This window comes from Grampus griseus, assembly GCF_964374135.1.
Source record: "Grampus griseus genome assembly, chromosome: 15".
In the NCBI taxonomy this organism is placed as follows: Eukaryota; Metazoa; Chordata; class Mammalia; order Artiodactyla; family Delphinidae; genus Grampus; species Grampus griseus.
The window spans coordinates 20,316,459-20,377,012 of NC_139009.1; the positions used below are offsets into that span (position 1 = coordinate 20,316,459).

General features: G+C 54.3%; 1 protein-coding gene across 1 annotated transcript; it reads left to right on the top strand.

Moving 5' to 3' along the window:
* Positions 1-3,000: 3,000 nt before the first annotated feature.
* KCNK3 (potassium two pore domain channel subfamily K member 3) lies at positions 3,001-39,292 on the top strand (the record flags this gene model as incomplete). The annotated part of the gene is made up of 2 exons (XM_082672677.1): positions 3,001-3,283; positions 38,373-39,292. The coding sequence occupies 2 exons, from the start codon at positions 3,001-3,003 to the stop codon at positions 39,290-39,292; spliced, it is 1,203 nt and encodes a 400-aa protein (XP_082528803.1).
* Positions 39,293-60,554: the final 21,262 nt, after the last annotated feature.

The window sequence follows — 60,554 nt, forward strand, 5'->3', positions numbered from 1 at the left end:
GCACCATCCCACCCAGGTCGAGGGCTGGCCAATGCAATTCCTGCCTATAGGTCCTGGGGGTTACTCAGAAAACGTGAGTGGCACCCGTGCAATTACACCCACTGGTCCCCCCTCCTTAAAAGAAGGGAAGGAGGAGGGGCAGGAGGAGGAGACCCAGGCTGCCCTCCTGGGCTCCAAGGGCACTGTGCTCCCCTGCTGGTGGGTGTCCTGACCTCAGACATAATGAGAGATAATAGGAAAGACCCCAGCCACGGCACGTGGGTCCTGGGCTTCCCACTCGCTTTGGGACCCTGGGCAGCACCCTTCTTACTCTTTGGGCCTCAGTTTCCTCATCTGTAATGTGAGAAGCTTGGGCTAGATGATCTCTAAAGGTCCTTTCAGTTCTGAAGTGCTGTGAGAACAAGCATTATCATTATTAATAATAAATGCCCTGCCCCTAAAGAGAGCTTTTTCCCTTTTCCAAAGCTCTTTCACTCATAGTATCACCTTTCATCTGCACAGCAGTCTGGTCTGGTAGCCAGAGGTGAACAGACCTTGGACACATACATAGCCTTTCACACTGAAAAGCAGGCTAGTGAGACACTTGCTCCCCTAGACTGGCTTCGGGGGAACTGGCTTCTGGGGTGATTGTGGCCAGGAACACAGAACCTAACTTGAGCCTGCACCCCTGGGAAGCCAGGAAAGGCAGTGCTTTTCTTCCAAAGAGCTGCAGGATGCCAAGAGGGAAAGGCTGCAACAGGCTGAGTTCATGGCCAAAGGGGCAGGACCAAAAGTTTGTGGCGGATCAAAGAGTCTGACACAACACAAAGACCTTTGAGGGGAGGGGGAGGGGACAAAGAGCCACCAATCAAGGCCTTCCCAGCAGGCTCTGGTCAAAGACCTGAGTCTTAGGGGAGAAGAAGTTGTTATAGAACCTCATATTGTCTGATTTACACGTAGGTCATCCCCTTTGATCCCTTACAACAATCTGTTCAAGAGCTAGTGTGATTAGCTATCCCATTTACAGTGAAAATAAATGAAGGCTCGAGGAGTCACCATGGAGAAGAGGACGGGCTTGGAAAGCAGATGAGGTCTCTTCCCAGCAGAATGCCCTCGGGGGATTCTCTGCCTTTAGCCTCGGTTTCTACATCTATAAAATGGACATAACCATCCCTTCCTTTCAGGATCATGGTAAAGACTAGAGATAATGAATGTAACGTGCCTCGCCTGATACAAGGCAGATGTTTGATACATACTTGTTGCACGAATGGCGGAAGAAAGGGATGAGTTGGGGGCACTCCTGGGAGAAGCAGTGTAGTGACCGGCAGGGACAGGTCAGCCCAGGATGTGGACAGATGGTGCTCCCGCTTCTGGCTGGCTGCCTCCTGAGCCCACCCTCAGAGGTCTTGGGGTCTCTCACATGTCTCTCCTCATGGCCCACGCCAGGGTCCTGTGAAAGACTTTTTGACCCTCCTTGGCAGTGGGATTTGCATTCCAGTCATTCTGCTCACTCAGCCCATCCAAGTCTGGAGTTGTTTGGAGCTAAGCAGGGCCTGTGGGATCATCTGCCGTGGCACCTCATCTAGGAGATAAGGAAGCAAGACTCCGAGGGGGCAATGACGCCTCGCTGAAGTCCCACAGCCTGCCGTCCTCGCCACCACTGCACCATGTTGACAAATGAAGAAACTGAGGTGTAGGAGGAGGTCTGCTGGCTCCTCCAATTTGTCAGCGAGGCTCCTGATCTGCGCCCCTCCCCCCCCCACCCTATTTCAGTTAGATCCCAGTTCTATTGGGATGCCCCGTGGTGGTGTCCAGTACTATCCCTGGCAGCCCGGCGCAAGCCCAGCCTGGCCAGCTGGTGCAGGACAGGGGCCATAGGTGTCAGGCCCGTCCTCGAAGGCCCCTGGGGAGCAGAGCAGGAACCCTTAGGACTGGGTGCTAGTGGCCTAGGCTAGCAGCCTGTGCTTCCTCAGCCAGTTCCAGGAGCTGTGCTGACCTAGGAAGGGACACATTTCACGAGAGCAGGGCTTTCCCTTGGGTGTTGGCCCATGTGTGCCCGGTCCACAGCTGTGCCCTCCTATTTCTGAGACAGCCAGCAGACTGGCACAGGGGAGGGACTAGGGCCTGGGAGGAGGGAAAGCTTGGCTGGGTCCGAGTGCTGACACTAACTCACTGTGTGCCCTTGCACGGCACTGGACCTCTCTGCCTCAGGTTCCTCATCTACATAGTAAAGGGCAGGACAGCAAGGCCCGAGGTCCCGTCCAGCTAGAGCCTGTTGTGATTTTGGTGGAGGGATGAAGGTGGGGTGGCCCAGAGGCCTGATTGGCCCAGTTCCTTTCCCCTTCCTTGCTTCTCTTTTTCTGTGTCGTCGGTTTATCTCCAGCTATCCAGGTCTCTCTGTCTCTCGCCTGCGGCTCTTTCTGTTTCCATCTTTCGCTCTGTGCCTCTCTCGCTCTGTATTTTTCTGCCTGCCTCTTCTTTTTTCTGTGTCTATGAGTCTACCTCTGGTTTTATCTCCTTGTCTGTCACACCCCCTTCTGACTCTTCTCTCTCTCTTCCTCTGTAGTTACATGCATTTCTCTGCCTACTTATCTTTCTCTGGGTCTCTCCCTCTCTCTCGCTCTCTGTCCTGCCCGGTCTCTCCGCTGCTCTCCCGTCGCTCCCCCTCCCCTCCCCCTCCGGCATCCCCCCCTCCTCCCTCCCTCGGCGCGTCTCCCCAGTCCTTATTTGGCTGGGCGGGAGGGCTGGCGGGAGGAGGCGGCCTGCGGGCGGGGGGCGGGGGGCGGGAGCGGGGCCGGGCGGAGGAGGGCGGTGGGTGGTGCTGAAGGGACAGCTCCGCGGCGGCGGCGGCGGCGGCGGCGGCGTTGGCGGCTGCGGCCCCGGGGCGCGGAGTGGGTGCCCGGCGCGGGGAGCAGCGAGCGCAGCCATGCCCCAGGCCGCCTCCGGGGCAGCAGCAGCGGCGGCCGGGGCCGGGGCGCGGGCCGGGGGCGCCGGGGGGCCGGCGGCGGCCCGGGCGGGACGATGAAGCGGCAGAATGTGCGCACGCTGGCGCTCATCGTGTGCACATTCACCTACCTGCTGGTGGGCGCCGCGGTCTTCGACGCGCTCGAGTCGGAGCCAGAGATGATCGAGCGGCAGCGGCTGGAGCTGCGGCAGCAGGAGCTGCGGGCGCGCTACAACCTCAGCCAGGGCGGCTACGAGGAGCTCGAGCGCGTCGTGCTGCGCCTCAAGCCGCACAAGGCCGGCGTGCAGTGGCGCTTCGCCGGCTCCTTCTACTTCGCCATCACCGTCATCACCACCATCGGTAACTACTCGCCGGGCGGGGGGCGGGGACCCGGGGGCTGGGCGCCGGGTTCTGGGGTAGTCCGGAGCCGGCTGGGGCTGGGAGGTTCTCCCGGAGAGGGTCTAGGCGCCGAACCCCGCGCTCCCAGAGACCCGAGTTCAGCCTGACGTGTCTGCTCCGTAGGGACAGGGCTCGGGGGAGGCGTCGAATCCTGGCTCCGGACTTGACTCTCCAGCAGGGCCAGCCCTAACTTGTCCCTGCCAGGCTGCGAGAGGGCCCCAGGGGACTCTGAAGTGTGTGAGAGGGGCAGGAGCGACGGGCGGCGGCTGGGGAGGAGGGGTGTGGCCGCGCCAGGCCCTGGAGCAGGGCGCCGAGTGTAAGTGGTGGGGAACGCTCGACTCCTCCGTGTCCTTGCAGATCGGCTCCCGGACCCCAGCGTGTCTACGCCGACTGGGGCTTCAGGGAGACGTGTGGAGGCAGGTACTTGGCACTCTGAGGCACACGGGGCCGCTCTGGGTGCCTGGAACACTCCATAACTGTGGCTATGAGTACTTCTTGGGGTGTGTGTGTGTGTGTGTGCGTGTCTGCGTGCACGTGTGTGCCCAGCGCCAGGAGTTTAGGCTCTGCCAGCCAGTGCCTTTAATTTTCTTAGGGCAGCAGAGCTGGTGCTGGAAGCCAGACCTAGCCCTGTCTGCCTTCTTTACTGCTGTCCCAGGAAAACAGTCACCTCACAGGAATGGCCCCAGTTCTCCTCTTCCAGCCAGGGCAGACCTCAGTGTAGGAGGCCACACACACCCAGACTCTCTCACAGTATAGGCACAGGTGCACACACAGGCACACACGCAAGCTCACACAGGACATACACGGGCACACACACAAGGCGCACAAGTGGGTACCCGAGAAAGAATCTCCAGTGAGGCCCTTGATGTGCTATTCAGGTGTCCAAACAGGGATAAACACCTTACCCACTCCCAAGACTATAATTCCAGCCCAGCTCCATTACTTGTCCCATTGTATGACCTTGGGCAAGTCCCTTCCCCTGCCCGAGTCTCAGGTTCACCTCCAGACAATGAGGGTTTGGCCGAAATGACCTCCAGGACTCCTCCGGGTCCTGATGTGCTCCCAGCCCACCTCCCCCCAGAGCTCACTAGGGCGCCTCCAGGAGCTGTTTCCTCCATCTTTCCCGTTCCTTCTCCTCTCCCTGGTCCTCCTCCTAGCCCTGGCTGAGCTCCCACGGGCTCATTGCCATTTGGCATAGCCCATGACAAGATGGCAGTGTTTTCCTGGGAGTCAACAGGAGCCGAGAGGGGTAAAAGGCAGTACTGGACGCCGTCCCTGCCGTTTGTCCACTGCAGGACTGTCCCGAGATTCCGCTGCTCTCTGGAGACCGCAGGGAGCTATGCTATGTGGTTTCTGGAAGATGATGAAAAGGACCCCAGGAGTGGATGTGGCCCAAGTGGGGGCACCTCTGGGTCCTGCTGACGCTGTGAGTGAGTTTAGTGCAGGATGGTCAGACTCAGGTCTGCCCAAAGAGGAGCCTGCTTTCCTGGGAAGGACCAGATTGGGTTTTGTCCGGCGTCTCCTCCCCTCTCCCACCTCCCTGCCACCTGCCAGGGTTTCAGGAGCACTGCAGGTCCTTAGACCTTCCCTCTCTCTCTCCCCGCACATCTTACCCTTGGTGTGTGCCCCATCTTTCTCAGTACCCTGGTCCCCAGCTCCACAGTAACCACCCAACTGACCTCCTTGCCTCCAGCCTCATTCCCCTTTAGGGCAAGCTCCCGAGGATAAGGCTGCCAGAAAGAATCTCCCCAAAGCACAGCTATGACCATACCAATACCCTTCTCAGAAGCCCTCAATGCCCCCCTGCTGCCCATGTAATCCATAAATCCACACTCCTCATCCCAAATTTTCAGGACCTCATACCTGGCTGCAATCTCTATGTCCGACTTCATTTCTCACTTCTTACTGACATGATCTCTCCACTGCAGCCCAACTGTCCCTCGAGAACACCTGAAGTGTGCCCATCTGGCATGCCTTTTTCTCTGTCTTCTATTTATCTTGTCCAAGCTAACCTTCCAGGTCCAGTTCAAATCCCATCTCCTCCTTGAAGTCTTCCAGACCATCCCAGGCCACTGGCTCCGGATGACTGCAGGACTTACTGTCAAGACCAGCTGAGTGACACAGTGTAGGCTGTTTTGCACAGCTGTTTACATTTCAGGGGGTGTATTTTGTCTCTTTAACCACACGGGGTGTAATTAACCTCCGTGGGGGCAGGGCCCTGTGGTTCCCATCTCTGTGCTCGCAGAGCCGGCACAGTACCCAGCAATACGCAGGAGCACTCAGAGAATGCTACTGATGGGTTTAAGGTGTGCAGAAGTGAGACGGCATCATCCTTCCCCTCCATCCCTGCCGTTTCCCGAAGTGTTTGTAATCCTCACCAAGAGAGAAGCTGAAAGCTGGGGGTAGAGGCAGAAAGAGTGTGGTTCTGATGATTTTTTGTTTGTTTGTTTTTTTGCGGTGTGCGGGCCTCTCACTGTTGTGTCCTCTCCCGTTGCGGAGCACAGGCTCCAGACGCGCAGGCTCAACAGCCATGGCTCACGGGCCCAGCCGCTCCGCGGCATGTGGGATCTTCCCGGACCCGGGCACGAACCCGCATCCCCTGCATCGGCAGGCGGACTCTCAACCACTGCGCCACCAGGGAAACCCTGATTTTTTTTATTTATAAGGAGCTTGGCAAGAGGAAAGAGAGCATCAAAGAACCACCCTAGTTCTGTGGGGGCCCTAGACTGGCACTGCCCACTCTGCCCCACCCAACCATCACTGGCTTTTTGTCACCTCTCACTCTGGCTATGATACCTGGCTGGGAGCTGTCCATATGGGCTCAGATCTAAGAAACAGCTCTCTGGGCTGTGATCAGATGGTTGGAAAGGGCCCTATATTAGACTGATCTTGACCCCAAACCCAAAGGCAGCAGTCTGTGTCCACCTGACCCCTTTGGGGACACAAATGGGTCTCCTGAGAGACTGGGAGTCCCTCTGGGATAGAATAATGACAAAATTTCCCGTTCTTTCAGTGCCTTAGTGATCACAATGCACTTTCATCTTATTTCTTGAGTCTCAGCCTTCATAGCTCAGGGGAGTTGCCAGGGCAGGTACTGTTAGCTCCCTTGCACAGATGAAGGCATGGAGGCTCAGGAAGGGGAAGGGACTCCCTCAAAGTCACGCAGCTGCTGAGCAGCGGAGTTACTTAGAGCGAGAAGCAGGGACTCCTGACTCTAAGCCCAGTGTTCCTTCCCCTGCTGGTTTCTTGGCCGCTTCCTCTGCCTCCATATGCCGTGAAGCCCAAAGCCAGCCAGGATTGGCATGGCCATGACGTGCTCAATCATGCCGGCTTGCAGGGCGCTCATGGGCAGCCCTGATTGGTTGAGGGTCAGCAGGGTCTGAGTTAGTCATTCACCTGGTTAGTCACAGTCACCACTAACTGTGAGGATTCCTCCAGCTCCCTCGTCCCTAGTCTCCCAGACAGGAAACCCTTCCTTTGTCGGGCCCTAAGTTCATCAAATGCGAAGGGAAACTCTTTTTTGGGAAAGTTTAACCTCTCTAGCTGTTGAGTCATTAGGCTCCTCCGGGGCCCCAGCCACGTCTATTCATAGCCTGGAGGCTGTCAGAGCAGGAAAGGGCCCTGAGATCAGCTGGTGCTACCCGCTCCTCTTACCGAGAAGGAAGCAAAGAGGTGACGGGAATCGGGTAGTCAAACCTGACTCGCAGGCCCCCGCTCCTTCCACTTGTGCAGACTGCTTCTTTCTCTGTTATTATTATTAACAGCAGCAACGGCAACAATGCTAGTGGCAGCCACCGTTTATTAACTACTCTTCGGCAGGCTGTATACAAGACGCTTCATTTATATTCCCGTTCAGTTCTCTCCCCAACCCTTCAAGGTGGGCATTATTATTCCCATTTTTCAGTGGTGGAACCTGAGGCTCTGGGTGTAAATTACTCACCATGGCCTGTGACTTGAAAGTATAGGTTCAGTGGAGCCTCTCTGAGTCCCACGCCCTGTATTTTTTACCAATTCTTCCTCTACTTCAAGAACCCAGCCCAGACCCTTGTACTTTGGGTCAAGTAGCCAAGGCTTGTCTCTTCCTCTGGCAAAATCCTCCCCAGAAAGAGAGGCCCTCTGGCTCCAGCACGCTGCAGCCAGCCTCTGCTCCCCTGCACACTGGCCCCTGACCAACCCAGACCACGTGCCACAGCCGTGCCCGGCACCAGGCCCTCCCGGAGACTGCCATGGGCTCACAGGTGCCCGTTCTCCCACCGCAGCTCCCTGGATCCCTTGCGGCTCTAAGGCAACAAGAGGCCAGGTGATTGATTAAGCTGACGGAGCTGGGACAGAAAACCTTCTGTTCTGCTCTCTCCCCAGCTTCCAGCAGAGCACAGGCTCCCATCGCCCACCACATGGCCTGGGAATCCTTAGATTGTGAATTCAAGCAGGTAGTTCATGAGGGAGCCTGTACTTCTTACATCTTTCTAAGAAGGAGGGAAGTATAGGAGTGACCTGCCACCCGCCAAAATCCCAGAGTCCTCAAATCAAAAAGTGAAAGGAGACAGTAGCAGTCATCCAAACATCCAGAGAGGTGAGTGACTTGCCCAAATTCACACAGCAAGTCGCAGGTACAACCCTTTGAGTGCCTAAAGATCTCTCCGTCACCCCAGCCTGTTTTCCTCACGACCCCCACTTTGCTCTTAGCACCAGGGTCTCCGTCCGCTTATCACTCAGCTGTTCCCAGTACTCTCTTGACTTCCCGGGGGATGGAGGGGCAGTCCAGCCTGAAACGGTCCCACTGTCCGCTCTCAGTCAGTATTTCCTTCCTCGCTGCCCACAGACCACCCCTCTGCTTCAACTGTACAGCCTTTCCTGAGGGTGGCATATGAACACGGGTGCTGGATTAGAAGCCCGAGTGCCTGGCTTCATCACTCAATCCCCCTCTCCGCTCGCCACCTCCACCGCCTGCTACTAGTTGTGTCACTTTGGACAAGTTACTTAGTCTCTCTGAACTTGCTTTGTCATTTACTATGTGGGAGAATAATATCTGCCTCCTAGGATTAAACGGGATAACATGGAAGAAGTGCCTGGTACAGAGTATGTGCTTAATAAACAGTATCTACACTTTTAAGTGTTATCATTTCTCATGTATTATCACTTTCCCTACAGAAGGGAACTGCTCTGTTTCCCAAGGATTACTATGACCACAGCACCTCTACTCCTTCCTAACAGGTGGGAACAGTGGGATTGGGGACCAGAGGCTGCCACACCCTTCCCTTTATCCTCCTAATCTCACTCCCCCATCCCAGGCTTCCCAGATCCTCACTCATGCCTAGAGTCTTCCTGACATCCAGGCTCAGGGGCAATGCTCCCTCCTCTGAGCAGGCAGACCCTGCAGCAAACCAATCAGGGAGAGTGAGGTGCACGGTGGTAGAACCCATCCTGGATTGGAGCAAGAGGACAGAAGTTCCAGTTCCACTTAGCTTAGCTGCTGGTCCTCTATGACCACCAGTTTCTTCATCTACAAAGTGGACGTATTTGATCAGAGGTCCTTCTGGCTGCCATGCCTCCTGCCTGCACGTCCAGTTCCCACACGTCATGATTGGGGGCTAGAGACATGGAGGGAATGGGGGCCAGAATAGGACAGAAATAGAAGACACATGCCTGGCCACAGTGGGGACAGGACAAACACAATAAGTATTTTCAAAGAAAACATAAACAAGCACAGATGAATGTAGTGCAAATCACCACTAGAAACAGCTTTCAGCTGGCAGCACAAACGGTAAATCTGTGAGTTGATTTTGTAATAAAAAAATGTAAAAACGATTTCCCTGCCGTCAGCCAGCAGCAAGGGAAGAGACCCAGCTCTGATTGAGATCATGATGAGTTTAGGCAAACCTCAGCAGAGACCCAGGATGGGCACTCCCTCCCTCCCACCCCACCCCTGCCTTGGATGCAGGGAACGGACGTGTCTATAACACGTCAGGCTCTGTCCGAGGCATTTCTCACCTCCTGCATTCCCACAACTACCCTGGGAGGGCAGGCATTATCATCCTGTTATGGTCAAGGAACAGAAAGCTCAGAGAAGTTCAAACACTGGCCCAGGACCCTACAAATATAAAATGACAGTAACAGGGCTTACACCCAGGGCTGTAGGAAGTATCTTTTCATGGAGTCGTGCAGCGCCCTGCTCCCCACGGAGGCTCTGCTGTCCCTCTCGTATGAATGTCACAGACAATGGAGGATGGGGATAGGGTCATGCAGGGCACTCAGTTGTGACCTCAGCTTCAGGATATCACATCCTCAGGACTATGGGTAGAGCATTTAGCCCAAAGAGAAATCAGTTAGCTCCACCTCTCTCATTTTACAGTGTGGAAACTAAAATTCTAATTGGAGAAGAAGGGAACCCTGTTTACTGATGCCTCCTTCCGTGTTGTTCACCACCCCACCCCCAGGCTCATGGAGAAGAAGGCAGACTGCCAGCCGGCCTGTCCTGCTTGCCTGGGGCCCCCTCCTCACCCCTCTGTTAGGCTCTGGTCCTCAGCACGTGACAAATGCCTGCCGTGAAGCAGTCACCGGCCCAGCTGATGCGGCCACCTCCCAGTCTGTCCACACTTCCCCGTTGTCCAGAAACTGCCCATGCTCAGGCAGCTCCCAGGTGGCTCCCGGAGACCTGCCCCTCACCTGGAGCCACCCCGAGCCCCTACTGCTGCAGTCACGCCTTCGCTTTCCCATTTCCAGAGCTGGCTTCAGCTACTGCCTGGAGCCGACAGCTTTGATCCTCCTGGTTCTGTGGCCCCTGGGATCCCCACCACGCTGGGGCCGACTTCCCACGCTCCCCCTTCACCAAAGCCAGCTCCTTACCACCCTGCTTCCCACTCCCGCCTCTTCCAGTGACACACAGGGTCGCCTTTGTGAAGAGAGTGTATGGATGCAGGGAATATAAGGCAGGAGCCTGGGCTGGGAGCTAGAAACTGGGTTCTTTCTCTCCCCTTAGACAAATCATTCTCTCTCCCTCTCTCTCTCTCTCTCTCTCTCTCTCTCTGCTTTCCCCCTACTCATGAGAGGCACAAGCACTACCCTGCTGGGCTGCAGTCTCCCCATTTGTACAAAGGAGGTGTTCCCCAGGGGGAACTAGAGAAGGCTAGCTCAGCAATACGGAATTCTCTACATTAGTTCTTCTCCCTTCGTCACCTCTGACGATTTGGTTGGTCTTGTTTAAATGCAGATTCTGAACCAGTAGGTCTGGGATGGGGCCTGAGAGTCTATAATTCTCACAAGGCCCCCAAGGGACACTGATGCTGTTGCTCTGCGGTTTACACTTTGAGTAGCAAGGATCTAAATAACCCGGAGACCTGACTTCCGAGAACAGACCTGAGGTGGGGACTGTGGTTTTAAGAACAAGATTGTGTAGAGCTGGAAAGGTCCTTAGGAATCTGGCCATGGAGTGTCAGAGCCAATGGCCTCAGAGCTGGTGGACCCTCCTCTGAGGCTGGGGCAGGGCTTTGGTTTGCCCCAGAGGAAGTAGATGCAGAGGTAACCTGGGTTCAATCAGAGAAACACAACCACCTGGAGATATATATATATATATAGACTTATGTGTCTTGACTTACGTGATGGTAGTTGCTGGCTAGGTGAGTGAAATCTGTACGGCAGGACATCGGGAAGGACAGTCTGGAACTCTCTCCAGCTTGGGCTGAAGCTGCTGTTCACAGGCAGAGTTTCTTCTTCTTCAGGGAAGCCTTGGCTCACCTCTTAAGGTCTTTCAACTGATTGATTCAGGTCCACCCAGTGATCTAGGATAATCTCCCTTACTTAAAGTCAACTGATTACGGACTTTAATCACATCTACAAAATGCCTTCATAGCAACCCCTGGATCAGTGCGCAATTGGATAACTCAGAGCTTTAGCCTAGCCAAGTTGACACATCAAAAAGATCATCACGCTACCCATATATCACACTGGGGACCTCAATAAGTGACTTTTAAGGTTCTTACCAACCCTGAGATACTTAGATTCTTGATCTTCAAAGAGGCAGCCTAGAGACTTAGAGTACCCAGAGTGGGACTCATCAGCGTCCTGGGGACCCCCAGACCCTCTGGATCACCTTCCAAATAGTACTGACTTTAGCCTTCATTTCAGGTTTACCAAACTTCATTTTCAGTTTACTAAAAATCATTGAGATCTTCTGAGTGCCAAACACTATACCAGGCACCAAGAGAATAGAAAACTAAGATCCAGATCCTTCCCCAAGGAGCCCCCGGTCTGGTGGAATCCTGAAACCACAAGTTGAATGGTATATATGCTAAATCCTAGTGGAGTAACTCAGAATAAGGATCTGAGAAGGCTTCCTGGAGCAGGTAGGACCTGAGGAAGGCTTAAATGAAGAACTAGAACTGCAGTAAGTGAGGATTGGCAGTGAGAGCTTTCCGGGGTAAGGGAGCGGCATGAATTAGGCTGGGGCCATAAGTCTGCCCAAGGGAAGGTGGGCGGAGCCAACCTTGGAGGGGGCTGGGTGCTAGGCTCTGGCAGGTGGACTTGATTTGACAAGAACTGGAGGAGGGAAGTGATAGGCTCCAACCTGTGTTCTCCTGCCTGGATCCTGACCAGGAATCAGGATGCAATGCCCCTATGACCCCAATTGAACCACCAGCTGCCGCCATCATGCCAGTTGAACCAGTGGGTCACCCCAGTTGAACTAGTGGGTGCCTCATGACCCCAGTTGAACCAGAGGGTAATGGCAACCTGAATCCTGATTATCTAGCTTCAGCCCCACCCTGGTCACCCAGCAGACCTCAGCCAGCCCCCAGGAAGTGCTTTCACTTCCTCCCCTCTCCACGATTCCTTTTCTGGACCAAAGATCCACTCTGGAGCCTAGACCAAACCCAGGCTTGTGGATGGTGTTCAGGAGGCCCTGGGACAGCACGGAGCTGAAGGAGAGGATACTGTCCCCCACTGCTGTGTGGACATTTTCTGCATAGACAACGCCAGGCCCCTGCTGCACGGCTTGGCATGGACTCAGTGTCCCTCTTCAGGAATGTGCAGGGCCTCTCCTGACCACAGCTCCGATGCAGAAATAACCATCGCAGAAACATCCGGAGAGGCGCATTCCAGCCCGCTGGCCACAGGACCATCTGGGAGGCTCTCTCCAGAGACCCGAACTGTCAGGCCCTGGTTGAACGGCCCCAAGAGAGTGATGCCAGTCTTCAGACAGGAGGCAGCCCTCTCCCCCAGGACGGTGCTGTCCTCCCACCAGGGCCCTGGGGGCAGGCAGGGCTGGGTGGTTCCAGGCAGAAGCAAGTCTCAGGTCGACACAACAGATCCGTTCTCGCTTGGACCTATTCTGTCCAGATCTTAGACCTGACATGAAGCCGCCACACCCCACAGAGCCTGCCTCAGTTTCCACGGTCATGAACCAAGGCTGCCATTCACTGGGAGGTTTCTCTGGGCTGAGCCCGTCACATGTATTACCTCATTTAATCTTCAGAGCCACCTATGAAGGCGACACTATTACTATTCCCATTTCACAGAGGGGGACCCTGAGGCCCCAAGCGGCCAGGGCAGGCCCGCACAGGTGCACTGCTGGCAATCAGCAGAGCAGGGGCGTGTAAAGCAGGCCCAGCACTCGCTTTATAAAACGCTTGGTCACACAGTATCTCTCCTGAACCTCATAACAACCCAGAGGTGTAGGTGTCAACGAAGAAACTGGACTTGAGAACATAAGATCGCTTCCCGTGACCCAGAGCCAGTGAATGTGGAGGCAAGAGTCAAGTCCAGACCTTCCAACCCCAAGACCAAGCTCTCCCCCGAGGAGGGCTCTGGCCCCCCGTAGCTGAAGGTGGGTTGGATGGTCCGGATGTTGGGGCATCGTAGAAGTGGGTGTTGGCCTATGGAGGGTGAAGAGGATGGTGCTGGGGGGCAGGGGGCGGCCGTCGTCATGGAGTGGCCTTAGTTCCATGCATTTGAACAGGAGGGAAACCTGAGACTAGAAAGGAGAATAGAGTGATGGTTCTTAAGAACAGCCAGTGAGTGAGAGAAGGGCCTGGTTGGGGGTGACTTGGCAACTCACCTGCTCCCCGGCGTGCAGGGGGGAGGGCAGGGAAGATGGCCCCTGCATGCTGAGTCGGGCGCTGGTCCCCGTAGCAGTAGTTATTTGGAGCCAGAGCAATGGGTGTCCGGGCCTGAGCTAAGCCCAGGAGGCTGTGAGTTTTAAAAACTCCCCTGATGAGGGGAATCTGCAGCCAGGTTTGGGAAGCACAGGAAAGAAGAGAGCTTATTCGAATCAGCGTTCTGTACTTGGGAGGCTGGGCCACTTGCCAGCCAGCAGCTAGCGTTTTCTTTCTGGGTTTCCTTGGGACTTGAGAAACAGTCAAGGGGCAGCTGAGGAAGAATCTTTGGAGTTCACAAGCCAAAGCTCCTGGGGTGAGCCAGGTGGCAGAGGCCCCAGGAGTCAGCGGGTGGCCCCAGGAGAAGGGCAGGTCCCACTCTTCCCAGAGGAGAAGGGGACCGAGAGGGTCTCAGTGGGGGTCATGGGACAGGAGGTGACTCCTCCATGGCTTAGCTCTCAAGTGACCCCAGGGAAGGGGGTCAGCCCCCTTAGCTGTGTGAGTATCACTCACCTGGGAACAAAGGGGGGGGCTCTAGCCTGGCTGAGCCAGCGTGACCCCTCTTCAGCATGACCTTGCATCGTGGATTTTCCACCATGAGGGCTAGACAGAGGAAGACCCTCCGGGGCTACTCTTGGTCCTTGGTCTACCTCCAAGCGGGGTCAGAGGAAGAGAAACCTGGACATAAAGTCAGTGGCAGACCTTCTTCCCCTGGGTGCCCAGCTCAGTGCCCCAGACTCCTAAGTACTTGTCTTCCTTGGGCACCAAAGAGGCCCTGACGCCCCCTATCTTCCCCTTAGGATCGTCAGTGGGCTACGTGTCGTTTCTCAGAGCTGTGACTGGTGTTGTAGCACAGCTGAGCTAAGGAAAGTGGGGGACACAGACCCTTCTGCTGTTTCTCTGCTCCTGCCTGGCTGTGAGACCCACAGCAAGTCACATCCCACGCTGGCCTTGTCTGCAAGGGACTGGGCTGGTGGTGTCTGAGCCCCTTACAGCTCGGACCATCTCTACTCCAGCTCAGCCAGGACCTAATCCTGGCCTCTGCTTCCAGACCCTCCTGAGATGCTCGCTGCCCAGGGTTACAATCTTGTCTCCACTTCATCGCATGATGGCTGAGCCCTGGAGGGACTTCCTCTGTGTCCAGTCCCAAGAATAGAGCCTTGTCCAGGACCTCCAAGTCACCCCTTTCTGGAAAGGGCATTTCTGACTGTGGCCGCAGCCTTGCTTATCAGCAGAGCGAGTCCACTGCCCCAACCCCTGGGACAGCTGGAATGCGGGAGACTCCCACTCAGAAAGGGGGGCCCCCTAACAGCTGGCAGCTCCCGCAGTAGTCTGTGGATGGGGTGTGGGAGGAGCAGTGGTGCTGAGAGCCTGCTGACCCCAGCCAGCACTTTCAGGCAGGAGGGTAGCCAGGAGAGAGGCTGCAGACGGTCTTTCTTCCCAGGTTGCCCCTGGACCTGAGCTGGCCCGGGATGAGTGCACTGGTGGCTGTCCCTACAATCCAGGCCCTCGGCTAGCTCAGAGGCTTCCAGGGTCCTGGGAGCTAAGGTCCTGCTCGTGGACCAACCTTCAGCATCCCACCTAGACCAGTGACCTGCTAGACCTCTGAGCGGCTGGAGTTAGCCGCATGGGTCCTCACAATGGTTTGATATCTCAAAATGTTCTCGGGCCATTACATGATATGTGTGTGTTGCAGAGCATACAGTCACATTCCTCCGCCTTTGGCTGGAATGGGGTCAGTTCAGGGTGCTGACGCCAGCATGCTCTTGCAATATAAGGGCTCAGCTTGGCAGTGGATGGTATCACTGCAATTCCTGGCGTCCTTCAGATTCTTTGAGAATCACCAATTCAGCCCAACCCTTCTCTCTTCCAGATGAGGAGACTGAGACCAGCGCAGGATGCAGGGGGAGATGGGGCGTGGCCTGCCCCAGCCACCAGCAGCGCGATATCAGAGCCAGTCCTCAAACTCAGGCCTCCTGACTCTTTCCACTCCCCCAGCACCCACACAGTCATTCCTCCATTTTCTTTCTTTTTCTGAGCATCTTCCATGTGTTGGGCACCGTTCTGGGCCCTAGGGACTCAGCCCTGGTCCTCATGATGCCTACATTCCAGAGGAAGCAGGTAGTTGATAAACTACATTATGTGATCCCCCCCCCAAAAAAAAGGAAATCATCCCAATGGTGACAAGTGCCGGGAGTCAGTAAAACAAGAGAATGGGGTAGAGAGTGATGGAGAGGAGGGATGGTCGATCTGGGAAAGCCTTCCAGGGAGGGGGCCTGTGGAATGCAAAGATCAAGGAGGAGCCTTCCAGGGCGGGGGCGGAGCATGGGGACAGCAAACGTGAAGTCCCAGGCAGGCCAGAGCTGACATGATGGAGGGACAGGAGCAGAAAGGGCAGTGTGCCTGCAGCACGCTGAGCGAAGGGGTGGACGCATGGGAGGACTGGATCCTGCAGGGCCATGGAGGCCGTGGTCAAGAATTTGGATTTTACTCTACATGTGATGGAAGCCACTGGAAAGTTTTAAGCAGGGTTGTGGTGTGATATAACTTAAATTTTTACCAGTTCCCTCTGGCTGCTAGAGGTCAGCTGGTTGTAGTAGAAGAGGGAAGCTGGGAGACCCGTCAGGCTGCAGTTGAGTAACTTGAAAGACAGAATGGTGGTGGATGGCACTCGGGTAGAGACTGTGGAGACTGTAGAGAGAGGTGGATTGGGGGTGTGTTTTCAAGACAGAGTTGGCCCGACCTGTTGATGGATAGGATGTATGTACTGGGGGAAAGGAGGGAGCCAGAGGGCTATGGGAGTAGGGGGAAGGGAATGATCAGTGGTAATCTTTGACCTGAGCAACTGGGTGGAAGGTAAGCATTTACTGAGATGGGAACTAAAATTCAGAGAGTAATAGGTTTGTTAAAGAGATGAGATTCCAGACTTCTTGTTTTAGACATACAGGTTAATGTTGAGATGCTTATTACAAATCCATGCAGGCAGCTAGACAGACAAGTCTGTAGCTCAAGGGAGAGGTCAAAGCTGAGATATAAATTTAAGAGTTATCAGATGGCAACAATATTTAGAGTCATGCAACTTGATGAGACCAGCCAGGGCGAGGGGAGAATGGGAGAGAAGAGCCCAGGCCTTTCCTCCAGCACCGGGAGGCCAGGCAAGGAAGGGGACCTGCCAGGACACTGGAGGGAAACCTGGGGAGTGCAGTGTCCCAAGGCCAGGAGGCGTTGATTTAAGAGAGAGGGAACTGTCAGCCAGGCCAGCTGCTGCTGGGAGATCAAGTCAGATGACCGCAGAGAAGCAACCAGTGCGTTTGGCAATGCGGTGGCCACTGGAGACATTGACCATGAAAACATGGTGTAACTAACATTTGAACAGCTTGTCCCAGGAGCATGGGGAGGAGAGAGTGGTAGGGCATCCTTTGTATTTGACCAGCCTGACACGGAACAGAGGGGCCAGATCCCAGCAGAGGCAGGAGAGGGAACAAACAATACCCCAGCTCCCCATTTTCAGGCCTTTTCATAAATGCTTTACAAACCTCCTCCTGCAGAGGCCCGTGAGGTAGTCATCATTATGTCCATTATGCAAATGAGGCCCAAGGCCCAGCAAGATTACTGGCTCAGGACACCCAGCCAGGGCCCTGAGTCCGGGCCTGTCTGACCCCAAAGCCCCTGCCCCCAACTGCCGCTCTGCTGCGTCTCCTGGCTGCTCCTTTCCCCCGCCCCTCCCATCCATCCTTGTCCTTTGATCATTTCTGTCAGCTTCCAGCAGTCTTGGCCTCTGCCTCCCTCCTCCGGGAAAGCTCTGGTTTTTCTCTTTGATCCTGCACGTCTGTCCTCGGCTGCGTCCTCTGCTGGGCCCTGTGTCCCCTCCTCCCTGTCGCTTCAGGATGTGCTGAAGGTAGGGGATCTGCAAGAGTTTCTGAGAGCCTTGCGGGAACCTGGCCTGCGGGATGAGAGCGTGGCTCCTGCTTCCCTGACTGCCATCGGGGAAAGAGCCTGGGGGCTCCTCGGGCCTGGCTGGGCAGCAGACCAAGCCCTCGGCACTGAGGGTCCAGAGACGCGAGCTCACAGGCCAGGGATGTCTGTGGAAGCAACTAGGAGGGGGCAGCCAGGAGGGCCATGCATTCTTACCCCGACGGGCCAAGATGGGCCTCCGAGTTCTTCTCAGGAGACAGTTACAATGATTGGTGGAGTTCAGGAGTCCTAAATAGGGAGATGTAATCGGCAAAACCAGCCACCTGGCTGCCAACACCACATGCAGAGAACAAGGGGACACTCAGGACTTCAGAGTCCCTTTTGGAGCCTGGCTGGTTCCAGTGGGAAGACAGGGGTGAGGCCCAGAGACTCTTGTCGGAGCTCCCTCCTGGCCTGGGTACTCTCCTCCGTCCCCCGCCTCCCCGTGTCCTGGCCGAGGTGAGGGAGGCCGCCCAGGATGCCCAGAGCCGCCTCCAGCTTCCACCCTCAGGATTCTGAGGCCCTGTCTGCCCCCGGCTGCTCTAGGAGGGCCTGCTACGCAGCCCCCAGCTGGAAGAGGTTGGCAGAGGGAACGCAGCACACGGAGCCACGGGCCCATGCACGCTCCTCGAAGCCCTGACTGGGGGCTGCGGCAGTAATTAGCTCCTCACACATCCCCAGGGTTATTTTTAAGCCACGTTCTTCCCTGGTTTATTTTTAAAGTAACACTGGCACGTGGCTGGCCGGCTGCCCTTCCCAGGTGCTGGTGCCAATTCGGGCCAGGAATGGAGCAGGGCAAGATGAGCCCCTCCCCCAGGGCTCCCCACCAAGTGCCTGAGTTAACCAGCCCCTCCCTGGACGGCAAGGGGGGTTCCTGCTGCGCAGAAAGCCTGGGTCCAGCCTGGGGTGAGCAGGTGGGCTGGCATGAAAGACACGCCCGCCACCCTGGAACTCCATCCTGCCTCTGATGCACACATTTCACATCTTGTGACCTTGACCGAGTCACCTCACCAGCACGAGCCTCAGCTTCCTCATTTCTCAGTGGGGTGAGTGATAGTGATTCTTGCGTCTCACACAGAAAGCGAGCGATAAACTGAAATGTTGCACAGCTCTAAGGGAGAATTGAGATTAACGCCCCCTGCAAACATGCTGCCCCCGCTGTCCCACTAACCGCTTCCAAGCCATGCCTGTCTCCCAGGGTGAGTGACTCGCAGGCTGGGAGAGGCTCCTCTTCCTTTCATCCCTTGACCACCCCCTAAGACCTGCCTCCACATTTTCAGTCTGGCTGGACTCTAATCCAGGCTGCCCAGGGTGAAGGGCAGCTGTCAGGCTGCTGGTGGCCATTAAAAGGCTTGGCCTGGGGCAGGGGATGGTGGGAAGTGCGACAAGGGCAGAACCACCCCTCCCCCAGCCCCTCCCCACCCTCCCCACCCACCCCCAGCAGCCTTCCAGAGAGCTTAGCTATGGAAAAGCACTGCCAAAAGTTAGCTCCGAAGCCCTCTCCTAGGGTACGGTGCAGCAGCTCAGGCTGGAGAAGAACGTCAGGGACGTATGGTGGAGGACGCTGAAAGGCAGGTTGAAAGTGTGAGCTTCTTTCCCTGTAGGCAATGGGGAGTCGTGGAAGTTTGTTTGTTTGTTGTTTTTTGGTTTTTTTTCCTTCTTGCTTGTGGTTTTTATTTTATTTATTTATTTATTTATTTTAACATCTTTATTGGGGTATAATTGCTTTACAATGGTGTGTTAGTTTCTGCTTTATAACAAAGTGAATCAGTTATACATATACATATGTTCCCATATCTCTTCCCTCTTGTGTCTCCCTCCCTCCCACCCTCCCTATCCCACCCCTCCAGGAGGTCACAAGGCACCAAGCTGATCTCCCTGTGCTATGCGGCTGCTTCCCACTAGCTATCTACCTTACGTTTGGTAGTGTATATATGTCCATGCCTCTCTCTCGCTTTGTCACAGCTCACCCTTCCTCCTCCCCATATCCTCAAGTCCATTCTCTAGTAGGTCTGTGTCTTTATTCCTGTCTTACCCCTAGGTTCTTCATGACATTTTTTTCTTAAATTCCATATATATGTGTTAGCATACGGTATTTGTCGTTCTCTTTCTGACTTATTTCACTCTGTATGACAGACTCTAGGTCTATCCACCTCATTACAAATAGCTCAATTTCGTTTCTTTTTATGGCTGAGTAATATTCCATTGTATATATGTGCCACATCTTCTTTAGAGCAGAGCAGTGACAAGTGCAGAGTGGAGTGTGATCTGGAAGTAGGCGTGAGGAAGATTAGGAAGTTACCGAGGATCGGCTCCCCAGGTCCAGACTGGAAAGGATGAGAGCCTAGGTGGTGGCTATAGGAACAGAAAGAAAGGGCAGGACTAGGAAAAGAGGAATGGCTGGGACTAGGTCCGGGGGGAGAAGAAGAGGGGAAGGCAAGGTGTTCAGCCTGGTTGACTGAGGAACTACTAGGAATCAGGCAGTACAGAGAGGCCACACGGTGGGAGGGATGGGTTCCGGTGGCCCAGCCAGGCTTGCGTGCACACGCTCCAGCCAGGTGACAGTGTGCAGTAGAGCTGGAGGCGAGGCCTTGGTGGCCTCCCTAGAACCAGAATCAGATCGCCCAGGCAGAATCTTGGTCCACTCTTAAAATCAGGGTGCAGGAGAAGGAAGCAGAGGCAGCAGGGGAGACTGCAAAGGACCCGCGGGAAGCAGGAGGGTCGGGTATCCAGTGAGGAAGAGGACCGGCCATCAGGGCTGAGCATGGCCAGAATATGAAGGAAAATGAGGATGCCAACAGCCAAGACCGCCATGTATGACTGTCCAGGTTACGGACTGTCCAAAAGAATCCAGCTGATGGGTGTGGGTTGCTGAAGTCTGGCCTGCTTACCAAGCCATGCACTCTCCCAGGGGCTGCGTTTCTTTTCTAATTGGTCCCAGAGTGCCATGTACTTAAGGCAGCCCTGCCCACAGGGCACCGGGTCTGGTACTCCAGCAATTCCTGATGCTGTCGGGGAGAGTAGTCTTAGTGGGTGAAGCAGGGGCATCCTGATGGGTGAGGGGAGAAGCAACAGGGGCATGGTGGGCCTGTCTCCCTTCCTCCTTCCCTGTCTCCCTCCCTTCCCTTTTCTGAAGACTTGAGGCAAATAGTGAGAAGTTAGCAGAGGACAATTTAAAAATACCCTCAAATGGGGGGCCTCCAGGAGAAAGGTTAGGAAGAAAAGCCCAAGGCCGGGGCAGCATGTAGTTAGGGGTTCAGCCTTGGGAGGGGAGGCCTCACCACCTCTGAAATGGGAGTTGGAGGAAAAGAGCAAAGCACTCAGAGAGAGCAGGAGAAGCAGTATGGGGAGAGCCTCGCTCTGCCAAGTGTTTGCTGTGTGACCTTGAGCAAGTCACTTAACTTCTCTGTGGCTCAGTTCCTGCATCTTTAAATAGGAATAAGGGATGTTAGAGGAATAAAAGAGGAACATATATTAGCTCGCTTAGAGCAGTGGCACATAGTAAGCACTGTATAAAGCTCAGCTAAGACTGTTTTGAATTGGGGAGGAGGGAGCAATGACAGAGTCATTGAATCATTTGAATAAAGTCAAGGGCAGAGAAAGCCAGCTTGCCCAGGTTCCACATGGGGGTGGACGGAGGAGAAGGCACAGCAGCACTGTAAGCAGTAGCTGGGGAGGGCTGGGTCCAGGGGACTCTGCGCGGCTTGCAGCTCTAGGCACTGCAGAAAGCAAGCTCGGGACACCCCTGCACAAATAGGCATGCTCTATAGGCCGTAGGAGCCAGGAAGTCATTCTCCAATTATACCCCAGCCCGGCCGGGCTCTCCTGCGATTCTGGGCTGTGAACAACAGTGTTGATGGAGAACTTGCAAGGTTGGTGGAGTGGCAGAGCTAATTGGAAAAGTTGGGAAATCAGAGGTCAGAGGAGAAGTGACAAGCCCGGGGTGAGTCAGGAAGCGGGAGGCAGGCTTGGGGGATGCGTGTCTGCTTCCATGTCTCTATGTAAAGGGCAGTGTCCCAAGGATGGGGACAGCTGCTTGTGTCTCCACTGAAGATGGCTGAGAAGCAATGGCCTGAGCCTCATTTCATTCCACCTAAGGAGCATTTCCGACAGGGCCCAGGGTTGAGTGAAGTGTGCTTCCATGGAGAGGGGCGGAATCTTAGCCTCTGGTTGGGTCCAGGCCTGTGTGGAGGAAGAGCTGTGTTTGGTGGCTTCTTAGATCCCTGAGGGCCTGGAACTTGAAGGAAGAGTGGGGGGCCCAGAGGCCAAGTCCTGTAGGGAACTCCTCTCCTTTTATCGAAGGGCAGATTCTCCTGCTTCCTGAGTGTGTCCACCCTATAGCGCCCCTGGTTCTTGTACTCTCTGCCCTGGATGGTGGACAGGGTCATGCCAAGAGGCCACAGTGGGGGACATGTGGGGTATTGGAGTGAGTGAGTGTGTGTGTGTGTGTGTGCGTGTGCGTGTGTGCGCACGCCTGCATGTGTGAGTGGTAGGGGTGAGGACACCATGTCTACAGGCTGGCTCAGAGGGAGAGAAGGTCCTGGCAGCTGGCTTCAGGCTGAAGTCCCTGCTGCCTGGAGTCCCTCTCCCCCTGGGCACTGTGCCAACCTACACCATCTGAGCTCCTGAGCCCTGGGCAGGGTGTTGAGCCTAAGAAAAACCTCCTTCACATCTCCTGGCATCTGCTCCCAAATTCCCTGCCAGCCCAGAGCTGTCTGGGCCACCAGCCATGACCAGCAAGGAGAGTGGGAAGCAGGTGATGGAGACAGAGCCCACGGGGGCCACGCTGCCAAAGCCCAAGGCCTCCCTGCCAAACCCAACCTGTGCTTCCAAACCAGCTTCACGCATCCGCTGGGAATCCGCCACAGACACCGGGCAAGGCGGGCCAGTGCGAGAGGCACCCACCTCCACGCAAAACTTAATACCTGGCAGAGAGTGGCAGGGACAGAAGAAGGTACGGTTCTCCCAACTGGGAGACAGGGGAGGGTGCCCCAAAAGAGGCAGCCCTGGAGCTGCCCCTCGGAGGAGGAGGGAAGAGAGGAGGGAGGGAACTCCAAGCAGCCCAGCAACATGAGGAAGCGCTCAGAGGTGAGGCGCAGAGGGGACTGGAAGTATTGGGGGAGCCAGGAGAGAGCAGGCCAGGTTGGGGGTGCATGAGGTTGTGCACAGCCTACGTGCTGGGCCAGGAAACCCCTAGAATGTATAGTGTGCATTTGGGGAACTAAGGAAGGCTTCTGAGTGGTGAGTGGCAGCTCAGAGCTGTGCTTTAAAACATAATGTTAACCACAGCTCCCACCTCCTGAGACCTTCCACATGCCAGGCCTTGTACTAGGTACTTTGCACACTGTATTTCTAACCCCAAAGTCACCCAGCTACCTAATAAGAGAGGGGATCAGAGAGGCAGTGTGGGTTATGGGAGAAGCAGCAGGCCTGCGATCAGGAGGCCTGGGTACCAGGTCCCACTCTGGGTGAGACACCAACCTTTCCAGGTTTCAGTGTCCCCAGCCATCGGATGGAGACCGCCCCTGCCCAGGGGCCACATAGGGCTGCTGTGTGGATTCAGCAGGAATGCCCCTAACACTATAGTGTGCAGTGCCCTTATGCGTCTCCCCAGACTCATCCAGGGCCCTTCTGCTGCGCTGCTCACTTTGCCAGACACACCTGGGACACAGTGCTTGGGAGCCTGGCTTCTCCTTCTGGAGCGGCTGGAGCTTAGCCAGGGTACCGTGCCGCCTTGGACCTGTGTGAGTAAAAGGGGACTTCTGAAAGGAAACAGCACCACTTAGCTGGTGTCAAAGACTCGCAGTCAGAAGCCCAGGCCTCTCTCTCCGTCTCTCTCAGGCCACACCATCCCTGTCTCTGCTGTTCCTGTTCACTCTGGCTTCTCTTCCCCAATAACCCCAACTTGCATGTGGCTTTGGTTCACCCTGGTCTCAGTTAGGACCCAATTCTTTGTAACCCTGCAGCTCAGCTCCCCAAAACTACCCAGCCGCTCAGCCCTCATCACAACCCCTGGGAGAGACAACCTGACTGGTCCAGCCAGCTGATAGTTCGGGTCCTCTTAGATCAGGTATGCATCCCTAGTCCAATCCGTAGTGCAGGGCCACATGGTACAAAGGTGCTACCTGGGCCCATCCTTAACTAGGGTTGTTGCAGGACAGCTCCGAAGAGGCGGGAAGGGGGTAGCCACACCAGACATGTCCACCGCAGACAGCCTCCCTGGGGGCCCTGGGCCCCTGCCCCCCAGCTCTCCTCTCCTCACCTCCTGCTCTGTCTGGCTCCGGACCTGACTGATACATCCAGGAATCTCTAAAGAGAACCTCCAGGGAGCTGTTCCCTGGGACAGAAAGGACTGGCCTTTCAACTTCTGGGTTCATTAGGCTGGCGGAAAGCAGGGGAGGGGCTCAGAAGAGAGGGTCCTTGGCAGGATGCCATCGGGATGGATGCAGAGCCCTACGCCTCTAAGACCCAGATCCTACCCTGAGGGGCTTCCGGTGGTCTTAGGATGATGACCAGCGGGACACATTTTCCATGTTCTATTCGCAAAGTGAAGGGTCCCAGGGACACTTGAAAGTGCCTGGACTTCGAAGGCGAAAAGATCTAGGTTGAATCCCAGCTTTTCCAATTTTTATCTGCATGACCTTGGACAAGTAGTATTTAACCTGAGCCTTAGTTTCCTCATCAAAATGGAGTTAATAATGCCCACCTTGAAAATCAGGGTGAGAGTTGGAGAAGATTGCTGCAAGGGGGGCTGAGTTCCTGATACCGTTCCAGTTATTAGTAGGTGCACTAGGAACAGCGAAGGCACAGGCTCTGTTCTGGCCTGTGACTGTCCCCTCTTTCTCTCCCCTTCCTTCCTCTTACACTCCATCCCCTCCCGGTCCCCACCTGCCACCCCAGACCCAGCTACACAGAGGGGAGGCCAGGAGGCGAGTCCCCACTCAGGGGACCAGACCTGGACCCTGACCGTCTCTCAAAAGCCTTGTCCAGGGCCCAGCCCCACCCCGGGCCAGCCGCCCCCAACCTCCACTCTGCACAGGCAGACTTGACTAAAAGGAGGTTTGCTCACAGAGGCATCACTGTGCATAAGGTGGTGGGTAAATATGCCAGGCAGCGTCTGCCAAGAGGCCAAGTGAGTGGCAGAGGTGGATGCTGTGTGCAGAGCTGAGAGAAGGGGATGCTTGTGGCCCAGAACAGGAAGACAGCTTCCTGGGAGAAGGCAATGGGGATGGGGTGGGAACACAGCAGCCAGCCACACATCACCAGAGGCTGTGAGTGTTTTAAAAAGGAAGGCAGGGGGGCTTCCCTGGTGGCGCAGTGGTTGAGAGTCCGCCTGCCGATGCAGGGGACACGGGTTCGTGCCCTGGTCTGGGAAGATCCCACATGCCGCGGAGCGGCTGGGCCCGTGAGCTATGGCCGCTGAGCCTGCGTGTCCGGAGCCTGTGCTCCGCAGCGGGAGAGGCCACAACAGTGAGAGGCCCGCGTACCGCTAAAAAAAAAAAAAAAAGTAAATGGTAGAATATGGAGGAGGAGGAGGAAGAAAAGAAGAGGAGATGGAAAAGGAAGAAGAAGGAGAAGGAGGAGAAGAAGATGAAAGAGGAGGAGAAGGAGGAAGAAGGAAGAGAGAGAAAGTACGGCCTCAGACACTGACCCTCAGACACTGATCCAATTTCTAGTGACAAGCAGGGCCAAGCAGCTCTGTGCAGCAGCCAGGGGTTCACACCACCCTGAGCAATGCTTCCCCATATCCAGGGGCCTCTTCAGAGGCCCTGCTCCCGGCCACAGGAGCACTGGCAACACTGCTGTGCCTTCTGACTCCTGGCTTCCGGGTGCCTGCAGTCCCACCATCACAGAAGGGCCCCTTTGACATAGACTCCCCACATCCAGCGATAACTCTTCACTTCAGGGACAGTCTTCTCTCACCTGCCCACTGGCTTGTCTCTGTTCCCAGAGGGCAGGACTGAGCCAGCCCCGTCTTCACATCCTCTCCCAGCGCTCAGCTTGGTGCCTGGCACAAAGTAGTAGGTGCTTGAGAAATATCTGTTCAATTAATTAATCAAGGGCAGCTAAGAGGGAGTAAAGCCATTTTTGCTTTGATGATTTTCCAGCTGATTTTTCAAGACCAGCCAAGTGCTGCAGCCTCCCTGGGGCCCCTCCTGCCCACTCAGCCTCCCCAGATGCCCCCTGTTAGCTGTTTCCAGGGCTGGCTCCGAGCTCTCCCACCACCTCCTGCCTGGCTGGAGCCGGTGGAGGGCGTCTTCTGGGGAGACCCATCACACTCTTGGGTCTGGCCTCTTGGGAGAAGGGCTGGAAAGAGGAAGCATCTTAGCTGGGGAAAGCACGTGCTTGACAGACAGGGAGCAAGCTGCCATGACTTTTCCAGAACGACCTTAAGAGGAGCGATTCATGAAGGTCCCACTTAGATGGGCCACGGACCCAGATCCCTGACCCCAGCCCAGAGACCCCGGAGACCACCGGGATGTGGAAGAAAGAGAGCAGGACTCGCCCTGGCTCTGCCACACACCTGTGTGGCCTTGTCACCCAGCCACTCAGCTCAGTCTCCTCGGCTCAAAACCAAGGCACCTGCCTTCCAGATGCAGCATCTAATCAACTAATACGGGTTAGGCTGCACGAGGCAGCAGGTCTGAATCTGTACCCTGACTCAGCCACTCACTGGCTGTGGGGTCTTGAATGAGTTAGGGAAACTTTCTGTGCCTCGGTTTTCTCATAGGCAAAGTGGGGATAATATCTACCCCATAAAGTTTTTGTGAAGATTAAATGAAATAATGTAAAGCACTGAATACAGTCCCTGGTGCACAGATGCTCCACAAATGTGAGCTTTATGATCAACTACTATTACTACTGCTGCTACTACATCACCACTATCACCATTACCATTAGCTCTACTGGGTGACAGGCACTGAGCGCCTGAGAAATACAAGACGCCATCCCTGTCCTCAGAGTCCAGAAGGAGACTGAGAGGACAAAATTAGACGAAAAGCAGGAGGAGGTGGACGAGGAACCGGCAGAGGAGGGAAGGAGAAGGAAAGAAGGAAGAAGGAAGCAGTTAAAGAAGCAAAAAGGAGTGAAAGCTCAAAGGCTCCAGAGACTGGTCCCTAGGGCTAGATGGGGGCGGGGCTAGGGGCCCCTTTAGCGCTCAGCAGTCAGAAGGGAGAACCTGGGGACCAACAAGACTTCAGGCAGGGACGTGTGGCCATCTCCTGCTTGACTCTCTGAGGCCTCCTGCGCTGGGAGGCTGTGTGGGGGGTGAGGTGGGAGGACAATTTTGTCTCTGAAGAGTCAGCTCTGGCTGCCCCTCTACTTCAGCGGGACCAGCCCATCTCCAACCCTCCCCCTTCCCATGACAGCCCAAGGGTTCTCACCCTATGCACAGCCTCTGCTCAGTGCTGACTAGGACAGCTCTGCAAAGGGCCCCAGCATCTGTGGGCCTAACACACACCTGGAGGCTCAGGGCCATTGCTTTGGGGACCCAACTATCCCACCAAGATGACTGCTTTCTTCATTGTTTGTAGGGGAGGGAACGTGGCCCCTCTGTAAGCCCAGAATCCTAGAATGTCACAGGACCTCAAGAACATCTCCTCCACCTCCCAGAAGAGGAACCCCAAGCCCAGAGAAGGGCAGGGTCCTACCTGTGACCATACAGCGGCACAGCTGGAAGCAGACCCCCGGTCTTCTGACTTCCATCCGGCCCTGGAGAGTCCTGAGGCGACCAAGTACAATGGAAAGAGAAGAGCCTTTGAATTTCAAGTTTGATTCTAGCATTTATGGCCTGAGATAAAACACTTTACCTCACTAAGCCTCAGTTTCCACACCCGTAAAACAGAAAATAATAATAGTAAATACCTCCTCTAGGGATTGCTGTGCGAGCTCAAACAATAGAATGCATAGAAGTTGCTTTGTAAATGACAAAGGGCTGCTTAAGTGCAACACAGAAATAGTTATTATTCTAGAACTTAGAGCACTACGTATATTAAGAACTCAAAAAATGTCTGCTGGTTGAATGGATGAATGTTTGTGGACTGGTGAGTGATGAGCAAAGGGCTCCTGATTTGCTCATCACTGCTCAAAGGGAGCACTGATTTGTTTAGGTGGGTGGGATCAAGGAAGGCTTTGCAGAGCTGGTGACTTGTGAAATGGAATTTGATGGAGGAGTAGAAGCCCATCAGGGACAAAAAAAGAGCATGAACAGTGTTCAGAAATGGGAAAATGCAGCCATGCCTCCAAAGAGCTGTGGATACCAATTCCACGTGCAGGTTTGGGCTCCAGCCCCTGCTCAGAACTCACCCCTAGCCTCAGGGCCTGTGCGTGGTATGGGGAACAGGGGGAGCCAGCAATTTATTAAATCCTAAAATATAACTTGTCTGAGAAGAAATAACCTTCTAATCTAACTTCCCATGTGATAGGTAAGAAAACAGAGGCTCAGGAGCTGACATGCCTTAACAAAGACCCTACAGCAGGCTCAGCAAACTAGAGCCTGTGAGCGGAATTGGCCCACCGCCTGCTTTTGTAAATAAAGTTTTTTTGGAACATAGCCACGCCCATTCATTTACATATTGTCTAGGGCTGCTTTCTTGAGACAATGGCAGAGCTGAGTGGTTGCAGGAGACCATAAGGTCTGTCAAGCCTAAAATATTTGCTATCTGGCCATTTACAGGAAAAAGTTCAACAAGTCCTGTCCTACAGCAAGGTAGTGGCAGAAGGAGGATGGGAGCCAGGCCCCCGACTCCTGGTTGGGTGTTCTTTAACTCCGTGCGTGCGTACCCTACCCTCTGGGGTCCACCTCGCCGCATGTAACACTGCCTGCAGGATGCGATTTCAGGCAGCCAGGCTCTGGGCAGGCTCAGCTCCAGGACACATGGTGCAGCCAACAGGGAACACCCAGGCTGGCCACTGTTGCCCCCATGACCCAACAAGGCTTCCTGTTGGGAGCAGTTCAGTCCCTTTTGGGGGGAGTCTGACAAGGAGATGCCAACATGTGCCTGCTTCTCCTCCGTGGGCAAAACAGGAAAAGCCAGAGAGTGTAAGTGTAGGACTCAGGCCAGCCAGATGCCAGACTTACAGACACAGCCTTTCAAGAAGCACAAGGGTGGGGGTGGGGGAACTGGCATCCCAGCCATCTGCTGAGGTGGCCAAGTCCACTTTCAATTGTGCTGTAGAATTCCTTTCTCAATGCCAGACTGTCCCTGGTGGATTCATTTAATTAAAACCCCACCAGATCCAATCTGTTACAAGTTCTAAGCTCACACATGTTCTATCCAGCTAGTCATAGGATACAGACAGGCCACAGGCCTGGGCCATGGCCACCTGCTGCAGTGGCTGGGCTACAACAGACCTCACAGCCCCCAGGTCAGTACCCTCCCGGGTTCACCCAGTGAAGCTGCCCCGTGTTGTGTGAGACACTGCCCGTTCTGAGCCTCGTGCTCTGTCCATCCTCCCTGGCTCCATCCCATTCAACCCTCAGGCTCATCCTTGATGACTCCTTTCCTTGATTCACTCATTCAGCAGAGATTTGTTAAGCACGAGTTACGTGCCGAGCACTCCTAAGAGTGAGGAATCTGGTAGTAACAAAAGAGACAAAAATCTCTGCCCTCGTGGGCCTTACAGTTTAAATCCACAAACACGAGAGCATCTCACACACTGTATCTACGCTTCCCCTTCTCCCCTCTCCTTTCCTTTCCTCCTCTTTCCTCCCTTCCTCCCCTCCCCTCTCCCCTCCTGAACCTACTTTAGGCCTGAGCACTTGACAATGGGACCATGCAGAGGCCCCCTGCCTGGCATCTCCCACTGCCATCCCCACCCCTACACATAGGGATGCCAGGAAAATCCATCTCCATACCTCTTTGGCGTGTACCTCCCCTGCTCAGAAGCTGTCAATGGTTCCTCACTGTCTTCAAGTTAAGATTTGGATTCCTGCACCTCCCCTTCCAAGCTCTTCCCATTTTAGCCCTTGCTCACCATACGAACCTTCACTACTTTCTGCTCCAAATAACCCGGAACTTTTGTTGTTAGGTTTATAATATTCATATTAGGTTTATTCCTATTCCTATAGGTTTAAACCTATTCATAAATAGGTTTATAATATTTATAATTCATTTCTTTATACTTAGTAATAGATTTTTGTAGAAAATATAGAATCTATAAAAGAAAATTAAAAGTAATCATGAGCCCATGATTCAAAGATAAACTCTTAGGAGGTTTTTAGTATATTTCCTTCCAGCTTCTCTTTCTATGTGTGTGTATGTGTGTGTGTATAGCTGCATTTTTCATATTTGTATATTTACTGTGGGATCCCATTACACATAAAGGGTTGTATCCTACCATTTGTACTTAACCTTCGATGGTGGTTTTCTATGTAATTAAGAGACTCCTAAGAACAGCACTTTAATGGCTACCCAATATTCCCCCACATAAATATACCTTAATATGTTTAACCAAACCCTATTGGCGAACATTTGGACTGTTTGCAATTTTTCACAATGAAAATGCTGCTATAAACATCCTTGTTCATAAATCTTTGTTCCGATCTCTGGTTATTTTCCCGGGAGAGATTCCTAGAAGTGGCATTGCAGGGTCACGGGCAGACACATTTTCTAGGCTCTTGAGGCATATCGCGTAGCTGCCTTCCTGAGAGAGTCTGCCCGTCCCCCTCCGCCCCTCATTTGTGCGCATGCCCGTTGGCCTGGAGTTAATTTCCTCTGCCCCTAACATGCCACGTGTCTTCCTAGCATTGTGTCTTTGTTTCAACAGCTCCCCTCCGTCAGAACCCTGCATTCCCCACCCATCCTTTAGAGCTCGGGGCAAATACCGCCTCCTCCACGTATCCAAACTGAAGTTCTCCACCACTAGCCCTTCCTCAGGTCCTGTCTTAAATTCTTCCTAAAACTTTTCCTACCTTTGCCTAGCATCTTAATAATTTGTGTAATAACAACCTCTTCTTTGGGCGGGGCATTGAAGTTTTCAAAGTGCTTCCACTGAGATGTTTCATCTGATTCCCTTTCACATGGAAAGTGTTTTGTGGTCAAGGACTGTGGTTTGATCATCTGGGTCTGCTTCCCCTGGCCCCATCACCCACCTCAAGTCTAGCCCAACCTCAAGCTAGCCCTTAATTTACTGGAAGTTTACGACAGCCTTCACTATTCCTAGTCCTACCAGAACAGATTTCAGAGGGCTCCGCTCTGCAGCGAGGACTGAGCTAGATCAGAACGCCCTGGATTTCAGTCCTGGCTCTGTCCCTGCCCCTCTCTGGGCTTCAGTTTACCCATCTATAAAATGAACGAGTTGAACTACATAGTCTCCCATACTCCAGGATAGATGGCTCCCGCGGCCCCTGGCCCCAGGCACCCAGAGCAGCCCTGGGGTGCCTGCGAGGGCCCCTGTGCAAAGCCAGCCTCTGGGATAGGCCAGAGGGAGCTGGCCAGGGAGGCAGGCCTGGCTCCAGGCCAGGCTGTGTCTGCAAACACTGACCTTGGCTGCCGCGGGGATTTTCCATGACACCAGCACCACCCCCCTCAGCTCCCCCTAATCCCATGTGGGCCTGGGGAGGGCAGAGGAGGGGGGCTGTCCTACATCAGAGAACCCTGAACCGGAGTTATAGGGGCACCTGCGGATGGAAGAGAGCTAAAAGAGAGACAGAGGAGAGGGCAGTGGGCCGCCACGTGGGAAGCTGGGGAGGAAGGCAGGGGGAGGGGGACGACCATGGTGGGGAGTGGGGACAAGAGCTGGAAGAGGAGCCAGGAGGATGGGAAGAGAGGATCTGGAGAGGGGCAGGGCCGGGGGGGGGGGGGCGGTGCTGTGCCTCCGAGCTGTCCTTCCCAGGCGCTCTGGCCTGGAGGGGGACAAACTCCAGACCCAGTTTTGCACACTGGTCCCTCCTGCCAACCCAGGTCCTTGAGGCCCCAGTGGTTTCCCAGGCCTAGCTCAGGCCTTGGCCAGGACCGGGGACAGCAAGGGATTCCTTCTGGGCCCTAAGGCTGATTTCATTTTGCAGAGTCCTGGGGGCCACAGGGAGGGCAGGAGCTATGAGTCACAAAGGGCCCTCCTCTTATTCCCCACCCCACCCCCACCCCACCCCTGCTGCCGCCGACTGCTGGGTGTCTAGGGGAAGTTTCTCTCATCCACATCTCATACTTCTGGGCTGTCTGGGCTGAACAGCGTTATCTGAGCAGCTGCACCCACCCGGCCTTGTGCCGGACACAGGGGACTTGCAGGCCCTCCGGGGGCTCAGAGCCCTGCAGAGCTCCTCTGCAGAAATCCAGGCCTGAGCGCGAGGCAGAGGGAGAGGTCCCTGCAGCTTTGGGGAGGTGCTCCAAGGTTCTTGGAAAAGGCAAGGTCTGAGCTGGATCCTGCAGGATGGAAGGAGAGGGCCTGCGCTCCCCTCCCCATCTCCACCAAGCTGGGCAGCCTCTTTCTTCCCTCCCTCCCAGGGCCTGGGCCAGCTTCCTTCCGCCTCGTCTCCTTTAACACACCAATTAGGTCCCTGCGGAGCCTCCGGTCCTACTTCCTGGCTTCTCACTGCTGCCACCTCCAGATCAAGGGGGCGGCTCCCTGTCTGTGCCTCAGGGTCCTCCGTGGACCTTTCTGAGGTGCCCTCTGCAGGCCCAGCAGGAGAGCTCAGCCTCCTCTGGGGGTGCCTATGTCTCACAGCCAGTCCCCTGGAGCCGCCCCATCTCCCTCAAACCCCGAGTCCTCTCCGGCTGCCCCACCAGACCCAGACAGCATGCTGAGGTCACACCCCCTCCCCAGGTGCAGCTTTGCATCAGCCCAGCTTGGTCCAGAGCGCACAGCCTCTGGGTACCTCTGGCCACGGGTCACCTCATCCATCTTCTCTCAGGGCAAACATTAGCCCAGCCAGGGCCATATTTACATTAGATAACTAGGTCTGCAGGGAAACCAAGAAACAGGTTGCAGCTAGGCATTGCCAAGGGCTGTGTGTTTCTAATCTACGGAAGGGCTGGGCCAACCAGAGACGGGACACCAGAGAATCTCAAAGTCAGAGACCGGGAAGAAGGACTTTAGAGTTCTTGTTGCTACAGAGGAGCGTTTCCCAAACTGTGCTCCAGGGAACACTTGTCCAGCAATATGCACTGTGAGAGAAGTGTTCCAAGGTCATACTAGCAGGAAAATTTAAGCACATTCTCCCAACTTCAACTGACCTTGCTCTTGAACACGTCTGTGGCTCTGATGAAGCCTCCACTTAAATCAGATGACAACAAATGCAGTTGAATTCAGCATTCCTGCAATTTCATTTAACCAAGCAACACTTTTCTCATCCAACAGTTATTAATAGTACATGAAATTGGTATTCCAGGAAATTACCTTTGGGAAACACTGATCTCAGAATGTCAGTGCTGAAAGGAACTTTAAAGACCATCTAATTTTGATGTTCCCCCAAATATTCATACTAATGATTAATATTTATTGATCCCAACATCCTAAGCATTTTAAGTCAACTAACTCGTCAAATCCCCAGAGCCACTCGATGAGGTAAGTGCATCATTATTCCCATTTTACAGATGAGGAAACTGAGGCGCTTAGAAGATTAAGTAACCTGGCCAAAGCTGAAAGCTGTTTGACTCTAGAGTCTGTTCTCACCTATACCACTAAACTGCAGAGATCCCCGTGGAAAGTAGAAGTATCCATTTTCAGTATTTCAAAAGCATAATAATAAAGTTCAGTCTCCGAATCAGTTATCCCATGCTAATCAGAAGTTCTGACTGGGAAATGAGTTCCTAATTAATTTTGATGGGAAAATAATTCATTTTTTCACAATTATCTATGCAGTGCCTATTCTAGGTAGTAGCTACACTGTACTGATCAACATATTATACTTCATATGTAAAATATTTAAAAATTTAGACTGTATGAATGGGTGTGGGTGAACAAAAAAAACAAAAAAGGCATCCATAGCAGGGGGAAAAGGTGGGAACCCTTTATCTTGTCCTGTCTTTCCATGTCACAGATGAGGAAAATTGAGCCCCAGAGAGGAAAAGGGACTTGCCCAAGGCACAAGCTGGTTATGGTTAGGGCCAGGTCAGACCCCCAGATCTCCCGCTTCCTAGTCCCAAGCTCTTTCTTCCACCCAAGGCTGTGGTCAGCTTTCTAACTTTGTGGCCAGCTAGGCCAGGGGTAAGAGGTCAGGCACTCAAGCTGGCAGGTATGTGAGGTCAATGGGAACAGTCAGCTGAGTTCAATCCAGCCAAGGCCATGACCAAGGGCTCAGACTGATTATTTGTGCTTCGACCAGAAGGAAATAGTCCACAGAGAGAAAAAGTTCAGTAAGAGGGAGGGATGGCCCCCCAACCCTCTGCATCTCCCTGGAAGACAGAGCTTTGGCCAGTTTCTGAGGCCCTTGGTGATGTTGGGAGGAAAATAGAAGAACTAAGGCCCCGGGGCTCCCATCCCACCTAATTTTTCCTGCTGTCTCAAAATATTCATAATTAATATTTATGTCCAGCCATATAATTTTTAAATCTAGCCACTTGGCTTCCTCAGGTAAATTCTATGCTCCAGCCAGGTTTCTAGGCCATCTCCTAGCTGGGTTGCTCCCAAGCAGGGGCTGCTGGGCTCTGGTTGAATGAACAGGGCAACCTTGGTTATACTGAGCCATAGGGCAGAGGACAAAGCATTGAGTTTGGAAGGGAATATCCCAGGTTATAGTCCTGGCTCTTCCATTCACTAGCTGTGTGATCTTGAGCAGGTCACTCTCCCTCTCTGGGCCTCTGTCGCCTCATCTGTACAATATAAGGACTGGACCATATGGTCAGTAAGGACCTTTCTGGCTCTGAGCATATGGTGGATTCAGGAAGGGTAGCTGGGAGAAGAGGGGACAGGAACAGCCCCAGTCAGCTCTGAGAGGCAGGGTCGAGAGTCTCAGGGTCAGGGCGTGAGTTCTGGCTGGTCGGTCCATCACGTATTAGGAGGGAGGATCCTCAGAGAATCAGCCCCGGAGCGTAGCCTCTGTGTATGTCAGCAACACACAAGGACAGATGGAGCGCCTCATCCTGAGATGCGCAGGGCTGGACAGGAAGGAGAAAACGGGGACTCCCTTTGCCCCCTCTCCCTGGTAAAAACCAAGCCTGAGCACTGGGCAGGCGGCAGGCCTGCTGGCAGGCAGACAGGCCTTGCCAAACTCCCAGTTACTTCCCAGAAGTTCCAGGGCCCCCTGGGAGTGGCTCCACCCCAGCTGGCGCCCCTCCAAGCTGGGTGCCCACGTCAGCAGGTCCTCCCAGCTCCCTCGCCCTTTCACCCAGTGACAATAGAACAGGCGAAGGGGCGGGGGCATGCTGACCCTAGGCCCGATGCTTGGAGAAGCATCTGAATGCCTTGGCGTTGCACCCCTGTTGCCATTTCCGCCCCATCCAGCTCAGGGCAGTGGCTGAGACGAGGCTCCAAATGGACTGCTCTCCTCTCGGGTCTCAGTTTCCCATCCTGATCGCCTTCCTGGGTGATAAATTGGCTCTGAGGCATCAAAATGAGCGATGAGTCAGAAAGTCTAGTGGCCTTGGCCAACTCACGAGGCTCCTCCAGCTTTCATTATTCCAACTATAAAGTGGAGATAGTCATAATAACGACCTTGCAGCAAGTGTTGGAGAATTAAAGTTAAAAATGTATCTGAAGGATAAGATGTGCAGCCTCAGCGTGTGGTAGGAAGTGAGGGTGGGCCCTGGAGGGCACCAGACCCCAAAGGTGGGGCAACACTGCACAGGACAGTGGCCGTGGCGGAGCATGAGACTTGGGGCCGGGGGGCTCTGTGGGCAGCCCACAGCGGGTAGTGAGGCTGCCAGGCCGGCAGGCACTCGGTTTTCCTAAAGGATGGTGGACCGGGGGGCAGTTACAGCTTATGAACAGACACAGGTGAGGTGCAATGGTGGTGAGAGGGGGTCATTTTCCCTGACGCTGGGATGTAGTTGCCTGACCCCATCAGGGACTGCCTGCCGCTCAGGACTGCACTTTCAGGCCGACTTTCCCCTGTGAGTCCCCTCACTGCTCCTTCTGTCGTGAACTCCACAGGTTCCAAAGCACTTTTACGTCCAGTCTCTCCTTTACTCCTTTTTTTGTTTTTTTGTCTGCGCCATGCGGCTGGCAAGATCTTAGCTCCCTGACCAGGGATCAAACCTGGGGCCCTGGCAGTGGAAGTGTGGCGTCCTAGCCACTGGACCGCCAGGGAATTCCCTCTCCTTTACTTCTGACAGCAGCTCTGGCAGTGGTGGCCGGGGTGGGGATTAACAGCTGTAGCTCAACCCTGCAGAGTGCAGAGCAGACGAGAGAGGTCCAAAGAGGGGAACGGATTTGCCCAATGTCACACAGCCAGCCTGTGGTCAAGCCGGGGCTGGTCCATGCCTCCCTATCCCCGTTCAGCCGTGGCCACAGTGCTGTGCCCTCCCCCGCATCCTATGCTGCGCAGGCCTGGGGGACAGGGAAGGGCAGGATGATGAGCTGCTCTGACTCGGAGCCTGCCCAGCTGTCAAGGTGAGCTGTGGTCTGGCTGCTGTGGCCGAGCTGGCGGGCACAATCTGTTCTCACCCTGCTGGGGTGCAGACGGGCCAGGCATGGCAGCTCAAGAGCTCAGCTATCCAGGCCCCTGGCAAAAGGTGACACAGTCACCAGCTAGAGGCCACGGTCAGGGAGCAGGGGAGCCCATTCTAAGGGCGGCCCACAGCCTCACATACCCCGGCAGCAGTCCCCCGACCTCCCTGAGCTTTAAGATTCACATGGCTTTAGGCTGACAGAGATGCCAAGCTTACTGGAAATGAGCCGTCTGCCAGCCTAGGTGATCTCTTGGAAATGTGAGGGAAACCTGGCCCTGCATTGTGAGCTGTTACTGAGCTGTTACTGAGCGCTTCATATGTACCAGACTCCGTGCTAAGTGCTATACACATTATCTCACCTATTTCTCCCCAAAAGTCCTGTGATGCAGGTGCTACTTATGAGCCCCATTTTACAGATGTGGAAACTAAGGCTCAGAGAGGTTTTCTTTTTTAGAAAACACACAGTCCATGGCAGAGTCAGGATTTGAATTCAGATCCCATACCAAAGCAGACGGCATCCTGCCTTGCCATCAATTCAACAAACATATTTTGGGCATAGCCCATGGTCATGGCTGGCAGTGAGTGGGGGGGGTAGGGAGGAACATGACAAAGTCCAGCAGTGCCCACCCCCACCCACCCCAAGCTAGTACTTAGCGTACATATGTATTTACAGTTGGGGGACCTGAGTGACAGAGTAGGGGATGGTGGTAGTACTGGCCCTGGACTTCAAAGCTGAACATTCTCAGGGCCACTCAAAGCAGGGATCACTTCCAGCTGTGAGCAACCCAGGATGGCTGCAGAGAAGAAGCAGCATTTTTAAGTTTTTTGGTTTTTTTAATTTTTAAAAATTTATTTTATTTTTGGCTGCATTGGGTCTTTGTTGCTGGGCGCAGGTCTTCTCTAGTTGCGGCGAGCAGGGGCTACTCTTCGTTGCAGTGCTCGGCCTTCTCATTGCAGTGGTTTCTCTCGTTGCGGAGCACGGGCTCTAGGTGCTTGGGCTTCAGTAGTTGTGGCATGTGGGCTCAGTAGTGTGGCTCGTGGGCTCTAGAGCGCAGGCTCAGTAGTGGTGGCGCACAGGCTTAGCTGCTCCGCGGCATGTGGTATCTTCCTGGAACAGGGCTCAAACCCCTGGCCCCTGCATTAGCAGGCAGATTCTTAACCACTGTGCCACCAGGGAAGCACTCAGTTAAGTTTTGATAAGGCTTTAAAAGGTGGGAAAAATGGAAAGCATTACTTTATTATAATAATTCTGTTAATAAAGGTAATAAATATCTTAATAGCTCAGTGAAGGAAGCAGGGCCAGGACCAGCAGACATAATTTTACAAATGAGGCAACATGCTCAGAGAGGGGGAGTAATTTGCTTAAGGTCACACAGCCACTAGTGACAGGGCCAGACTTGTGCCTAGGGCTTCTGAGTTCCCATCTAGGGTCCTTTCCTCTCTAGGTCTCCAGGCAGAACTCTTGACTTAGGCCATGTGACAGTTGGCTCAGAGGGAGGCTTTGCCTCTGCCTGGCTCCTGGCTGGGTGAGGGCTGAGGGGCATGGCTGGGCGTGATAGGGTTGAGACTGTCTGACTGGTGATAGCAACACCTGGAAGGACAACCAGGGCCCTTGCTTTGACAAAGGCAATGCCACATCCCCATGAGGAGAGACCCTACATTGGGGCCAGGCATAGAGGATGATCCCAGGGCCCCACAGAGGGTTTGATGAGGACTCTGGAGCACTGATTCATGGGGGGAGGGCACTGTCTCCTTTCTCCTCCTCTGACACGGGTGGGCCAGCTGCCTCTGGGAGACTGGTGGGCCCCAGGGGCGAACTACCCCCATAAGCTTTGGCTGGAAGCAAGGAAATCATCAAGGACCCCCAGGGTCCCTCCCTTCACACTGAATCACAGGATGCAGGACTCATTCAGTCCAACCTCCACCCCTTATAGTCAAGGAAACCGAGGCCCAGAGAGGAGAAGGAACAAGTCCAAAGCCCACAGACACTAAACTAGAATCCAGGTATCCCAACTGACTTACCAGTACTGTTTCACGCTATCCACGCTGCCTCTAGACTAAGTTCCCAACAGCAGCACGAGTCAGCTCCTATTCTGGGTAGAGAAAATGGTCGGGTCTTTGAAGCCAAACAGACTCTAATTCAAACGCACGTTGCTCTGCCTCCAAACAGTGTGACCCCGGAAAAGTCACTTAACCCTCCCTGCTTCCTCTTTCCTTCCTACCTACCCCCTGGAGTGGTCATGATAGTAAATGAGAAATCATCAGCAAGGAACTAGCACAGTGCCTAGGGACAAGGATGCACCCATAACGGTGAGTCGCCTTCTCTTTGGCCAAAGGAAAAAGAGGCCAGACTCTGCGAGGCTGGGGAAGGAGAGGGGAGAGTAGGGGGAAGGGAGGCAGGTTTCTGGAAGGGCAGCCCCTTAGCACGTGTTTGATCTCCTCTTCCCCTTTTTCCCCCAGGCTACGGCCACGCAGCGCCCAGCACCGACGGCGGCAAGGTGTTCTGCATGTTCTACGCGCTGCTGGGCATCCCGCTCACGCTGGTCATGTTCCAGAGCCTGGGCGAGCGCATCAACACCTTCGTCAAGTACCTGCTGCACCGCGCCAAGAGGGGGCTGGGCATGCGGCGCGCGGACGTGTCCATGGCCAACATGGTGCTCATCGGCTTCTTCTCGTGCATAAGCACGCTGTGCATCGGCGCCGCGGCCTTCTCCTACTACGAGCACTGGACCTTCTTCCAGGCCTACTACTACTGCTTCATCACGCTCACCACTATCGGCTTCGGCGACTACGTGGCGCTGCAGAAGGACCAGGCGCTGCAGACGCAGCCGCAGTACGTGGCCTTCAGCTTCGTCTACATCCTCACGGGCCTCACGGTCATCGGCGCCTTCCTCAACCTCGTGGTGCTGCGCTTCATGACCATGAACGCCGAGGACGAGAAGCGCGACGCCGAGCACCGCGCGCTGCTCACGCGCAACGGGCAGGCGGGCGGCGGCGCCGGCGGCGCGGGCGGCAGTGCGCACACCACGGACACCGCCTCGTCCACGGCTGCGGCAGGCGGCGGCGGCGGCGGCGGCGGCTTCCGCAACGTCTACGCCGAGGTGCTGCACTTCCAGTCCATGTGCTCGTGCCTCTGGTACAAGAGCCGCGAGAAGCTGCAGTACTCCATCCCCATGATCATCCCGCGGGACCTCTCCACGTCCGACACGTGCGTCGAGCAGAGCCACTCGTCGCCGGGAGGGGGCGGCCGCTACAGCGACACGCCCTCGCACCGCTGCCTCTGCAGCGGGGCGCAGCGCTCCGCCATCAGCTCCGTGTCCACGGGCCTGCACAGCCTGTCCACCTTCCGCAGCCTCATGAAGCGCAGGAGCTCCGTGTGAACGCCTTGCGGGGCCTGGAGCACCTGGGAGCGCGGGCGGGGCGGGGGGCTCCTGCCCGGAGGAGCAGCCGGGTCGGCGAAGAGACCGCCCCAGCCGCCTTTGGCGCCCCTACACCCCTTACCACCCTCCCCCCGCCCCCCATCTCCGACTGTGCCTGCTTGCACCAGCCGGCAGGAGCCGGGGCTCTGAGGACCCCTGGAGCCCGCATCTGCGCCCTGCAAATTCCGAGAAATGTGAAACTTTGGGGGGGGGGGTGGTCGGGGAGGGAAGGCAGAAGCTGGGAGCCTCCCATCCCTTTGGAAAAATAAGGAGCTCTCCAGTTCGCAGAGGCCCTGCTGGTAACCAGACCATCACCCCTCCCCCTGTCCCTTACGGAGGGAACTTCGTGTTCCGTGTAAGTTTGCATCTCTATTTATACCTCTGTCCTGCCAGGTCTCCCACGTTCCCTTGGCTCCAAAAGTCAGGGTGTCTTTGTCGAGGTCACCCCACACAGTCCCACTCCCCTTCCTCATCCCCAGCTGTGTCTCCCAGTCTCCCACTACCTTTTGTGTTGTTTTGCATGGCTTTGCAGTTATGGAGGAAATGGAAACCCAGCAGTCCCTAAAGCTAGTCCCCAGAGGGCAGGCAGATGGAAGCAAGGACAGGCAGGCTGCAGAAGGGGTGGAGAAGGGAAGGGGGAGGCAGGGGTCAAACAGTCTGCAGGGTGGTCCCCTTGGTAGGTGAGAGCTAACTGGCCTCCAGTCACATCCTCATGTGGGGCCAGAGGGAGTCCAGCCTTCCAGACACTGCCCTTGAAATCAAACAGAAAACTTCCTCCTTGCCATCACTGGCCGCTGCTGCTAATAACCGACTCTTAGATCCGTGAAATGAGTTTGAAAACCCCGTCCTGACTACCCATTCGTTTGATTCTCACCACACCCCAGTTAGGTCACCAGGGCAGGAGTTGTCATGCCCATTTTACAGATGACACTGAGACCCAGACAGGTGACATGACTTGCCCAAGGTGACACAGGTAGCAAAAGGCAGAGGGGAGCAAGAACCAGGCTGTTTGTTCTGAGCCTAAGTGCTCTTTCTTTCGACTCCTCTTCCTGCTCTTTGAAAGCAAAGTTCCCAGCCTGCACACCCTGGCGTTGTGTGGGCAACTGGGCCTTAGACCAGAACCAGAGCCCAGGACTGAGCCAGTGCTGGGCTCAGCCGCTCCTCTGCTTGGCCACGAGGCAGGGCTCTCAGTGGGCTGCTGAAGCAGGGTAGGACCACTCAGTCAATGAACTTCCTACTTACAAACAGGGGAGTCCTTAGGGCCAGATAAGCGGAGCTGGGGCTGACAGCAGAAAGGCCAGGAGCTGGAGCTCTAGGAGTTGGGGAATTGGGCAGAGCAGCCTAGAGAGCTGGCAGGCATATCCTCCTGGGACGTGAACCCTGACCCCACAACCACTGTTGGTGCCTGTGTCCCAAGTAGCTAGAGATAAGCCATAGCTGCAGCAAGGAACGCTCCTCCCAGGTGTACCCCCTGCCTACCCCACCTGCAACCCAGAAGCCCAGGTACAGAGCAGCAGTTGGAGGTGAGAGCCTGGGCTCCACGGTCAGGGCCCAGAGCTAGAGCTGGGACCATGACTCAGACAGCATCAAGGGATGGGTGAGGGGCCGCTCCCCCTCCAGCTGCCCCCTCTTACTGTTCCCGTGTCAGCTCCTTAACACTGCTGAGCGAGGCCAGCCCTGGCATTCAGGGAAGCTGTAGTGGGGGCCCCCAGGGGGATCAGCCTCAGCCCCACCCTGACCCTGCGCTCCGGCCTCTGGGCACCACGGGAGGGAAGTCTGGCCTGGCCTGTGTGCGAATGCCGTGTCAGTGTGGAGCGTCCTGGCTGCCCAGGTGCCACAGAGAGCAGGGCCCAGGAGCCGGGGCTGCCCTCTGTGTTTATGTTGGGGTGCCTCTGTCCGGTGTGCGACCCTGCCCTCGAGGGGTCCTGTCCCGTCAGTCCCAAGGGAGCCACGACCAAAGTTGTAGGGAGATGGTGGGGAGGGAGGCCGAATGGCCCTCGCAGAGCACGGCAGACTGCTCGGTCTCCGGCCAGGTCTTTCCTAGGGAACTGGAAGGCCGGTGTTGCTTCTCCCTCACCCCCTCCCACTGAAGGCAGCCTTTCTGCTTCCCCAATGCCTTATGCCTGGGCACACTGCCACAGAATATGCAATACGTGTGGGTGACATGCCCCTGCGCCCACACCCTCACCCCAGGCAGCCCCTGGACCCCACAGGCCGCAGCTGCCACGGCCTCCCTTCAGCCCCTCCTGCCTATCTGTCTTCACACTGAGAATGGCGCCTAATAAATGCTGTCCATGGAGACCAGGGTCAGGCTCAGCTGCCTCTGTCATCGTGTACCCTTGGCACTGCCAGGGAGTGGCCACTCCCCCTCTGCGGTCTGAGGACACACCCAGCAGACGCAGCTCAGGGGTGAGATACATTGCGGGCACCTCTCTTCCAGGTACATTTTCCTCTGGGTGTGGAGGGACAACACAGCCTGGGACTGGGCCCCAGAGCCCAGGATAGACCCGGAAGCAGATGCATCCTGCAGTGGTGCTAGCGCCTGGAATCAGCGAGCCAGTGGCTTCCAGGTGCCACTGAGTACGATCCACAGTGGCCTTTGACCCCACAACCCATGCCTGTCTCCCCGTCTGTCTTTCTTTCATGAAGCAATACTCAACCCCTACTACAGCCAATGCATTCTAATACTTTCTATTCTAGTTCATGTTATAAAATGCTGGTCACAACCCACTAAATTGATTTCTCTCCCCACTAATGGTTTGCTCCCTGCAGATTGAAATACACTAGAGAAATAAAGGCAGTGTGGGTAAGGCTGCTTTGTCCCAGCCCTCCCACCCACCCACATAGGTCAGTTGAAAAATACAGAGAGAGACCTATTTACTGGGGATCCAGGGGTCGAAGAAAGAAGTCGTGGCACATGCAGGAGGCAGGACACGGCCAAGCCTTGTGTGGCGGCGCTCCTGGCTGCTCCTTGCAGCTGCAGGCAGGCCCCTGGGACACACTGATTGGCCTTCGGCCCTGGGGGTGGCCACGGCACAACCGGCCCTGAGCTCCCCTTGGCTCACCGCACCCAAGACCACCTCATCAAAAGCCAGGGCTTCCTGCCCACGGCCTATCTGCCTCTGTCTTTCTTAGAAGAGCTAAGTTAAACGATGTCATTTTTGAGGTCAGCAGTGGCCAGTCCAATATCGCTTTGACTTTCCTAGGCAGTTCCTACAGGACATAAAGTTTCTGGAGCTTGCCCTCCTTTATTCATTGCCTAGGGTGAAATAATCAGAATTTGAAGGAATTCCCCAAGGGGCTGCAGTCATCCCAGTCTTCCGAGGGGTGATCAGAATCGTGGCTGCAGTGACCTGCACCCCAGCCCCTGCCCACAGCTCCTAATGGCTCAGAATTGCCCTCGGTCCTACCGTGGGCTCTTTATCTCCAGGTGATGCCATCCCCACCCTCCTCACTTCCACACAGCCTCTGAGGCATCCTGCACTAAAAAAAATATATGTACAGCAAAACAAAAATAGAAAACCAGCACCCCAGAGCGGGGTGTGGTATAAATATACCAAGACTCTGACTGAAGTGGTTCCTCTGCGCCAGCCTCAGATGGAAACAGAAGCTTCCTGGGAGCTGAGAGGGAAAAGGGTCTGCAATGGAACGCTTCCCAAAACGTGTCCCATGCTATACCTTGTGGCGAAAAGAGTTCCTTGGTCAGATACACTGCACACATCGCTCAAGTGTGGAGCTTCCCGAGACATCTTAGCCCAGTGAAGGTTCTGAAAAGCCCAACGGCAGACCCAGCTGTTTACCTGTGCTTAAACTCACAGCATTGCCCAAAATCGCTCCCAGCACCAGCCCTTCTGTTTGCACGACGTCTCCTCACACCCCGGGTCCCACAGAGCACGCTTTGGGAAATGCTGATCTAGTGAAACCTGTCTGATGAAGAGAGAAGTTTGATCCTACCCCCTCAATAAACTCCAAAAGGAGCTGAGCTTATAAGTCCTTCCATAACTGAAGGCCGTGACATTATGAAATACCTGTTTTATTCCCTATTACACGTCAGCTCCAACCAAGGCTCGGAGTAGCTCACTTGCCAAGATCAGGCGGTGGGCTGGTGGCAGAGCTGGGATTTGAGCCCAGGCCCGATGACTCCGAGGCGTAAGCTCTCAGCCACCTTGCTGCGTCCTGTCCCCAGATGGTCCACGTCTTCAGCAAAAGTTTGGTGGAAGCCGCAGAGCTGTTTAGGACGTGTCATTTCTTATTCAGAATCTTGGTGAGTGGGGAGCCTATAACCTAAAAATGTCTCCCTTCAAAGATGACAGGTCCTGAGGCAGCCAAGAAATTCTGTCCCATCTTCAGTCCCCGCACTCCCATAGATAGGACCATTCAGCTCTTTCCTTCTTTTAGCTTCACTACAACTTAGTGAAGGGCAAGGAAGGGATGCCTAGGGCCAGGGAAGAACTTCAGAACAGACACACTGTCAGAGGAAAAAAGCAACAGCCCCACCTCAGGGCACACCTCGCCGTCTGCACTGAGTAGCATGAAGCTTAAGCCCCCCTGTCTCTCCCGAAGCTGGGTTCAGCCTAGAAGGCTGAGACTTCATTTCCCTAGGGGCCTTTGAACAGCCCAGTCTGTAGTGGACACGGTCCCCTCCTCTTGCCCAATGATGCTGGGACAACAGCCTCAGGCGCTGCCATCACCTCGGTCAAAGTTTGCAAAGCATCACACACACACACACACACACACACACGCGCACACACACACACACACACACTCCTCTAGGTTTGTGGTCCGGCTCCTCTTTCTCAGAGGAAGGGATTTTGGTTCAGAGAGAGGAAGTGAGATGCTCAAGGTCAGGAGGCAAGATAGCGGTGTAGCCAGGATTGGTATCCGATAGCCTCGCTTTCCACACTTCCTCCCCACACACCCACACAGAGCAGAGGCCCAGCCTTCTCTGACTCTGATTTCAGATGAAAGCTGCTAATTGCTAATCTCTGAGGTTGAGTCACTCTCACTCATGCTGGAAATTTCGCACGTCTACATCTGGACACACACCAGGAGACGCACAGCCCCGCCCCTCACTCACCCAGCTGCAGGGGAGGGCCTTGTGGGTAGTGCCACCCTTAGGACGGGGGCTGTGATGGAATTGACTCCATGATCTTCTCTGGCCGTGAACTCCCCAAAAATCCACGCTAAGGGCGTTTTCCATTTACAAAGCCCTCTCACTTCATTCTCTCGTTGGTTCGTCAGACAACTCGGTGATTTAGGTGAGAATTAACGCTCCCATTTTACAGATGACAGAACTAAAGAAAGACTTGAGGTCCTGAGAGCCGGCACTGTTCCACATTCACTTCCATATTGTTGATGGTTGTGCCGGGCCACAGCTCCCTGTGTGCCCCAGTACCTCTGGGCCCCAAGTGTCCCCCACAGTGTGCCAGGCTAGTTCCCATGGGTTGGGGAGGCCCAGGTGGATGTGACTCACAGAACCTATTAGCAGAAGGAGACAAGGAGTCATGAACATTTTGCCCGCTTCACCATGAGCCCTGAGCAAACTTTGTCCAGAGCCATGGACTTTGGATTAAGGGCAGCACAATGCCCTTAATAACAAGCCCCGCCCTTCAGCTGGAAGGGCCGTAGGATCCCTGGGAGAAGGTCGTGCCTTTGACCCAGGCCAAGTCCCTAAGTCAACACTCTTCCTCCCTGAAGAGGGAACACGTGAACAGGTCCTCCCTGACTACAGAGTATTCTGGTCTGACTACCGGATCAGAGTGGTGGGAAGAAGGCCCACAGCCCTGGGCTTGTTCTGGACCCAGCATCAGGGTTTGAGAGGTACCATCCTTCCAGATTGCACAGGTCCAGCTGGGGAGACTGAGGGTGCCGCTGGGGCAGGGAGCCTGGCCTGGGCTGTGTTGTGCTTTGGCCCCACCTTTGTCGTGAAAACTCTCATTCTGCCCTTATTTCAGGCCACCAAAACTTCTAAGGAAACTTTTGGCTGCCAGAAGTACTGTGCCAGCCTCTCTCCAAAGGTAAAGGACGTGCCGGAGAATCAAGGGTGTGTTCATTATTGAGCACCTACTGTGTGCCACAGACTTTACAAATCTCACAACCACCCTGTGAGGCAGGTGCTGTTACCCTCATTTTGGTAGATGAGAAAGGTAAGACTCAGAGAGGTTAAGTGACTTGCCCAAGGTCACACAGATAGTAAGTGGCAAAGCCGCACCCAGGACCCTCTGGCTGTAATGCTCAGGCACTTTCCAGTGCACATCCGTGCCTGGAATACATCTAGTCCAGCCTCCCCACAAAATAGGAACTGCCTCAACATCTTCCCTACCAGGCCATACAGCCTCGGTTTACAGGACCGTTGCTCTCCGAGGCCGCCCCTTCATTCACTGAAAAGCAGCTCTAATGACCACATGGAGACGTTGAGCATATCCTTTCTATTGAGACAAGAACTGCTTCCAGTTCTGGCTGTGCCTTCTGGAGCCACAGGAAGTAATTCCGTCTGTTTCGGGCATTGCTCTAAAGGATTCAAGATGGCTCCCCACGTAGACCGGTACCTCTAAGTCTCCTCCAGGTTAAATGTCCTATTCTTTCAGCCACACCTCCATAAACAGTACATCTAGACCTCTCACCAGCCCTCCTCTGGAAGAGCTTCAGGTTACTTCTTCCCCAGGAGTTTGATCCCTCATGTGTGGTCCAGCTGCACAGAGGTGATGAGCGTCCCCTCCCTTGCTCTGGATCTTCCTATTAACGCCGCCTAAGAGCACATCTGACATATGGGCAGCCGCCTCACGCTGAGCTTGCAGCCCAGCAAAACTTTCCTGGAGCTTGTTGTGTGAACCACTGTGACAGACACTACCGGTTACCTGATCAAGGGCCATCCCTGCACCCTTCTGCCTTGATGGCAGAGGGAGACATTCCTCAGGTGCTGACCCTCCTCAACGCCTGTTCCAGGAAATAAGCCAATCACGGTGACCTCAGGCAGCTTTCCAAAGACTGAATTAGTACGAGTGTGTTCCATTCTGGTTAATGGGTTCTTCAGAGAAGTCTGCTGGGGGCTACTGTGAGAGGCTTTCCTGAAAGAAATCACAAGGGAGGAAATGCCACTCTACTTTGACTGGACCTTGCCAGGTCTATGCGTGATGCCTGGAATAGTGACAGCCATGAGAGAAGACATCGTGGGCACAGTGGGGATGGCAGAAGGAGACGGTGGAGAGCTTATTTGTCACTGTGACAGTGAGCGGCCCCTGGAACCCCTGACCTCAGGCCGTCTCGTCACAGGAGACAAAAAGTGTAAGACCCAGATGGGTTTTCCATTACTGGCAGCTGAAAGCCCCATGGCCCTCAGGCTCCTGCAACAGGATTATTGTACTGTCTGAACCTGGTGGACCCCAAGGGAGAAATGGCTTTGTTCTTCCTCCCTTCACGGCCTTTAGCAACACTAGCTTGAGTCTCCCATTCCTGTCTCTTAAATATCAGCTGGGGCTAATCCCAGAGCTTTGTGGTCGCTCTTGGGTATAAGGAAGTCCAGGCCAGTCTAGTCCAGTTTAAAACTTTAATCTCAGATCCATTTTAATGCTCATATTCTCCCTGTTCCCAGAATAGACCATCCTTCAGCCGAAGGGACTTAGAAAGGGGAGGAGGCATGCTCTTCTCCCCAGCCCCCTCCTTCTATTTCTGGCCCTTCCACAGTCTCAGGCTGGGGAGAGGAATTAAAAAGACAATGGAGGGACTTCCCTGGTGGCGCAGTGGTTGGGGGTCCGCCTGCCGATGCAGGGGACACGGGTTCGTGCCCTGGTCCGGGAGGATCCCACGTGCCGCAGAGCAGCTGGGCCCGTGGGCCATGGCCGCTGAGCCTGCGTGTCCCGAGCCTGTGCTCCGCGGCAGGAGAGGCCACGGCAGTGAGAGGCCCGCGTACCGCAAAAAAAAAAAAAAAAAGACAATGGAGGGACTTCCCTGGTGGTCCAGTGGTTAAGATTTTGCCTTCCAGTGAAGGGGGTGCAGGTTCCATTCCTTGTAAGGGAGCTAAGATCCCACATGCCTCATGGCCAGAAAACCAAAACATAAAACAGAAGCAATACTGTAACAAATTCAATAAAGACTTAAAAAAAAAAAAAGAAAATGGAAGCCCTCCGTGTGGCCTGGCTCCCAGTGCTGGCTCTCCAGGGCTCGGTGTGGGGTTTTCAGAACCCACACAGGAGCCTCTTTGTCACCCTGTTCCACGGAGGGGCAACCCAATGTCCCCACAGGCTCTAGCCCGTGGGGCTCCCCCCGCAGCCTCCTCTGGCCCTGCAGCCTTGGGCGGAGCACTGTATAAATCCAAAGGTGGCCCAGCCAACTTCTAGTGTCCACTTGGTCCACGGGACACTCCCACATCCTGACCATGCCAGTCAGTGGGAGTACAGACGGCCCCCAGGAACCCCTGCCACCCCTCCCCAATGCTCTTCACCCTTGTTCAAATAAGCAGAAGATGGAGCAGCAAGTTTATATCTAAGGAGACATCCAACCTGGGAAGAAGATGCTGTCTCCCCTTCTGGTAGTTTCAATGAGGGATTCCTGGGAGCCCGCTGCCCCAACCTGGCTAGGCTGGAGAGGAGGGAGCCACAGCGCTCTTCCCCCAGATTGACAACTCAGAGCTAAAGTGATTCTCCCTCCTCTCTCTGATGTCCTGCTTATTTATCCAGGCCGGGGAAGACCGAGGACATCTCTTTGCCCTTGAGTGTGCATAGCCAGGTAGCAAATGCAGGGTAAGAGAAAAAGTCAATGCCTGTTAGGTACCTTTCAAGCCAGATCTTTCCTGCGAGGTAGCTGAGCAGCTGCTTTTCTTTTGTGTGTGTGTGGTACGCGGACCTCTCACTGTTGTGGCCTCTCCCGTCGCAGAGCACAGGCTCCGGACGTGCAGGCTCAGCGGCCATGGCTCACGGGCCCAGCCGCTCCGCGGCATGTGGGATCTTCCCGGACCGGGGCACGAACCCGTGTCCCCCGCATCGGCAGGCGGACTCTCAACCACTGCGCCACCAGGGAAGCCCTGCTTTTCCTAATGTCAGTGCAAGATCGTGCTGACTTAGCACTACTAGAATCCCATCTGGTTGGTTCCAGGCTTTTGATGATGTTCTGGGTGTTGAAGCCTGGTTCCACTGTTAAATCTACTCTCGCTCTCTCCCAGCTCTGTGTCACCCACAGATTTGATAATCCAGCTTTCTGTGCCATTATTCAAGCCTTTGATGAAAATATCAAAGAGAACAAGACCGAATAGAGGATCCTTAATTTAGGATGACATTTATTCCAGCATGTTCTTGGTGAACTGTTACTGGCTCCAGCCACTTACCACTTCCTTTTATCTGTGCTCTAAAACTGTCTGTTTAATCAACGCTCACAGGTGATGAGGCTCCAGTCCATAGCTCTCCAGTCTCCCGGGATGTCAGTGACCTGGGCCGGGGATTTGGGCTCGCTGAAAATAGCAGGTGCTTCCCCGCCTAGCTCAGCCTTCACCCTCTTCCCCCCTCCTCTTCCCCCCTCCCTCCACTGCCTCGTTTGGGCATCATCATTGAGCTCAGCTCTGCCCAGCCACACCCCAGCCCCAGCCCCAGAGCTGAGCACCGCCCGTTCATCCCCTTCCCGGCTCAGACTCAGCTCCTCTCTCAGGCAACTGGTCTGTCCCTGAGGTGGGGGGGGGGGGGGCGGGAGGGCAGTCACTGGAGTACTCAGATGACCTTAAGTGTTGAGCTCTGCCACGGGAAGCTGCTGACGTCCAGGACCCTGAGGTCAGCTGGGGCTGGGGTGAGTGGAGCACAGAACATGTATTAAGCAAGCGCCAGGAGCTGGGCTAGATGTGTTACCAGAACCTCATCACAACCCTCATCACATCAACTGTCTCCACCCCCGGGGTGAGGAGAGGAGGTGAGGGAGGCCACACCATTTGCCTAAAGACACCCAACCAACCAGTAAGTGGCAGAACCAGTTTCTGACCCCGAGGCTGTGTTTCCACCTTCCAAACTGGCCGCCATACCCTCTGGGTAGCTGTGCTGCTCTGTTTTCTCACCTTCCCAGATTCCCTCCCAGGCAGTTAGGGACCGGCTGCTGCTTCAGCAGCCTCTGGAAGACAGGGTAAGCCTGAGCACAGCCCTCCCTGAGCCCCCGGGAGGGAGTAGCACGTTGAGGGCAAGAGGAGGGCGGAGGAGGGGGGAAGAGGGGGAGAGGGGGAAATCAGGCTGCAGGGAAACGAGTCCAGTGTTCCCAAGACCTGACTGATTTGGGATTAATCTTCCAGATCTGGCACCACAGATGCGATAGGAATCTGCTGCTGCCCCGCCCCCTCCAGCCCATCGCTGGCGGAACAGATGGGCTGACCCCTCCCTGGGGTCTAAGTAGGGCACTGCTGGGGCTGCTGGGAGGCAGGGAGGGAGCCAGTGAGCCAGGCAGGGAGAACAGGGGCAGACCTAGCTCCACCTCCCCTGCCCGGGCCCCCCAGCTTCCAAGGCGGGTAGACCCTGAGGGTCCGCTGTCTGCTGCCAACAGTGAGTGGGGCTGCCACACGAGGCAAAGACTCCGGTCCCTGGAGCAGAGCCTGGACGAACACTGCAGGGGATTCATGCACAAGTCAGGCAGTCCTTTCTAATTCCAAAGTCCTTCACCTGAGGCCACTGGAACGCACGAGGAACCGGAGCTTCCTCCTCGGGGCTCTGGAGCAAGGCTTGGACAGCGCTGTGCCCAGAGCACCCTGGTCCTAACCAGGCCCAGACTCTGCGCGGGCCCTCCCATCACCATGAGCACAGTGGGGTGGAGCAGGCCCTGGGAGGCCGGGACAATGCAGACACGTAAAGACAGCAGCTGTCAGGGCTGGAGGCACCTTAGGACCCATGAGTCCTCTTTACGTTCCAGAAGCGAACGCTGAGGCTCGGCCAGGAGAGGGTCCTGCACGCAGGGAGTGGGTGACAGAGCCGGGGGGGCTGCCAGCTCCCGAGTAGTGCTCCTTCCCTATCAGCACCAGCTGCCGAGCTTTATTTGTAACAGCAAAACCCAGGAACAACCCAGACATCCACCAGCAGGTAAATGCATAAACCAACTGGGCATTTCCACGCCGAGAACTAGTTACCACTCAGCAACAGGAAGGGATGAACCAGTGATACGTGCAACATGGATGAGTCACAAAAGATCACAGAAGTCAGACAGAGAGGACACACCGAAGAATTCCATCCATTTAAAACTCTGGGAAGTGTAAACTGGTCTAGAGGGACAGACAGCAAATCGATGGTTTACAGCGCCAGGAGGGGCACTTTAAAAAGGGGCACAGGAAAGATTTGGGGTGAGGGGTATATTCACGGTCTTGATTGTGCTGTTGGTTTTGCAGGTATGCACACATGCTGGGGAGGGGAGGGGGCTGATGCGGGCCGGGGAGGAGATGGACATGGAGTAGAGCTGGCCCTGATGGAGCCTGGAAGGAAGGCTGGGATGTAGCAAATGGCAAAGGCACTGCAGAGGCAGGAGCTTCAATGAAGGCTCAGACAAGGCAAGGCTCTCAGAAGGATCCAGAACAATGGGAAGAGCCCAGGGCTGCTTGGGATGGGGAGGGCGTGGGGCTGAGGAGGGGAGCTCTGTGTCCATCTCCTTCGTGGTTACATCTCTGGAGCCTCACAGGTACCTACACTTCACAGGCATCAAAAGATGGTTGTGGACCTGTGGAGGGAGAAAGAAGAGGGGAAAGAGGAGGAGAGTGGAAGAGGGACCCTGGATGCATCCACCAAGCTGGGGTGTGTGGGTATATTATTCCACAGGCAGCAGGGAGCCAGGGCAAAGGAACAATGCATGTAATTTAGAGTTTCAGAAAATATGCCTGGCAGCAAAGTACAGGGACCTCCACTCTGTCCTGACGGATGCAACTGCTCTCTGGAAGGACTGCTCCATCTCTGTACCAGCCTGGACAGGGGAGTGGCATGGCCATAGCAGGCTCTTCTCCAAGAGCTGGGAGGGCCTGGGATGCCCCAGCTGCTGCTTCCAGAGCTGAGAACAATTTACTCCCCTCGCCAGCCAGGGAGGCCAAGGAGGGCCTGTGGCACAGCTAGGAAGGGGGAAGATTTTCAAAACCCTGTGATGGAATCTCCCTGGCTTTCCCCGGCCTCATGTTTCACAGGTGCTCCCAACCCACAGATCAGATCCTCCAGCGGCAGCAGTAGCCCCAGCAGCCCTGCCTCCAGGGCAGGAAGGAGGAACGCAGGCCTGTAGGAGTGTATGAGGCCAGGAGGGGCAGGCAGGTACCACATGTCCACTTGGCTCTTCCACAACCCAGCAGCTGAGGAAACTCAGAAGACCCAAGTCCCTCCCCCAAGAGACCACCTCCCCCAGGGCCAGCTCTGGGCTGGGAGTAGGGGTGGGCAAATGAATGGGCTTCCGGGATGTTGGGCCAGCTGTCTGCCTGGACCAGACTGCTGTCATCCTGTTTTCAATTCAAGCATCAAAAATGAATAGCAGCTGTCTGAGGTGTTAAGATGAACCTTGTTAACCTTGTTCAACCTTGTTCACCTTGAACCATCTTAACCTTGTTCATCTCAACTGCGCATCACTGTACAGTTGACCCCTTCATCTCCTCCCTGAACCTGCGAAGCGGTCCAACTCTACAAATAAGGGTTGCATGCTTCAGCTAGGCCTGTGGACTTGTCTAAAGCACCACAGCTAAAACGCTTAGGAGGAGGGAGCTTCAGCTTCCAAGCCAACCTCAAGAAGGGCCCAGAAAGCATGAGGACAGCATGGATCTTTACGAGGAAATTTACAGACAGCCCAGGGTAGGACCAAACTGTCCCAGCCTCATGGGTCTGCCATTACGGAGAGGCCCCAAAGGGACCACCTTATCCTGCCCTTCAATTTTGTAAATGAGGAGACTCACTGCTGAAATAACGTGTCCATAGTCATACAAGGAAAGTGGCAGAGCCAGTCTCGGCCTGAAAGGCCTCTCTGGTTTTAACAATTGTGGAGAGCACTTCTCCCTTCCTTCCTGTCGGTTCATGGGGAAACATCTGACTCTCGCATGCGGACAGTGTCCCGTGTCACCGAGGATGCACTGGGAGCTGCCGGGGAGTCAGCGCAGGCCCAGGTCCCGTCTTCAGCAGAGCTGTAAAGCATCACAGGGGGCTTGCCTTTCCCTGCCTCAGTCTGCCTAGGGCAGAATTAATCACTGCACAAGATTTGACCAGAGTTAGAAGGAACCCCAAAGGCTCAACCTGCCTCATTTCACCCATCAGGAAACTGAGGCCTGAGAAGGACCAAGGAGGCGGTCACAGGACTCTGTACTTTCAGCAGCTCTGAACTGAGAGAATAAGAATCAGGGAGAGGCCCGGACCGGCTGGCCCAGGGGGTCCTTGGCAGGGAGAGGCTGTGCTTGGGCAGAGTTACGAGGGGCATAGGCTCACCCCATCCCCTGTTCCCACAGCACAGGCAGATACCCTGAAGCCTGTCCCCCAGGGGTCCATGGCCAGGTTAAAATTCTCTACTACAGGGAAAAGAACAGCCACGACTGTTGAATACCTACCAGATGCCAGCACTGTACAAGGCAGGAATCACTCTCCCCACTTTACAGATGAGCCAAGATTCAGGGAGGTTGAATGTTCTGCTCAAGGTCACACAGGTGGGAAGGAGCAAAGCCCGGACTGAAAATGCAGTGTCCTTCCCACTGCACCTCACTGCCCTCAGCCTGCGCCACGCTGCTCTTTGCTTCTGGAAGGAATTGCCCAAGCTCACCTGCTCAGCCAGCAGCCCTGAGATGGGGCCTCTGCGGTCCTTCAGCTGCCTCTCTCCAGCCCATGCTTCTGGGATCATTCAATGCTGACCCCCGGCCCTCGCCCCAGGGCCCCTCACACAGGAGTCCCCTCATCAGATGGTGTGGAGACAGCCCAGGCCAGCCAGGACCAACTCACCAGACCCACCCTTTGAGAATCTCCAAGCGATCAACTTGGGAATCTGCATTTTTACAGGAACCTTTTAGAAGCACTGTTTTGGAGAAAGAACGTGAGAAAGGCTGGGATCTGCTGCTTTCAGTAAAGATCTCTCGCAGGTCTCCCTATGTTGGAGAAAGGAAAACCTATTTCCACTCGACTCTCTCAGGCCTAAAGCAAGCTGGTTGATTCCCCTTGGTGGAATCAAAGGCACCCCTTCTGGGAGGCACAACCTCATGTGGTGAAAAACACCCCCATCGTGTGGGGAAAAAGGACGCCCCTTCCTCCAGGCACCTCCATAGCTGAGGGAGCCGCTCAGCGGGAAAGAGAGCTAGGAGGTCTGATGCCCCCGCCCACACGGTCACGTCTCACTCAGGAGAACATGTCCTCCCCTGACACACTTGCCCTGCCTGCCCCCTCAGGCTAAAACCCATCTCTGCTGTGGAGAAAAGGTCGTTTGCCTGGAGTCATTAAAAATTACACATTAACAGTCCTACTGATTTCCAGCCATTTCAAATGCTGGCTTTGGCCAAAAACATCTTTAAAAGGCCACCCTCCCTTCTTATTCCATAGCGTTTACATTTTATAACGTTTAAACAGAACCGCTTTCAAGCAAAGATAGGCAATACTTTCCTCGAATGTCCACATAAAAAGTAAAATCTGGGAAACGTCTACATTGGATGGCTAGGGAAGGCCTTCTGAGCCCAGCAGTGATTAGCTCCATCTGCAAAATAGTTCAGAATACTGCTGCCTCACGTGGGGAACCTCCTTCTCCGAGAAGCCCTCCTGCCTTCCATCTGGGCTCGGTCATGGATATCAGTCCCCGGGGTGTCCTCCATAGACGCGGCTGAGTCTCCACTCTTTATATGCACGAAAGCTACATTTACTGAGCTCTTCTGATGTGTCAAGGTCAGAGACTACTAAGGGAACTACATAGAATTGTTTATTTGCCACATCAACCCTATAGGGTAGCTATGACTATTATACCTGCTTTGCAAATGGGAAACAGAGGCTCAAAGAGGTCAACAGACCTGCCCACCATTGATTCCACAGCCCATGCCCTTCAAGGCCGTCTGCCCCAGCCAAGGAATCCCTAAACTGACAGGGAGTCTGAAACCTTGTGCCAGGCCTGGGGTCCTGCCAACCTCTTAAGCAGTCCACTCTCCCATCGTGGCTGAGGACACTTGACTGGACCCTCCACCATTTGACCTCAAGAGAAGCTGAGTCCTCAGCCCCTCTTTTTGTTATTCTGCATCTCTCTGAATACTTACCTTACAATGCCCAAGATACTCCTGGGGCAGATGCTTTTTGATGTTAAAGTTTCCTCACGTGACTCACAAACATTTTAAAAAGCTGGATGGGCCCCAGCCTCAGCATCTCTCCTTTAGCAGTAGGGGCAGCACACCATCTAGTGGCTGTGTGGTGAACCTCGTATTGGCCAACCTGCAGGGGCAGAGCCCAGGATCTGGGAGGCCCTTAGGTTGTCAGGTGGTCCAACTGAAGTTCAGAGAGGGGAAGTGACCAGCCTACAAGCACACAGCAAGTCAGTATTCAGTCCTCAGGACCATAACCCAGCTCTTGGGCAGCAAGACGGTGCTTCCCAAACTTCCCACACAGTTTCAGGGAAGCTGTGTGTCTGGGAGAAGGTCTCAATTCTGGTAGTTGTGAAAATGAAGTGTCCCGTTCATAGGTGCACCATCTTCCTGGTACTGCATCCTTTATTCTGTTTATCATTTTTGAATAGGTAAAGGTACATACGGTATGAAATCCAAAAGGTAGCAAAAGGGTATGTGATGAAAAGTGAGTCTTTTAGCCCTCTACTGCCAAATTCTGGGATTATCAGTTTCTACATGTCTGTCCAGAGTAATCTTTGTAATTTACAAAGATTTTTTTTTAACTTTTTTACACAAATGATAACTTTTCCTGCACAGGGCACTTAACAAGCTATCTTGGGGACTTCCCTGGTGGTCCAGCGGTTAAGACACCGCACTCCCAATGCAGGGGGCCGGGGGTTCAATCCCTGGTCAGGGAACTAGATCACACATGCCGCAACTAAGAACCTGCATGCAGCAACTAAAAGATTCCCCATGCCGCTACTAAAGATCTGCACACCACAACGAAGATCCCACAGGCAGCAACGAACATCCTGTGAGCCGTAACTAACCCGGCACAGCCAAATAAATAAATATTTAAAAAAACAAAACAAACAAACAAAAGGCATCTTGGAGATCACCGTACATCAGCATATAAAGAGCATCTTTGTCCCTTTGTATAGCCGCCCTGCACTCCCTGTGGGGTATATGGAGGCACCATTTAACTACTATACTTTCGATGGACATTTAGGTGGTTCCCAATCCGGTGCTTTAACAAACTCATACGGAAAATCCTTTAGAATAAATTCCTGGAAGTGGCATTGCTGGAATTATCAGCTGTGATTCATTTTGGTCTCATACAGCAGCAAACCCAATATAATAAGAGCTTAAATACTTCAGGCCAAAGATGATGTTATGAAATAAAGGCAAAGAGGAAAGATTTGAGAATGACCTTATGAGGGCCGGAAGCTGGAAGGAGCAGGTGCTGCCTAATCTAATCATCTCTGGTCGCCATAGAAACCAGCCATAAAGTCAGCCGGAAAGAGCTCATGAACAACATCTACCCCGTCTGCACCGGTATGGACCATTCACATTCCCTTCCCTGTGAGGTCCTGTCAGGCCCGGTTCTGTCGTCTCCGGGGTGTCCCCCAGGAGGGAGCCAGATCTTGACCCTGCCCTCCTCCTCCCAAACCCCTCCCTCCTCTTTCCAGCCACAGTCTCAGATGGCTGCCCTGCAATGCCCACCCTGTCGGGAGAGATGGGCAACTAGATACCCAGTCCTGTGTCAAAGAAAAAACAGAGCCGGACACTAGTTAGAGTGATAAAAACAGATTTCATTCAGGAGAATTACAATAGGGGGAAAGATACCTCAGCCTAGAACAAAGCTCAATTCCAAATACAGCATGGGCAAGTGGGAATTTACAGCCTAATAACAGGTCGGGGGGTGGGGGTGGGAAGCAGTCAGAGGATGGAAAGTTACTAAGAGGATACATCAGGGTTAAGGGGCTAAACCGATATAATAGGATTCTTGCTGAAGACAGGCCAGGGTAATCAGACATCCCCTGGGGGATGGTGGAGGGTGAGGAACTCTATCAGATAACAAAGATGGTCAGATACGGAGCTGGGGGTGGGGTGGGGGCGGGGGGGGGGCAGGTTCTGGTTAAACTAACTTAGCAGGGTTCTTGATAAAACTGGATTTTATAAGAAAGTGCACAGATGGGCCTAGGAGAAGGTTCAGGAGCCTGACTAAGGTTTGGTTACCTGCCCATCAGGAGGGCACCTTCTAGCAGGGGAGCAGTCTACACAGGAGGGAAATGGCCCAAGGACGTATAGCAAAAAACTTGTTCAAACCAAAACATGTCTGACCTGGCCTGTCTCTCAATGTATCACTGTCCTTCCCAGGGTAAAATAACTCTTCTAATCCAAAATGTGATTAAACTGATTAGGAGAATGTTCAGTCTTTCAGACAAGCCACAGGCAGTCAGTAAGCTTTGAGTACAAATGCAGGAGTTTGCAGGGGCGCATTTTATTTGATTCTGGAAATTAGAGGCTCTTTGAAGGTAGCACACAATTTTGTTCAAAGTGTCCCAGACTTTGAGAGAAAAGACCCAAAGCCCGTATCACGCTTTTATGAAAATCCTGAGAAGTGCTTTTCAACACACAGCCTGAGATCCTTCTCGGCACTGCTTAGCTAGACCTGCCCTGACCTCAGAGCAGCTGTACTAACTTCCCCCACACCTCCGCTGCACTTCCACATCTGCCATCCTTCCCTCTGCACAAAAAGCTGAGACTGTATTGTTCCCATTTTATAGATAGGAAAGTAGGGCTCTGAATGGTTGAGTGACTGAACCCGGTCACTTTGCTCTAAGTGGCAGACCCAGCCTCCCTCTCCTCCCTAGCCTGGGACAACTTGCACAGATGTCATTCCACTTCTGGACATTCTGCCCTCTTAGGGGTACATGAAAAAATTCCTATCTCCACCTACCGCCCCCTCCACACATGAGGATTCTGTGGCTCTGGCACCCCTAAGGGTCAGTAAATTTCCTCCCTTTGCTGAAAATTTGCTCCCTTTCATATAACTCCAAGTGATCTTTGGGCAAGCTACAGGCTTTAGTCAGGACAATAAAAACTGAGCAGTTAGAAGACAACTGCTCCTCTGATGGACAAGATCACCACCCAAAGAAGGCTGGCCCACCTTTGACTTTGTAAAGGTTCGGAGAGGAAGAGAGGAGGCCCCGGAGGCCCCCAGATCTCCCTGCCCCACTTCACCTTACCCATTGTCTCCGCTGTCCCCAGCCACCAAAGTCTTCAGTGGTTTCCCTGGGCAGCATCCTCAATGACACCAGATCTCCCCAGAAATTTAGAAGGGCAGAGATCCAGGCCAAGTACAACATATTAACAACATATGTTTGGGAACATGTTATTTAGCCCAGGAAATCAGCACTTCCAAAATTATGAGGCAAATTTGTATCCAAAATACACCTTAAGCTCTACCCCTGAATTTCATCAAATAACAATTTCAAAAATAAAAGCAAAGCCAGTGTATGAACATACTGTCGACTGAAAAAAAAAAAAACACACAAAACCTAAAAACTGAGTTATGTTTTATTCGATGATCTTACTGAGGACTATAGCCCGGGAATCAGCTTCTCAGATGGCTCTGAGGAATTGTTCCGAAGAGGTACGGGAGGCGCCAGGATATAGAGGAGTTTTTGCTGGAAAAAAAACCCTGTGGTTGAACATCAAAAGATTACTGCTAATCACACACATACACACGCACACACACATACACACACGCACACACAGACATCTCAAGGCAATGATTTTAGCGCTTACTTTGTATGGGGCAATGCAAGAATCTGGACTTATTAAAATTATTCCTTTGATATGCACCTTAACTATCCTGCTTTCTCCATCCTGAATCCCCTCAGGGCGCACTATTGGGGGGCTGCAGTGGCTGAGGGCTTTATGACCATCATCCTTTGTTTACTGAATTGGCAAGTGACATTCTTTGTCTACAATATCCACCCTGTTTCCTCTCGACTTTTCTCAGAATTCCAATCTCCTGAGGCCCCATGCCTTGCTGCTACCTGGGGACACTAATGTCAACCTTACTTTTCACCTGGAAAGTGTAGTCTAGCCAGGCTGGCAGACACCTGGAACCTCGGTGTAGGTCACTCCCCAATGCGGGGGCTGCCACCACCTCCCCTGCGTCCAGCAGGGTTGTCTCTGCCTGGAGCAACCGCCTTCTCCACAGGTGGGCACAGACGGGGTGGCTGATCCAGGACAGCTCTGATTGTCACTGTCATGCCCTTACTCCCACCCCTCTTGAGGAATCTGTCCCTTTCCCAACTCCCTCTGCCTCTTACACATCCTCACGCTGCCGCATGGTTACCGGTGAGCTCACTCCTCTCCTCCATAAAATCCCGAACTCCTTGAGGGCAGAGACCTTGTCCTGCTTGGCTTTGGGGGTCCATACCTGGCTCTAGGCCTGGCACTTAGTGGACTCCACGTGTATTTGCCAATAAATCCTTCTGTCTCCTGGGCTCCAAAGATAGCAGTTGGATGAATGGTCAGAACATCGTGATAAAACTAAAATTTATTTTATGATGTGGCTGTGGAGACACACAAAGACTGTGACATCATGTCAGGCAGGTGACACCACTAATCATTAGTAATGTTTATTTCAAGACAGTGTCCTTGGCTTGGACACGTGGGGAAAACAGTTCGGAGCCCCGCTGAGTGTGTCACTGTGCTGTAGGAACTGGCTCCGACAGGGATGGGGCTACGCAGCTGCTGTGGACCGAGCTGGTCTACCCCTTGGGACAGAAGCTGTGTTTCATTCATCTCTACAGGCCTCAACGTCTAAGTCAATATTTTCGGATAACTGAAGTAATTCCTTTACATGAAACTAGTGGTGTTGAAGACAAGAAGCTCAGAAGAAACTTTTCTGCATCTCTCAACTCCCCCACTGACTGAAAAGGACAGACTACAGTGTAGGAAAGTTCCCAGATGGTCTGCGGCTCCCAGACGCACTCCACACCCGCTCATACCTCGGTGCCATCGCACTGCCATTCCTCTTCTGGGATAGCCCTTCCCCTTCTATCCTACTTTTGTCCAGAACCTCCCTTCTACACCTTCTCTGTCAGGTCTTCCTGGTCCAGCCCCTTGAGAGTTTTTTGATTCAACACTGGTCATTTTCATAAGGTCAAGGCGGTCTTAGGGCAAGCAGGAGGAGGTGGCAGGCAGGCCCTACCCCCTGCACCTCCAGCAGCAAGATCTGCAATAACGGGGAAATGTGCTCACTGGGTCTGAAGCAGATCCTTGAAGGCCTTGTGCTCCAGCCTGTGGTGTGACCGGGCATGGCATGGCGTGCAGACACAGGCCTGGAGATGAGGACAGAGGGCAGCTGGGGGCTGAAAACTAGGAGCAGGATTTTAAAAGCTGGAAGCCTCTGCGCACAAACCGAGGTCTTCCTGCCTTCCATGCTCTGAGCAGCATCCGGGGAATGCAGAAAGGAGCAACGGGGTGAGATTGGTGGAGGTGCTGAGCGGAAGGCACGGATTTGGCGGAGACTGAAGAATGTACAAGCAAACCCCCACTCCGTCACTCACCAGCGTTGATCACAAGCAAATCACTTGGCTTTTTTTTTTAATTTTATTTATTTTATTTTTGGCTGTGTTGTGTCTTCGTTGCTGCACGCGGGCTTTTCTCTGGATGCGGCGAGCAGGGGCTACTCTTTGTTGTGGTGCACAGGCTTCTCATTGTGGTGGCTTCTCTTGTTGCAGAGCACGGGCTCTAGCCACGTGGGCTTCAGTAGTTGTGGCACACGGGCTCAGTAGTTGTGGCTCGCAGGCCCTAGAGCGCAGGCTCAGTAGTTGTGGTGCACAAGCTTAGTTGCTCCGCGGCATGTGGGATCTTCCCGGACCAGGGCTCGAACACGTGTCTCCTGCATTGGCGGGCGGATTCTTAACCATTGCTCCACCAGGGAAGCCCGGCTTTTCTTAATTTAGTTTCTTTTGCTGTAAAACAATCTCCCAAGGAGCAGGAACTAGATTCTTACGCCACTTTTCTGTAAGATGTGAGCAACACCGGGGGTTAGGATCTCTAGGGACACGTCTCAGGCCTCCTGGGAGTTCCCTGGGTATCCAGTAGAGAGGAGATTCCCACGCTGGACGTTTCTACTTCGTGGTTTGCCTCTGACATTGTTCAGCT